The following is a 71,510-nucleotide window of genomic DNA, read 5'->3' as shown; positions in this document are numbered from 1 at the left end:
TTCTAGCATTTGCATTTCTTTTTTCTGGGGCAAAATCTGTCTATCAGTAGATAGATTTTCTTTGCTAAGATTATCTGTGAAAAAAAGGGGGTTCATTTGTCTTCAAGCCCAAGTATATCACCTCCATATATGTTTAAGGTTTGGATTTTTTCCACCTTATACACAGTGTGATAGAATAATACTCCTTTACACAAACTATACCATGTAAAGTATATATTTGTTTAGAGTCAGGTTGTCAGAGCCCTGCACTACTAGAGAGCACTAAGAAGCCTTACTAGCCCTGACCAGCCCCTCTGGGACCCACACCCACCCCTACCTAGGCCCAGGACCCCATTTCGGCCCAGCCTGGGGCCGTCAGCCCCTGCCCTGTGATGATGTAGCAGTGCTGGTCTCCAGTTCCGCAACAGCCCTGACTGGCCACAGGCCCTGTTTCTCTGAATCCTGATGGCCCTCCCCGGCCTCTGCGGAGCTGTGTCTGACACCAGTTACCCTCACCAGGCCTGATCCCAACCCTGACCCGTGGGCAACTGCCTAGCCTGCCCTCGCCCCATCCACATCCCCGTACCCTACCCAGCCATCTTGGGGTTGTGTCTGACCCCAGTTACCCTCATTGGGCATGATCCTGATCCTGACCTGAAGGCCAACTGTCCTGCCCAGCCTCAGCCCAGCCCCATCCCCACGGACATGCCTGATCCCCAGGGTGGGGACCCGCTGGTCTGCCCTGCTCTTTCATGGGGTGGTGGGACAGGCCCTGACTGCAAGACACTGCTCTGCTGGGTCAGGAAGCTCCTGTGGCTCTTGGCTCTCTGTTCCTTAGAGAGCAGCTGGTCCTCGCTGCACCCTGACACAGCTATAGATGCCAGTCACTTCTTGTTCACTGGTTACTAACATTTCTATGGATCCTGAATGAAATCTCAGGAGTCAGGTCTTAAAAGAATTGTGTTACCTAAGAAGGGTACAAGTTACCCAAGAAGGGTACCAGAAGCCCATTCAGATACCTAGCATGCAGTTTTTTTCCTTTAAAAATACTTGTTCCACAGAAGGGAATATCAGGGATCCTAGTCAGATCCCACATTACAGAGCAGGCAGAGTGCAAACAGGCATGCAGTGTATATAATATCTTTCACTAGGCTCAGGTACACTAGAGGACACCTTAGACAGCACTCTTCAGCAGCAGAACAGCTGGAATGAACAATCACATATGAAGGAGTGGCAGAACATCCACTCTAAAGTCACCTGGGAAACTCCTGAGTGACTGAATATGCATCTTTTCTATTGACAAAGATTTAAAAAAAGGCAGGGGGTGAGGGCAAGTGGAGGGAAAGAAAGAAAGAACAGGTCTACACAAGTAACTACTTCAGGAGTGTCATACCAGCCTATTTGCAATTCAGGCTGGGCCTGCCTTGAGCAGCCCTGATGAGCTTCTGGAACTGTCTATAAAGAAAATGAGTGTCTTGGCTGTATGAAATTAAGCAAGCAAATGCCAGTCAGTTACTTCAGTCAGTAAGAACAGGCCACAGTCCAACAGCTGAAAGAAGGGACATCCAAAGAACTGCAGTTACTGACAAGCAAGATTTTATCTCAGGAGTGGAGATGCCATGTTAAAAAAAAGGTTTTTTGTCTGTAAGTCAGTGATACAGTTTTTCCATATCATCAGTGCTGTTGATCTAGTGCCATACAAGAAGAGAAAGGTAGACCACTTGGAGAGAATTGTGAGGAAGTGAATGAGAATAAACAGATTTAGAAAATACAGCCTAAGAGGAAAGACTGGGAGAGTATAGGTTCAGTCTAAACAAGACAGATGAAGACAAGAGAACCATCTTCAAACACATCAAAGGTAGTTAAAGGTTTGGGGTATTTTGAGGGGGGGTATTTTTCCAACATCCACCTGTAAGGATGCAGGGAAGGTCTCTATCCTGAAAGGTTAAGAAGAGGCTAAACAAACATCTGCCAGGAGCTACAGACTCACAGCATCTCCATAAATCCAGGTGATTTTGCCTTGGATATACAAGAAAAAGTAGAAGATCTCTTGCAGTTTTTTCCAGCCATATTTTTTTACTGCTGATAGTCTACCTACTAGCATGTCTTCCAGGAAATGGTCCTAATTCAAAAAAGCCTTTGGGCCATCAGGACTTCACCTTAAGTGAACTTGGTGTAATCACCAGTTGCTTCTATGTAGAGTTCCAAGATAAGAACATTTTAGCAGTCAGGTCACTGGGGCAATATTTTATAGGGTGACAATACCCTCAATTCTGGGTCCAGAGTAATTTAACAAACAACTCAAACCAGTTAGCCCACAAACATTTCATAGTAAACCACAGAGATCATCTCTGACAGCTCCCAGTCAAGTTCCCCATCACTTCTTGCAGATACAGCAGCTATGTTTGATTTTTGCATCCTGATCTGCTTTTGAAAGCATCCAATGTTAGTTTCACATTTAGTGTGATCAGGTCCCACTGGAACTCTCCCTTGCTCTAGGGTGAATTACCACACTATAAAAGTTTATCCTTCTACTTTTCTTCTATAGTTCTTTTTTTCTTTCTCTCTTTCTGAATTCACCTGATTATTTAATTCCAGTTATATCTTCTTACTACATGTTTTGATCTGCTAGATGATACTCTTTTTCAAAAGACAAACTTGTTTCAAGTTTCATAATTGTTTCTTCTAAAACACAATTTTCAGATCAAAGCAGCTGATTTTCTGTTGTTATGTTGGCTCAATCAGCACAAAATGATTTTGCTGCTTCCATAATAGTCTCACTAATACAGGAGCAATATCCTCAAGTTTTAGCTCATTTTCTCTACACTAATTAGAGAATATTTATTTTATATCACTGATTGTCCAGTGGGCTGAAGTGAAATATCCTTCCTTCCATGGAGAATCCATGCTATAATCTTGAGTGTGGCTGGGACTTCCCATGGCCCTTTAATAGACTCCTTTTTAGCCTTTTTCTTAGTCTCCTTAGACTTTTCTTAAGCTTTCAGTTTCATGTTAATGTTCCCCTACAGCATTTTGCACAATTATGTTACAAAAGATTTATGGAATTGTCTGGCAGGTACAATTAGAGCATTCCAAAGGATCATTCAGAAGAAAAGAAGAAAGAATTTGGTTAGGATCTATGTATCCACCCATTGCATTCTCAATCAGAAGATGTTGTAAATTCCATTTTCCATAATAGGTGATCAAGTTGGGAGAGACACAGATCACAGCCAATATTTATTAGAAGATCTTTTATGAATTAACTTGTTTTTAATAATAGAATCAAGTTGTTTTTATTAATAGCAAATATCTATTCACACAGTGCATGCGCTTATTCCCTCACACAGTTCACTCACATACAGTCACACATACTCACTCATGATTACCCAATTGGAGCAGCAGTCAGGAAACCAGGCCCAGCTCTTGACTCAGAAGTGCAGGGTAACACCAGTGGCTTCTACATTGCTGTTCAGAAAGTCCCATAAGGGGTCCTGTGTTTCATCAGGTAGGTCTATTATCCGGAAGTCTTTGTTTCAATGAACTTGTCCAGTCTCCCCTTGAATCAATGTCTACTTTTAGCATCCACCACAGGCTATCTGTATGTTGCATAAGAATCACTTCTTTTCATTGTGCTGAACCTGCCACCTGACAGTTTTTTCTGATGCCCATCAGCTATTATATTGGAAGAAAAGGCACAGAGTTGACTCATATCAATCTGTATTGTGCTACTTGTGATTTTATAAAAGCAGCTCTAGACTGCCAGTTGTCCCTGTGGCCTTTTTTTTCTGAAACATCTCCAGTTCCACTATATCCTTTTGAAGAAGGACAGTAGGAAATCAGAGCTACACAATGCCCAGTAATCTATTTCAAAGCAGCCTCCCAGTAATTAAACTCTCCTAATAACTCATCCACACTGGGCTGGCCAGGTAGTCAGGATAGGAGGCCGCAAGATTTACAAACACATCTTTTAGGATCAGCTTTCTTGTGGCAAAAGAAATATGGGGACACCCAGACGATACATCCTAAAGCTTGTCAGATCAATGTCAATAGCAGAAAGGTTTCTGCTGACATGCTAGAAGGCAAATATCTCAAGATGCTGCTGCAACCTTTGAGGTGAAGCATGCTGTTGATCTAGGAATTAAGAAAGAGACTGAGGGAGACAAGGAAGTTCAAGAAAAGTCAGTTACCACCATCAAGACCCTACAAATTCATATGTTCAACTTATAACTGTACCTGTTTCTCAGACTGGCCTATTCTTACAGCACCAGGCACAGAAAACAAATACCACCTCACTCTGAAGGAATAGTTATAGTCAGTTATGAAAAGAGCCGTATTATGATAGGCTGCATCTGATGATTGGACTTGCAAGGGTCAAGAATAGGTTGCACCTGGCAGCATGGGGAACCATGTCCTGAAATGGGGCAGCTCTAGATAGGATGGGCTGTGGCTTCCCCTTGTGACTGTGTCCAAAGGGGTACAGAGATTCAGTGTGAGACCTTTCATGCTAAGTGGCACAGTGGATGCAGCCTAAGCAATCCCATGTAATAGCTGGGTTTGCATTGCAAAGGTGATTCTCACAGCCTTTCTCAGAGTGGGAACTGCTCACAGAGCCACACGATTATCACCAAACTCCAGAAGAGCATGTGAGGCACTCAGCTTTGGACAGAAGTTCCCAGGACTGGAAAGGATTCAGATACTTGTTTTTGAGGGATTTCTTAAACAAGCTTGTTAGTGAGGAGGACTTTCAAGATTTGCCCCCCACTCCTGGGAAGCACTTTTTTTATTTAACCTCAGGGTAACTACAGGTAAAAAAATAATTCCAACTTCCCCAGTGAAGACGAAGCCCTTCAGTTTATTGCAAGACAAATTCCTTCTGTTTGACCTTGGTGATCCTATCTCACAGGGAAACCAAAGTGCCCTGACTTTGTGGTGTTTGCCTTGGAATAGTTCATACTTATTACTTTGCTTGGGAGGAAGGAAGAGGTGGAACCTGGAAGCAAAGATTAATGTAGAGTGGTTAGGATAAGCCTCCAAAGGAGCTATTTCTTTAGGATGGACTACTAATATCTTGAGGCCAAGGTTTCTGCAGGAGAATTGTCCAGAGGCAGTCTCAGACATCTCAAGTCAAAACAAATCACCTGTAGATTCACACTGAAATTTTTTATACTGTACTACTCTTCATCACCACAGAACCTAGCCTCCAGCTGGATCCCCCAACTCCCCATCATCTGCTATAGTGTGGCAGATGGAAACAGCATTTCTTACTTTTCTTTAAGAAAAATATTCATTGAAAACACAGGGACAAATAGGAGATAATTAAGGCCAAGTTCCAGTCATCCCAAGTACGTATTTGCAACATAACTCCTTGCAGAATTTGAGCCTTCAGAGAACTCTATGGGCTCTGGGAACATGGCAGGGAAAGTAGGGAGCAAAGGGAAATCTTTGCCCCCTGCACAAGCAAGGAGGAATTTGCGGTGTTTTTTGCAGAGATGGCACAGCTGTTAGGCATGGGAGCTTGCATTTAAGGTTCTGTGGTTGCTGAGTTATGTGGAGCACTGCTGGGATGTACTCAACAGGAAGAGAACTATCTATCCCAAGAAAAGAAACAATAGGCCAGCAATTGAGATACCCCAGAATTCAAATCTCAGCATTTCCACAGATTTCCTCTGTCATTCTGGATGTACTGTTTCATCTGGCCTCTACTTTCTAGATAGATTAGGAGCAGGAATAATGATTGATTTTTCATTCCGCCATCATGAAGAGACCACACTGATCTGATCAAAGCTTTCCAAACTTTTCTTGGGTGCTAATGGACCAGCATTAGGGATAAGGCTTCAGGCTGTTGGGCCACATACTACAACAATGGTTTGCATACTGCTACTAGGATCCACAATCTGGGAAGCTCTATACTACAGAAACAGGGATATAGGGGATTCTGGATTAATATGTCTAAAGGAACAAATATGTCATGTCCACCTTGAATCCTACTGCTCAAATTGGCATCACTCTCTAGAGTGCTATTGGCAGAAATGCCATTTCTGTCCTAGTGCCACAGTTTGAATGTACTGAACAGTATTTTATGACTCAGCAATGTTTAAAAATATGGGTCACAGAATCTGACCTCCATTAAAGTTTTGCAGAGTTGATGGGCAAGTAAGCAGGAATCAGGATTCAAACAATACCATTAAAGCATTATAATGAATAGGTATACCTTATAAGAGGAAGAATGGTTGACAGGAGTATCAGAAGAGACTTTCTTCTGAGCTCAGACTAGAGGTAGAAACTACACCTGCTTAACATTTCACAGACTAAAAAGTGGCTTCGAATATTCTCATAATTCAGAGAATGTTTCTCCCTGTGATGAATGGGGGACAATAGCTGACTACCTCCAGGGAATGTTAGATATTGACTGTCCAGTCTACTGTCTAATCCACCAAGAAAACTAAACAAAAATAATGGAAAAAAGAGAATAAAGGCCACTTTTAAAACTGTTAAATACACATCATACATAGAAGTCTGATTTTCAGGCTGGTACCATTTTATCTCCTTTTTAAACCTGCTCAGCTTTTTTGGTTAACAATATTACTTCAGATATTTAAATACACAACAAAAAATCAGCGCTCTGAACAGTTCTGCCTGTATCTAGAAAAAAAGGCTAGTTCAAGGTTTTGCACAACCATATATAAGTTTAAAAAATTGCTGTTCTCCTACCAAAGGGCTCTAAGTGTATCAGACCTAGGTTCCTACTCACAGCCTGTGAGGACAGCACACATTAATGGCCCAGCTACTGAGCAGCTGCAGTTTACAACTTAACACACTGCTCTAAACTATCCCTGTTATAGTTTAGGCCAGTACAGTTGGAAGCCTGAGGCCAGGAGCAAATATACATCCCATATAGCCATCCCTTCTAAGGTGGAAATCACCTTTGGTGGAGAAGCAGAGCAGACAGCAGGAAGTCAAGGGACACCACCATTTCATTTGTGTACACCCACAGCCAAACACCCACATTTGCCACTACTTGAAGAATCCTGCACTAAGCAGAGCCACATATGCTGGCTGCTTGCTCATGTCAGCTCTGCAGAGAGCTACATTACTCAAGGCAAGTTTTATATTTATTGAACAGTTGTTCCTTTTTCTGTCTGCACTACCGGAAAAATAGGCACCCACATCCAACTTATGGACAGGCTGCTCCCTGAACACAGATAGACAATGTTATAAACTGCACCAAGCACTTTGTTAGGTAATGCACATCTCAAAACCAATGCCACACTTACACTTCCTCAAGAAGTCTATTTCAGATATTTCTCTTCTCCTTTCCTCCTGGCTCTTCTCTATTTTCCACATACTTAAAATCTCCTTTGGAGGAGGTTTGCACAATGCACTGTGTTTTCTTCAGCACCCATACCATGTCTCAAAACCAAGAAAAGTTAAGCTTATTTAATTCTTTGGTTGCAGCTGGGGCTTCAGTAAGTCTGCTTGGCACCACACCCACAAATAGTTCATCTAACATATATGCTCCTCAAGGATGCTTCAGGTTTGGTTTTAAAGTGGTTATGCGCAGTCAGCTCTTGCTGGTCTTCTTGCATGGAGGTACAATTTCCAGCAGACACGTTAGGTCACAGGTCAGATACTAGAAAAGGTATCTCTTTCAACGTAAAATGCTTTTGAAATATTTCAGGCCAGAATACAAGCTGGACTTAAACAAGTTTTTAAGCCTTATTGTCTTTCAAGGACAGTTCTGTTCCAAAACATGCATTTCAAGTTGGAAAAAAAAAAGTCTGTTTTCTTGAGTTAATGTGCTCCAAGACACAGTCTTTGCAGTTCTGCAAGTAGAAAAGAATTTGGAGAGAAAAAGATTATCTGGAGGCTGTAGGTGTGCTTCCCTCAGAACTGGTTAGATTATTACTCTTAGGACAAGAGAGACAAAGTGATAAAATTTGTCAACTCTGGTGGAGATTTCAGACAGTGTAGGAAAACACAAAATGGTTCCCCAAGTGGTATAGAGACCCAGGGCTGATCAGCAAGAGGTGTGTCTGTTGATGCATGTCTCCTCAAGCCTTCAAGCTACTGAAGAAGTTTAGCCAGGAACATCCACTGAATACTCTAAGCAACCTGGACAAGCTGCCCCAACCACAAGACTTCCTGCTTCAGTGACAGTTAATTTAACACTGACTATGCAGACAAGTATCCCTGTTGCCATTGGCAGCTGTGAGGGGTTTCTCTGGGAAAATAAGGGCCAATAGCCACAAATCAGTAAAACCACAGGGGGACAACCATAGCTGGGACCCACAGGGGCAGGTTGAAGTCCAGCAGAACTGGCTGCTAAGCCAAGCACAACACTGGGAGGGAAGAAAAACCTTATGTCCTAAAATGGGTTCTGAGCAACTGGCAGACTCAGCTGACCAGCTCATGCCTCAAACAGATCCGACAAGGAAGTTCATGTGGAAACTACTGCCAAAGAACAGACACTCAACCTGGTTAATATGGTGAAGATATTCATACAGCCAACAGATGTGGAAAAGGTTCACAGCTGATTGCTTATGAAGGGCTTGGCAATTGCTGAATGAAATACATAAGATTGTGGCAGGAACTTTCTATCACCTGTGAGCTCAATGATCTCTCCAAGTCACATCTTCTCCAAACAAGATAATATTCCCCAGTTCTCCACTGCATCAGCCTTCCTTCCCTCCTCCAAAACAGAGACTCAAAGTCTTCTTGTCACTTTTTCTGGTGTTGCAGGACATGCCTGGATTCTGTGTCAACATCATTTTGTCTAGAAAGGTCCTGTAGGACTCCTCCCTCTTCCCAGCGGGTGAAGCCAGTTTATGGAACATTTCATTGCACCATAGATCAATCTTAGTGCATCACCTTATTTGAGTCCTTCAGTGGCCCCAAAGGGCTAGCTGGGCTAACATGTTTGTAATAATCACTATACAGAAGTTCATAGCAATAAGCTCTTTTTCAGGGATGAGCAAACAAAGTTTCTCTTTGCCTATGAGAATTACTTTCTTACTTCTGGTGAGAATATGCTGTGATAACTCTTTGACCAAGGGGCTAAGATAAAGCTAGGTCCCCTGCCTCACTAATGCTAATGAGCTGCTGAATATATGTAGAGTATGGAAAAGGCAGAGGGTGGGAACCCATTCCCTAAAGCAAGTCATTTCCCTAAAGCAATCCATTTCCCTAAAGCAATCCAGCACCCATTCCCAAAGCACCCATTTCCCTAAAGCAATCCAGCCCAGTCATGACCAGCACGAGACTGTCATCACAGGGAGGTGTCGGCTTGCCCATAATTGCTTTCCCCAGACAGAGCAGCATCAAGCAGGTTTCCCCATAGACATCATCTTCTATAGTGGCCAGGAGCAGCTGTGCTTGGCTATTAGTGTCTCAGCGGACAGCAAGGCAGCCAGCATCTGGGGGAGCAGGAGGAAGCAAGCAAGAGCAGGGGTGGAAGGAGGTGCAACATGGGCTCATAGGGAGTGGAAGGTAAGCAGAGAGACAGTGTATGGGTAGTTTATTGGGCTAAAGAAGAGAAAACAGAAGAGAAACCGAAACCAACGTGAAGTTCAAATCAGTTTCAGAAGCAGTAAGAAAAGGCAGCTGGTTCCTGGAGGTGGCAAGGCAGAGAACTAAGACTGAGAGAGACGGAGGCTGAGTACAGAGGTATCCAAGAGGTTAGAGTGACAGTGAAATGTCAGAATGGGAGCAACAGGGTGCCCCAAGCCCACCAGGCAAGTCAGCAGTTGAGCAGTAAAGTATGAGAAAGTGTTGGGGCAAAGAAGACAACAGTTCTGAGGAAACTGGTGAGCAGAGCTGTGGTGAAGAAAAAGTCAGGGTTGCAGAGAGCTGACAGTCAGGTTTAAGGAACTGGGGAAAGGAAAATGTCCACTGAAGAGTGAGAAATTCTATATTTTGGATGTGGGAATCTCCCCTAGGAGGTAAGGAGCACTTGCTAACTAGAAAGAAGGGAAGAGAGCTGGAGAGATGTGAGAAGGACACAGGAAGCCTCAGCCATTGGTGGGGGAAGAGATAGAAGGAAGGAAGTGGAAAAATACAGAAAAGATTAAGGGAGAGAAGGGGGAAGGAGCAATGGATAAGGGATACACATGAAGCAGTGATGTGGAGGAGTGACAGATTGGTGGGCCTGTGGCTGGAAGGAGTGAAGAGGAACAGTCAGGAACAAAGGAATGCACTGTGCAAAATGTGTGAAGAGAGGCTGGGAGATGTACACCCTGAGACTCATGAGACAAACAAAACAAGGAAATGAAAAGATGAAGATATTGGAAGAAAATGAGAAAAATAATGCACAGAAGAAGGGAAAGATTTAATGCAAACTGTTCTGAAAGCCTGTAGGAGGGGAAAAAAGGGAAGAGATAAAATGGAGGAGACAGAGCATATGAGTCTTTTTTTTTTATGTTTTACAAAAAATGTAGTGCTTATGCATAGAAGCTAATTCCCCATTTATCACTTTCAGGCATCTGTACTCCAAACACACCCTGTTCGTGCATTCAGCCTGAAAGCATGAGTAGAAAAAATTGAAATGCATGGTCCCTTTTCTCTATTTGACTTACAGTCTGTGACTGAGCCCAGAAGATTACATGGCAAAGGTTCAGTGACATGATCTAAAGCCACCTGGCCTGTTGGGTTTGGATTATCTTTGCAAACTGGGACCAGTGCATTGCTTTCTCATTTATATTCCTAGCAAGAACTATGCAAAGATGTAGCTGAAGCTGAGAATATACATGCAGTTTCGAAGAGACATTTTGTTGTGGGCTTTTTTTTAAAAGCCAGTCACTATAAAGCGCAGGGATTTCTGGGTTGAGCTTTTCCTGATTTCTTCTGAACACCTTTAGCCAAGGAATTACCAAGCTTGGGCATTCACATAGTCTTTGCCCTGTTCTGTACAGAGCCCTGCAATACTTTCAAGATTATAACTAAGATAACTTTTGAAACGTAATTTCTACTGGAAAAATATTTCTGTTGGAGCCTCTTAGTGTCTTTCAGTCCTGCAGTACCTGCCCTATTCTGTAACTGGAGACTGGGATATAGGAGAACTATTTACAGCAAACACGAAAGAGAGAAAAAAATCAAGTGTCTGTGTGGAAAGAATGCCACTAATTCCTCTGGAAATCTTTAATTGCCTCTCTAAAATCTCTCCTGTACTGGCCATGAACCGTGCAGGATGGGAACCAGCCTCCTGCTGTCATGTACTCACTGGGTAGTACTAACCACAACAGAGGAAGGGAAGCTCTGACTCCCATGCCTCATCCTCTGTCCGGGTATAATAAGGACTGCAAGTCCTTTTGCTCAAGAAGGATATAGTAATGAGAAGTCTCCTTTAGTCAGTCACCTGTAATCACAAACATTGTGAAAACTAAAGCCTGAGGTCACTACTTTATTATTGAATTTGTTGAAGACTGGCAAAAGGGTGCAATGGGTGGGAAAGAAAGGACAGAGATTGATTACATAAAGCCATGTTTCTTAGGAAACAAAGATCAAAATGAGAAGACTTCAGTTTAAAGTCAGCCACGCAACTTATTTCAATCAGGCATTCCCATAAAGGAGCAAATCTGAATCATAGCTTTGTGGCACACATAGCAGTCATCCACTGATTTACAATTCTCCCCCAGGGTTAATGAGTCAGCCATATCACCCACATGTTATGAAAACTACAGATAAAAATTAGAAGTGATGTCATTTTCCCTGAGGCTGTGCTGATTAATGAATCTTAGTCTACTGAGATCCCCAGTTATGGGCAGGAACATATTTATCCCTTCTGTGAACTCTGATGTTATTCACAATTGACTAATGATTTGGGGTGTTTTGAAGAGGTGCAGTTCAGGGAGTATTGTCTGCTCACTCTCTGAAAACCAGGCATCTGGTTTGGGTTTCTTAAATCAACACCTTTAGATCCTTTTGAAATACTTGGGTACTTTTTTTTCTTTTTAAATGAAAAGCATAGTCAAAGTAGCAGCCTACCTCCATTCCTAAATTCCATTTTATCTTCCCTGAAGTTTTTTTTTGGCTTGAATGAAAGAGTGACATGTTTCTCTGAGAACAAAGAATGCTTATGCCATTTGAAGAAAACTGAAAGCAGTTTTGAAGGATCGATCATTGTATTAGCCTGCTTTGAAACCCTGGATTTTTGCCTTACATTTTTCTGCCTTCTATGTAACTCAAACACTAGCTTAATACCATTTGTTAATACCATTTGAATCTTTTCAAAGAGTTAGTCCTCTGAAAGAGCCAAGCACTGATTACCGAGGGGGAAAACAGGCTGACAGTAAAGGACTTTGTAGAAGATGGGCACTTATTGGGGCTCAATCTAAGACTAATTATATGGCTCCTTTTGCCATCACTCTGTGGAATCAGGCTCAGGTACCACTGTCAACCTAAATAGGTTTGTGAATCCAAAGGATTGCACTTAAGTCTACACTTAAGACAATTAAATGAAATTCCCATTACATGGAAAAGGAGTCAAACCTTTACTTTCTAATTTCGGTCTAGAGAAGTAAACCACCTGCTCAGTGGGCTGCTGCATGGGCTGAGGAGAGTGTCAGGACCATCCAAACACAGGACTACAGATCATTAGCAGTCCTAGCCTCTCCTTTTAGAGACAGATCACCCAGTAGACTCCTAAACAAGGACCTTTAACTTTAGTGGGGTGTGGGAGAGGGTGGGAAGAGGTCTCACTGGGGAGCCCACTTCTGTTGAGTACTGCAGGTTAGAACTGAAGCGATCACTCAAGGTGAACCTCTAACCATTTCATCCACATTTATTTAAAGTTCAGCCTGGCCTTGGGTAATTTGAAGACTTGCTGTATTCTGTAATATAAGTTCCAATCTGGATGCTTTTCTCTATCCAAAGTTCAGTGCCATTACAGCATCTGCAGGTTGAGTAGCCATCCAACATGTTTAAGTAGCCTGTTTGGCCAAAAATACTACCTGAAATACCATATTATCTAAATTCATATAATGCTCAAATATAGTAAAATGGAACAAACAAAACATAGCAATAAACAAACTGTGCAAAGGCTAAGAGACTATACTTCAGTATGTGGCCTCAAAAGTAATTCCTTCACATTAGCCCTCTATCTTACACCAAGCAGACAGTGAAAATGCTGAAAACTCTCTGAGCACAAAACACCACATGATTCTGTTTTCTGAGCAGAAGAAATTCTGTTGCTAAGAACTCAGATACATCCTGATGGGTAGCATGTGTAGTCTTGGGGTGGTACAGGCTGCAGGACTTACTGTGCTCTGAGTAGGACCTATGAAGAAACAGCTTTGCAGGGAAGGACACGTTACTTCTGTTTGACCTGTTCTGTTCCTTTCGGGTCCTTGGGCTGCCACTGGCACCCTGTGTAGGCAGAAGACATGTGTTTTGAATTCTTTTCCTGATTTTCTCTCCCCCATTAAGATTCTTCCCCTTCAACCACAATTATGGCCTTCACAGAGATACTAAGAAATCCATTTTCACTGTGGGTTTCCTTAAGTATCGTCTGTTATCAGAAGACAGCCTCTCAGGGTGAGCTGACCAGTCTGGGACAGGATCTCGCCCAGACCTGGGACATTACAGCTCCTCTTGTCGTTCTCTTCCTCCCACTCACCCACGAGTCTCCAGAGAGTGGGTTTAAACACTGACAGGATTCCTGTGCTTAGCTGCTCTTCTCTAGCATGTAATCCCCACTGACAACTCAGCTCCATCTGTGCCACATTTCCAGGCACGTGGGGGAGGATCTGCAGGCTGCAGAATTACTTCACAAGCATGAGACTTCCACAGGCTTTTGCAGCTCTACACAGGCAGAGTCTGAGGGCAGGCAGGTGCTCTCCCACCTTTCTCTCTTCCTTCCTCCTAAGTTAGCTTTAGTATCAAGGAGAAAACTGCAAAGACAGGATAAACCAAGATTCCAGGCTCCTACAAAGCAATAATAAGAAAGGCTGACAGTGGTTAATACAGTGTGATCATGCCAAGACATTTTTGGGTTAACTTACTGCAGTATAGATTTAAAAAGAAAATTGAGAAATGTTTTTGTATGCATGAAAGACTCACAGTGACAGGTTATTCCTGTGGTGACCAGTGTGCACCATATTTAGACTATTGTGATAAAAGATGGTAATGGCAGAGTCCTAGCACTGGAGGCAACCAAATATTAGGGAAGCTGAGCACACTTTAAAAGGAGCAAGAAGACTAATTCATTTAGAAAACAAAACAAAAATATAGACAGAGAAACTGTCCCAGCCACATAGAACTTTGGAGGTGAGACCCACTCTAGGACTACAACACTGTTTTTTCAGTATTTCCAGTGCAACAGGCAGAAAACAAGCAGAAACAATGGGTGCACTTGTGGAGCTGGGTACCAAAGGAATACAAAGGCTGCATTTTCAGCTTCTCGGTAGGAAAACATCACAGCTCCCTTTTTTTGGCATACACATTGAGGTTTTGTTACTAAGGAAGCCAAGGCAAACCATGGGGCACACACTCACACCCAGGAAATGGAAAGCAATCCTGAAGTTTCAAATCTACCTACAATCCATAGAGTAGCATTTCTTAGAAAAGGTATCTGTAAAGAGAGACACACTACATCTCGTCACTATGCTGATTTCCTCTGGAGGACCAAAATGAGTAGTAGAAATATATTCTGGCCTGTACTTGAAGCCAGAGTGATTGTCACCAGTATCACAGCTTTAGGTAAAAGATTTGCAATGAATAAACTCCTCTTGCCTATATTTCTCCTCTGAGGTGAGGATTCTGCTGGCATGCTGAGTACTACCCCTTCCCCTGTGGAAAGCTGACATACTGCGGAGGATACTTCAAAAAAATGAAGAGAGTTGAAGCAATATGCAGGAATCTGTGAGACAGAATCGTAGAATAATTTTTTTCAGAGAGACTGCTGGAGGTGTCCAGTCCAACACTTCCCCCACCAACATCCATGGAGCTTATAGCAGGGCCAAACGAATCAGGTTGCTCCTGGCATTGTTTGGTCAATCCGAGAAGATCTGCAGAGTTGGAGATCCCATGGCTTTGCTGGGTCACTCTTCCAGGGCTTGAGCATCCTCCTGGGGAAGAAAGAGCTCCTCCACTCTCTGGGGAGTGCCTGTATTGCCACTTGTGTCCATTGCCTTGGGGTTGTCCCTGCACACCTCTGAGAGGACTCTGCCTCCATCTTCTCTGTGTCCCTACCCTGAGGTAGTTGAAGACATCCAGAAGAGCTCTGCTTTGCCTTCCTGTCTCCAGGCTGAACAAAGGACTTTCTCTCCACCTCTTTGAGACATGCTGTACTCCAGCATCCTCCTCTTCTCTGTGGTGTCTGCTAGACTCACTCCATGGAGTCAATGTCTGTCCTGCCCCGGGTAGCCCAAAGTGAACACAGAACCCCAGACGCAGTCGGGCTCAGTGGTGCCAATGAGAAGAAAAGCTCTCTTCCCTCCACCACTCTTACTGGACAAGGCTGACATGGTACAGAAACAAGTTTAGGCAGCTGAAGCTATTGGGAGCTATCCAAAACAGTGGCTTTGGTTCTTCCCAGCCACAGTAAGGCTGCATCTAACAGTGAAATTCTTGGATCAAAAGTTGGCATGCACATGATATGGATTTTGCCAGGAGGAGATAGTAAAGTGTGAATGACAGAGTAAGATGTATAGAATAGTTCCTTAATACTGCACCAAACCTACGAAGGAAGACAGTTTGTAACTGTCCACAAGGGATGCTGGAGTAGATATGCTGTTTTGCATTATCACTTACCTGAAGTTCAGTTTGTTTTTACTTGGCCTTTTAACATTATAAAAAGTGACCACTAAGAACATGTGAGGAATACAATTCTGTTGTTAATGTATCTTAGTGGTGGTTTAAGCCTGTCTCATCTATTTTGTGCCATGAGCCCCCCCTAAATAGTTGCATTTACTCTTTGGTTTGGTTTTGGTCTTTGGTATTCTTTTGGTTTCATTACTAGCAGATGTTGCTGAGCGAAACAATGATCCAGAGTCTCGCATAATAAAATTTACACAGTTCTACTGCTTGCCTCCCCAAGACAGAATGTTTGCTTGCATGCTGAGAAAACATTGCCTAACACTGCCACCTTTGGATGTCTGTACATACCACAATAATCATTAAACTTTGCTAAAAGGGTCTTTTAGGTCAAAATTTTTAAGAACCTTTTTGAAAGTACACAGAGACTTGCCTGCATACAATGGACTAAAAGCTATCCACTTCCACTCAAACAAATTATTTTCAAGACTAATAAATTTATTTAAAACATCTTTGAAACTTCCCTTTGAAAAACACAACTTAAATTTTAGACATAAAAATGCCTAAAAATTATTTTAGATTCCCAAAATAAGCTATTTGATTTAGAGCTTGACTTCAAAGAGGATCAATTACAATTGCATTTTAAATGGTTCAAGTAAGATTTAGATTTGAAAAACTAAAATCAAGCATTTCACCAGAGTAAACTCCACGGGTCAGCATCAGCCCTAATCAGACAAATCTCCTAAACAAAACTTTTATGAGTGAAATTTTTGCCCAGGCCTTTAATAAATTGACAAAACAAAGTAAGAAATAATTGGGAAAAAATCTAAGACAGTATCAATGTTTACATATAACTCTACTCCTGGCCCAGTTTTGTCTTCTTGTTGCTGTAGGGGCTTAGGATGGTAGTGGAAAGGATTTAGCTGAATGGCCTTTCTAATACTGTTTCCTGGCAGGTATGAAGTTGTTCCTTGTGCAAGCACATCTATACAGTTCTTTACACATATGCAGCTCCGCATGACTGTGATGTTGCAACCTTTTTGCATATGTTGGCCAATGTTTCTCAAAAAGCAGCTAGTGTCCCCTGCAGTAGTTGAAAAATGGTTGAAAGGCTATACGTGGAGAGGGGCTGCTAAGCAGCAAGAAAGGCTGACTTGAACAGAAGCACAGTCCTGAGGGGTACCTTGGACCATAGTTTTGCAGTCATGGGGAACTGCCATCAAGAAGAACAACTTCTTGTTCACAATCACTGCTTCCATTGTGCTGTACAAGTCTGTGTTGGCCCCATGAACCATCAGGCTGAGAAACCAATCCAGATTGAAATACTCTCTCTCTCTTTTTTTTTTTTTAGTGTTATTTCATTTTAAATAGGAGGTACTCGCAAAAAGCGCTAGGGGAGGAGAAAACAAGACCACTTCTTTGAGTGACAAGGGTTTATTGTTTGCAAACCTATGATGTCAGTTCCTCTCTGGTGGGGAAGTGAGAAACCACCTATAATTACTGGCTGCAGATGTTTAACGCTGGTCAGGGAGCCACTAACTGCCTTTAATTGCAGACAATTTGCAGACCCTGGCTAGTATAAACACCCGCAATTAATCCCAGCCTACTCGTACCTCCCCACCCTGTCTATATAGAGCTGCTGTCAGCAATCACCCGAAAACTGCTCACAGGGCAGGGCAGCGCTCCAGTTAACTCCCAGGTCAGGAGGCCTCCATTCCTACCCCTGCCCTGCAGCAGAGCCCAAGCGAGACCCCTCCCCATGCCAATTGCATGCTGAGGGGAAGAAGACAGAGCTTCTCTTGCCAGGCTGAAACCATCTGGTGGACACTTGCACAAAGAAAGCTGAGGAGGAAATGAAAATGGTGAGGCAATTAACTCAGTATCAGGTGCACAGCTGCAAAGCAGAACTGCTCCATTCAAGCTCAGCTGCCATGTATTTCCTAGCCTAATCTGAGGGATCAAGGAGGCCTGCCAAAAGCAGCTGAGAAGCCCAGAAACCACAGGCTGCCATGTGAGATGGGATAGAATTTCTTTCAGGTGACACAGGCCACCTCTGTGGAGACTTGTGCAGGAGATGAGGGTAGTTTTACATGGGTATGAAGGAAGTGACACTGTACTTAGCGCTGAAGAAGCTGTTCTTGAGGAGCTCATTGCTGTCACTGCATGTTGGAGGAAGCCCTTTGTAGACATGAAGCCCCTTGTAGACATGAAGCCCCAGCTGGCTTGGATGAAATAGCTGTGGTCAGTTAAGACAGCAGGGAGGTGAGAGAGGAAAGGTGAACCAAAGAGACACACAGAAATGGAAGCAGCAGAACTACCAGCAGGAGAAACACGCTGCACATTAGAGCATGAACATTTCTTGGCTTAGAAGGAGCTGACATGAATCTCAGTTAATTTTCAATACCTCTTAAGGACATTGTTAATATGAACAAATACTTTTCTGCTCTGAAGTTATTTTAAAGAGTAATTTTACAGATTATACACTACAATGGCCTGAATGTAGTTGATGCAATATATTATGTTGTTGAATATTATTACAACAAAAAAATCTTAATGTCATTCTGCCTTCTCTGCAAACACTATTCAGAAGCATGCTTAAAAAATATATTGGCCAACAGGTCATTCTTGCTGGACATAAATTGAACAAACATAATTCAGCTGCTGATTCAGATGAAATAGAAATGAGAACTGAAATTCCTGAACACAGTGATTTAGAAATGTGAGCAGGACAACAATACATCATCAAGTTTGTGCTATGCATGGGTCTGGTTAAAAAGTCCCACAAGGGAAAACATATTGGACAATACAGAGACAGTGATGTGAAAAAGGAATGGGGTTTCCGTAACCCAAATGAAGTGCAGGTCTGTTTGCAATAAGACTTGGCTCTTATAGCACTGAGTGACTGTATGTGAATGTCAAATATTCACTAAAAAAGACCTCTCCAAAAAAATGCAGCAGCAGATTTCCAGTCTTCTGGAAAGAACTTGGAAACCAACTGAGGGAATGCTACAAGCTTGGAGACCAGGAAGCAACAATAAAGTCCACATTTCGTTCCTCTGAAGTGGAGTGATTTTTACTCTCTGGGTAACAATGGGAAAGGCAGAGGAGGAAAGAGTTAGCTTTTCTCAGTTAGTGATTGCTTAGGTCAGGCAAATATAGTGATCACTAGCCCCAAAGCTTGTTCATGTTTTTCTATTGTTGCATTGTTTGAGAGAGAATTTTATGAACCTTGTGGTCATACCAGATGAGCTTTTGTCTGAGAGTTGCTCTTTTCCCAGTGTGCTCATGACAGAACAGTTTCATAATAACCATTTTCCCACTTTGCTTTTTGCTCATTTGGCTGCTAGACCTGCAAATTATCTTGTCAGAAGCCTTTTAAAACAGGACTGGGTGAGGACAGGTACTTTGTTGTACAAAAGGGTTCACGATTTGGAAATGTTCTTTTACTCCTGGATTCAAATAAAAGTCAAATCTTTCAGCATGATCTAAGAAGGGGATGGAGCGACAGATTTGGGAAGCTTTTCTCCCGCTTTCTGAAGCAGTACCCCTGTGGCATGCTGCTTTTGGAGACCAGAGTTCCCAGTGCCTGCAAGGATAGTTGGGAAATCCTCCAACAGAGCGCCACACAAATTCCCATCAGAATTGCTGATGGTTTCTGCACTGCTTAATTAACACCAAAGCACCTGTGTCAGATATTTTCATTTTGATGATGGGGCAGATTCCACTAAATATTTTTTCCATCCATTTTCATGGCCAAGAAACATCATCATCACATGACAAACATGCTAAAATAAAGTGTTTCTTTTCACATCAACACTATGAAAAAACTCTCACATTTTCATACAAACTAGTTTCAACCTATGGGTTGCCCACCAGTGTGCATGATACTTATTTCTCTGTGTCATTACTGAGATAACAACAACAACTTGAGGTGCTTCTGATGTGCTGCAGAACTGCAGGTCCCAGGGGAACTGGCTGCTAGTGTGTGACTGGCTTTTCTTCCCCAGTTGTTCAACAGTATTTCCCAGTCAAGCCATTACTACATTTGTCACTGGGATCCAATATAATCCACAGCAGGAGAAAGTCATCCAGAAGAAACTCGAAGCACAGCCACCATCACAGAGAATGAGAAACTCTGGTTTTAGAAACACATTTTCTTAGCCCTGCTGTTTGTGCCACGTGTATTTCCCCAGCAAGAGGCAGTTCACGATGCTCTGTTTTATTTACCTTCTCTCTTCAGTGGGATTCATCATAACAGGTATCTCCACTCAATGTTTGTTCACTATTAACTTCCACATAGTTACTCAAGTTTAAACATTAAACATTATCTAGCACACTTGTTCTTCAGTGATATTATTCTATGTAGTCTTGTATTCACCTAATTAGTTAGTTAATATCCTCTCACTTGAAAGGGTCCTTGTCTGCCAAATTAGGCCCAGATTAAAGAACATAAACAAGTAATATAGGATCTAAATACATGCTTGAAAAGCTCCCTGAGAGCTTCAGTGATTGGTTTTCTACAAAGTCTTTTGTCTAAGTGAATCTGGATGTTGAACCTAAATAAAGGTAGGAAAGTTAATTGGACTTCATACTACAAAATTAGCACAATAGGTCTGCTTTTCAAGCTGCCAGCTCTTCTATAAAATACTCAGAGGCCCAACAGAAAAATCAGCTTACTTGAATATATAACATCCTTGATTTTAAGAATGATATCAGCAAATTTTATGCAAGATACCTCCCTCAAGGAAAATGAAAAGATGGAAGAAAGGCTGTATAGGTAAGTTGTAAAGAGATAGCTTTATGCCTTCTTAAAAATATCCGAGATATCTATTCCAGTGAAGAGGGAAGCCTCATTATTTGGCACTCTTTGCTTTTACATTAGTACATACAGATTGCTGCAGACATAGCAGGATTCAGGGGAGAAAACCTTACCTACCTGCCTTAAAAAACAGAGAGCATAGGCTATGATCTTAAACCCAGACCCTGGATCTAAATAAATGGCTCCAGTGTCACAAGTGATAAGCACTCTGCAGCCCTCTGCAAGGAAGGCTTATGAGCATGCTGTGGTGAAGCGCAAGGTCCCAGGGATTCCCTGGATCTCTGAACTATAACAATAGTTACTCCTCATTACAGACACCATCTCTGTCCTAACTGGTGAACAAGTAAAAAGGAAAGTAGTTGGGGGAGAAGGTGAATTTCTTCCTTCCCACCATTTTAAGATGCAGCCTTCTCCCACACAAGGTTTCTGTTGGGCATTTTTCAAGATTTCAATGCCAAATCACAAGCAGCCCCTGGTGAACAAAATGCCTTGTGTCCTGTTGACCGGTCACATATTCACAGAATGGTTGAGGTTGGAAGGGACCTCTGGAGATCATCTAGTCCAACCCCCCTGCTCAAGCAGGGTCACCTAGAGCACGTTGCACAGGATCACATCCAGGTGGGTTTTGAATATCTCCAGAGAAGGAGACTCCACAACCTCTCTGGGCAACCTGTTCCAGTGCTCTGTCACCCTCACAGTGAAGAAATTTTTCCTCATGTTCAGATGGAACTTCCTCTGTTTGTTTGTGCCCGTTGCCCCTTGTCCTGTCACTGGGCACCACTGAAAAGAGTCTGGCCCCATCCTCTTGACCCCTCCCTTCAGATATTTATACACATTGGTAAGATTCCCTCTGAGTCTCCTCTTCTTCAGGCTGAACAGGCCCAACTCTCTCAGCCTTTCCTCATAAGAGAGATGCTCCAGTCCCCTAATCATCTTTGCAGCCCTCCGCTGGATTTGCTCCAATAGTGCCCCATCCCTCTTGTACGGGGGAGCCCAGAACTGGACGCAGTACTCCAGATGTGGCTTCATCAGGGCTGAGAAGAGGGGGAGGATCACCTCCCTCAACCTGCTGGCAACACTCCTCCTAATGCACCCCAGGATACCACTGGCCTTCCTGGCCACAAGGGCACATTGCTGCCTCATGCTTAACTTGGTGTCCACCAGCACTCCCAGGTCCTTCTCCGCAGAGCTGCCTTCCAGCAGGTCAACCCCCAGCCTGTACTGGTGCATGGGGTTATTCCTCCCCAGGTGCAGGACCCTGCACTTGCCTTTGTTGAACTTCATGAGGTTCCTCTCCACCCACCTCTCCAGCCTGTCCAGGTCTCTGTGTGGCAGCACAGCCCTCTGGTGTATCGGCCACTCCTCCCACTTTTGTATCATCAGCAAACTTGCTGAGGGTGCACTCTGTCCCTTCATCCAGGTCACTGATGAAGAAGTTGAACAAGACTGGACCCAGTCCTGACCCCTGGGGGACACCGCTAGCTACAGGCCTCCAACTAGACTGCACCACTGATCACAAGCCTCGGAGCTCTGCCATTCAGCCAGTTCTCAATCCACCTCACTGTCCACTCATCTAACCCACACTTCCTGAGATTACCTATGAGGATGTTATGGGAGGCAGTGTCAAAAGCCTTGCTGAAGTCAAGGYAGACAACATCCACTGCTCTCCCCTCATCTACCCAGCCAGTCATTCCATCATAGAAGGCTATCAGGTTGGCTAAGCATGATTACCCCTTGGGGAAGCCATGCTGACTACTCCTGATCACCTTCATTTCCTCCACATGCTTAGAGATGGCCTCCAGGATGAGCTGTTCCATCACCTTCCCAGGGATGGAGGTGAGGCTGACTGGCCTGTAGTTTCCTGGGTCCTCTTGCTTCCCCTTTTTGAAGACCAGGGTGACATTGGCTTTCTTCCAGTGTTCAGGCACCTCTCGTGTTCTCCATGACCTTTCAAAGATGTTGGAGAGTGGCCTAGCAATAACATCTGCCAGCTCCCGCAGCACAGTGCCTCCCGTCAGGGCCCACAGATCTGTGCGTGTCAAGTTTGCCTAAATGATCTCTAACCCAATCCTCCTTGACCAAGGGAAAGTCTTCCTTTCTCCAGACTTTCTCTCTTGCCTCCAGGATCTGGGATTCCTGAGGGCTGGCCTGAGCAGTAAAGACTGAAGCAAAGAAGGCATTCAGTAACTCTGCCTTCTCTGCATCCTTCGTCACCAGGGCACCCAACCCCATTCAGCAAAGGGCCCACATTCTCTCTAGTCTTCCTCTTGCTACTGATGTATTTGAAGAAGCCCTTCTTGTTGTCCTTGACATCTCTCRCCAGATTTAATTCCAAACAGGCCTTAGCCTTCCCTGTCGCATCCCTGCATACTCAGACGATGTCCCTAGATTCCTCCCAAGCGGCCCATCCCCCATTCCACATTCTGTGCACTTCCTCCTTCTGTTTGAGTTTTGCCAGGAGTTCCTTACTCATCCATACAGGTCTCCTACCTCCTTTGCTTGACTTCTTACTCATAGGGATGCACCGATCTAGAGCTTGGAGGAAGTGATGTTTGAATATTAACCAGCTCTCTTGAACACCCATTCCTTCTAGGGCCCTAATCCATGGGATTCCTCCAAGTAGGTCCCTGGAGAGGCCAAAGTTTGCTCTCCTGAAGTCCAGGGTTGCGATCCTACTTAGTGCCCTGCTTCCTCCTCGCGGGATCCTCAACTCCACCATCTCATGGTCACTGCAGCCAAGGCTGCCCCCAACCTTCACATCTCCAACCAGTCCTTCTTTGTTTGTTAGTACGAGGTCCAGCAGCACACCTCTCCTCATTGGCTCCTCCACCACCTGTGTCAAAAAGTTGTGCTCTGCAGGAACCTCCAGGACTGTTTGTGCCTAGCTGTGTTGTGTTTCCAGCAGATATCAGGGTGGCTGAAGTCCCCCGTGAGAACCAGGGCCTGGGATCATGAGGCTACTTCCAGCTGTCTGTAGAAGGCCTCATCTATTTCTTCTTCCTAATCAGGTGGCCTGTAGTAAACACCCACAACAGTGTCACCCATGCTAGCCTGCCCTTTGATCCTTACCCAGAAGCTCTCAACTCGCTCTTCATCCACCCCTAGGCACAGCTCCATACATTCCAGTTGCTCTCTCACATAAAGAGCAACTCCACCACCTCGCCTTCCTGGCCTGTCTTTCCTAAAAAGCATGTAGCCATCCCTGACAGCACTCCAGTCATGCGAGCTATCCCACCATGTCTCTGTAATGGCAATGAGATCATGGCCCTGCAATCGCACACAGATCTCTAGTTCTTCCTGTTTATTCCCCATGCTGCGTGCATTGGTGCACAGGCATTTCAGAGAGGCGATTGAGCATGCAGGTTTCCCAGGAGGAATACAAGAGGATCCTCTATAGTCATGTCCCATATGCACTTCCCCAGCTGCATGCATCCACTGGAGGCATCCCGACTTGAGTCGCCTTTTCCCATCTACCCTGTCTCTATAACTCTCCCCTTCCCCCACCTTTCCTAGTTTAAAGCCCTCCTTAGCAGGTTGGCCAACCTGTTGGCAAGACACACGCGCCCCGCTTAGTGAGGTGGATCCCATCTCTCCCCAGCAGCTGTCGATCTTCAAACAGGGTCCCATGGTCRTAGAAACCAAAACCCTGTTGCCAACACCAGTGGTGCAGCCAGTCATTAACTTGGAAAGTCTGTCTCCACCTCCTCCCATCCGTCCCCCTCCCTCGCAGGATTGAGGATAAATTGACCTGGGCTCCCAGACCCTTGACCACCATCCCCAGAGCTCTGAAATCCTGTTTGATGGTTTACCATTTGCTCTTGGTATCATTAGTGCGCACGTGGAAGAGCAGCAGAGGGTAACAGTCTGATGAGTGGACAAGCCTTGGCAGTCTTCCTATGACATCTCATATGCGAGCCCCCGGCAGGCCACAAACCTCTGTAGACAAGAGGTCAGGTCGGCAGATAGGTGCCTCCGTCCCCTGCAGCAGGGAGTCCCCCACAACAGTCACCTGCCGCCTCTTCCAGGTGTTCCCGCAAGGCACAGGGTCTGTTGTCCCAGTTGCTTCCCTTGCAGCCATGCCCAGCTCCTCCTCATCCTGGAGGACACTAAACCTGTTCTTCAGCTTCAGATCTTCAGGAGGAGTAGGAGCCTTTCTCCTCCTACAAGAAGTGACCAGTTTCCAGCCGCCTTCTACAGTGTTATGTACCATTTCACACAGCACAGAGCCTTCTGGCAACTCCACTGCTGTGGGGGGTTGGGACTCTTGGAGCTGTACGATCTCCAAGAATACCCTGTCTATCTCCATCTCATCCTCTCAGATGCTACACAGCGTACTGACTTCCTCCCGTAACGCCCTTACCTGACGACACAACTCATCAGCAGCACAGCTCCTGCAGGAGAGCTGACTGCCAGCTCAGGCCTCCCGGAGAGGCCCCAAGCACTCCCTGCAGCCCGAGACCTGGAGAGCTGCATCAGCTGTCAGAGGGTCTGTCTGGGTCCAAGCCTCTGACACAGCCGATGCAGAGACTCCAACAGCTGCTGGGGAATGTGCTCTGCGGCGTCATGACCATACCTGAGGAAGCGTACACTGCTGGGATTGGAAACGAAGGTGCCTTCTTGCACCCTTCTGCGTGAACTGCTGTATCTGTTTGCTGCGCTCTAGGCCTGGCTCTTCTATAGGCCTGGCTCTTCTATAGGCCTCTCCCCAGCACTGACTCCCAGGGTGCTTGACCCGCCCTAATCAAGGGTCAGCTGGAACAAAGGCCCCAACTCCCCCTGGTCAGGGGCAACCAGGAGAGCTCATCAGCTACTCCTAGCTAGAGCTTTTCCCAGAAGAAGTCAAGGCCTCCTGCAGTTGTCCTTGCCTAGCTTCCCCTTTCCTGTTCACAGCAATCACCTTCTAGTTCCTTGGTGGTCCCCAGAAAGCCCCCACAACTTCCAATAAGGTCCTCAAAAGTTCTAGGCAGAGCACAGACACTGCTGCGCAAACTGCTGCATCTGTTCACTGCCTCTGTTAGCTGCGCTCTGTAACTAAACAGACTGTACAGTCTTACTGTGAAACTGATGCTGTGCGTGCTTGGAGAAAAAAAAAGTAGAAAAAAAGAGGAGTTTGATTTATAGTCACCAGGGAGCAACCTCTTCCACTGTGGGAACCTGGTGTTTCAGGAGGCAACAGGAGCTTCTGCTGTAATTCATGGTATATCTGACATAAGAAATATAAGAACACATTTTATTTTCTTTCAACAGTGTTGTTCACTGTTGTGACTGCACTGGTGAAAAATAAGCAAACTCACCTTTACGAGGTGAGCATGCACATTTACATGAAAAAGATAAGGTCTTACTGGCAACCTTTCAGTCAGCAAAAGAGTTTATCTGAAAATGCAGTTGATGGTGTGCTCCATGTGGAAACACACAGCTGGATTTTTAGAGCATTAGTGTAATAATGTTTTAGTAAATAATTTTTATGTAGTTCTTTCTTTGCAGTAGTATTGAATCAGCATAATATATTGCAACATCAACCTGAATAGCTGACTGAATAGCTTTTGCTATCACAATTTTCACTTGTTTTACAAGCAAAGAAGTCTATGTGGGCTATCTTTACAAGTGTCTGTGCTACAAAGTTTATCCCATACTCTTTTTACAAGCAGCACCTTATGCTGTCCCATACAACACTATAAAATATCTTTTGAGCAAGTGTGAAAGCAAGAATGACAGTTAAATCTGAGAAAATTAGATTTCTGCTGAAAAAAAGATTCACTTTTATCACTTAGAACTTTTGCAAGCTATCTGTTTTTTAAAGTCAAATGATTTTTCCAGCTTTCTATTCTGAAGTCACAGGATGTAAAAAATGTCAGCATTTATACAGATGCTAATTACTCCCAAAAGTATTCAAAAGTATCTATAACAATTATGATTTTAAAAGCTTGTGCTATTAAGGACATTTAAATTGCATAATTGCATTTTCAGCTATGCTAGCGTCTGTGAAAGGACTGAATCAAAAATAAATCAGTCTCTGGGTGGTTAATTTCTGGTGCAAGTTTAGCACCACAGGATCAACAGAACCTTTGGCAGAAACTTCAGTGATTCTGCAGGGAAGTAAAGGGAGCTTCATATGGTAAGAACTGGGATTCTCTATTAAATAATTCTGCCTTCAGGTCTGTTAATTACGCACAGAAATGAGAACTGGGCATTTAACCTAAGGGGTGAAACAATGCAAAGTTCAGCACTGAATACAAAAGATAGTGCATGAAATATAGCCTTAGTCTAACAGAGTCAAAATAAGAACTAGACTATACCCCATGAATTTTCTTAGCCACTCTGTGATCCTAAACTATAGCCAAGAAGCATTAAGCCTAAAAAAAATACAGGAAAATATGCATGGTTTTTAACTATCCAGATTTTACTTTCTGGTTGTGTGAGCTAAGGATAAAAATCCTAAGAAACTGTTCTCTCTACAGAAGCTTTATTTTCCATATATTTGTGTCCAGTATTCATCCTGCCAGGTTAATCTCTTTCCTTGGTATCACTGCAATGCCCAGTGCCTCCCATGACACCAGCCTCTTCTGGCTAGAATGGGGGGCAGTGGGTCAAGAGGCAGCGTGTGCCTTGGCCAACTTGGCAGTGGACCTGCTGTGCTGACTGCCCAGCTTGTCATCAGCTCTGAGCTTTCAGCGAGCCAGTCAGAACAGGTAGTAGCTGAGCTCCCTGTGCCTTCACTTACTCACAGTACAGGTAGTTTCTCTCCTCCTAGAAGTCAAGTTTCAGAAAATTTACAAGACATCAAGTCATTGGGATTTCTAGCTTTCCATCCAGTGTGACTGAAGCTGGCCAGAAGATACAGCAGTTATCAGAGGAGGGACTGAGAAAATATGGATAAATACAGATAACATGAATGCATTAATGCTTCTTCCATAGTAAACTGTTTTAAAAAGGCTCAGGACATCCTCTCATGAAAGAAAATCAAACCACTGAAGAGACAGTTTCTTTAGCAAGAAAAAAAAAAAGTCAGGGAGCATTCTACAGTAAAATCTTACATGACAGAAAACCATAACAAAGGGACAGTCCCTGCTCAGAATCATGGAATGCTAAAGCATCCAGTTCCCAGGTATTTACAACTATAGCTCCTTGTGCATTACAGTCAGACTGAAAAAAAACATGTGACTGAAGGGGAAAAAAAATGAAAAAGAAGAGGAAGACTTTGAATCCTTGAAAAGGACATCCTTGAATGATTGAACTGAATAATTAAAACCTTGAAAGAACCCTTGAATAACCTTAAATTATATTAAGGAAAAATTAAATACATAATAGGAAATTTTGATGCAACACAAGCCTTTAGCTTTGTAAAATGAAGTGCAACTTTTTCTCCCAAAACTGACTGTATTTCCTCCATAAAGAATGTTTTACAATTCTTCAAGGAAAAAATATAAACTGAGTTTAATTTCATTCTGAAATGTAGTACCTTAACTGGTAGATCTATGTCCCGGATGCCCCATTTGCCACTTCTCTGCACAACACTGGTCCTAGAGGTGCACTTTGGTACAGTGTCAGTTAATGGACACTGAGTTTTTCCCAGAGATCACAGATTTTCCCTTGGCAGAGTCTTCTAGCACATTAAAGATACTCTGCTGCTTTCTCAAATGCCTGCTAGCTCTTATTTTCACTGACATTGAGGCTATCCCTGGCAAAGATGGTCACTGCTCCATTCCCCCTGCTTCCGCAATCATTCCCTGCCTCCTTCAGTGCAGGGGCCTGGCTTCAGGCCTTACTGGCCATTTCTGGTCTACAGCTCTTACCCACTGGAAACAGAAGAAAGACAGAGGCCACTCTGAAATAAGGCAATTATTTGTGAACTTCTCTGAAGTTTTCACATGCCACTTCCTGCAGCCAGTATTTGACAAAGATCTTTAATTGCTCTTTGCACCCAAGGATTAAGAAGTGCCATGCAGGACATCTCAGGCATGCACAGAAATAGAGGCAAAACAGAAGAGATGGAGATGTGCTTCAAATCCTTTCACTGACCTGTTTAAAATTTTGTATTAGCAGTATCAACTGGCTCTCTCTACTTCTGTACAGCAACATGAAGCAGCAAGGACACACCAGTGAATCTGGCTACTGAAAGAGAAGAAAGAGTTCGAGCGCTTGTTTCTTACCATTAGCAATCACACATAGCAACATTCTCTTTGGTGTTTTAAATGATACTTAGAAAGGGAATTCCATTTGTTAAATTAAATGTCCAGCTATAAACTACACTCAGCTGAAACAGTGTACACATCAGTCAGATGGTAAATTGCACTGAAGAGGAATTGAAATTATTGTTTTTTTAAAAAAAAAAAAGTCTTCCAAACACTAGAAACTGAGCTAGGACAATCAAACATGGCAAGAGAGGCACAGATAAATCATCTGAAAGTTGTTAGTTTTGTCTTGCAGAAATAACGGAAAGGGAAGAGAAGGGGGAAAGAGAAACAGAGAAGCAGAACTGGGAGATGCTATCCACAGAAATCACTTCTTTCTGGAAATATGAACAATGATATGCTGATATATATATCACAGCATATAATTGTAAACATCCAGCCCTGGCACAGCAGATTTAACAAAGTCCCTTCTGTGCTCTACCTGGTCAGCTCACTTCCAGCATTGTGTATCTCTTTTCAGCTTCAACTTCGGTATAAATTACCTGAGGTTATAACAGTTGATTTTTGAGACTATCAGAGCATCCAATCCTACTTATGATATGTATATCATTGATACACCAATTATACTTCCTTTAGCTCCAGTGTAACACATTTCTGTGTGCAGAGAACATAGGATAAATCTGAGGATGTTTTCGGGAAAAGGTTGTCTTTGCTTGTCTCATTAGCACCATACCTATGATACAGCAGCAGCTGTCTGTGTGATGAGGACACCTCTGATGACTTTGGAATGGGACACCACCCATACATTAGGGATCAAACAAGGTGACTTGCTGCTCTTCTGTGTGGCTGTGCTCCAGAACAGCAAGTAAAAAAATGAGCCAAAACTGTGAAAATGTGGTAAGCAGAGTCCTGATTGCTAATAAGTTTTAGAAGTTTACAAGTTTAAAATAGGGACGGGGGGAGGGGGGGAAGAACAGAAAGGAGAAAGCTAGAAAAGCTTTGTCATTAGAATGGGAACAGCTAACAACAGAGGTCCACGATACAGTATTAAAGCAAGGCAAAATGTGGTTTAAGAGAAGAAGGTGCTCCACCAGTGCTCATTGCTGTCTGGGCTGTATCAGTCTTTCATGCCTTTTGGTAGCTAAAACCTGTGTGTGTGGATTGCTCTAGCATGGGGGGAGCACGGACCAGGATGGGGAAGCAATTTTAAACAAATGCTCTAATACTTTTAAAACTCATCGATTTACTAATAGCTCCCTCTGCTGGGTGCTGGATTGCAAGCTGTGCCAGGTCTCCAAACCAGGTAGAGGAACCTGCAGCAGAGGAGGAAAAAGAATTAATTCAGGAATGCAGTTCCTCTCCTGTGATGCAGCTGTGCCTAGGTAGTGCACCTCTTGGCAAAGCAGCCAGTCCATCCTTTCAAAAGACAGAACTTTGCTACTTCACTTTGGCCTGATACGCCAGAGTAAGTTTAACTCTTGTCTCTACCCTTCCTGTGGTCTGCATACCCCATGCCAGCAGCAGAGAAGAGCTAACCTGTGCTGTCCTAAGGGGAGGAGTCCCAAGCTGCCACTTGGTGAAAGGGAGAAGAGAGTCGAGAGCTCAGGTGCTCACCCCCATGCCAACAGGGCTGAAGAGACAACAAGAGCACCACGTCAGGGAGCTACTAAGGAGAGCACAGGCAGCAGGTCTGAAGTGAGCAGAGAGGAAAAAACAGGCACAGCAGAGGTGGCAATCTCATAAAAGATCAGGTTCTTACCAGCAATTAGTCACTTTGCAACAGGACCTAAAGGCTGCAGCTAAGGTAAGGAGCCCATCACACGGATAGCTGAAAATATTCTGCTGTCCCTCTGCCAGCAGTGACAGGTTGCAAAGCACTGCAGGTGAGAGGCAGCATTAAGCCCAGGCTTTCCCCTGGGGTTCAGCTCCGTCTTCATGCTGAGTGATCTAAGTACTTGCTGCTCCAAAAAGTGGAGGCCCAGTCTCTCCCTTTCCCTGCTTAGCACTAGCTCCTCCAACCAGCTAACCCAACAGAAAACTAACCTCAGCCTTACTTACCCTGACACATGCATGCTTGAACCTTTTCCTGTTTCATCCAAGATAGTTTTTCGGTCTAAGAAGATAGGAACACTCCACACAAATGACGCCTCATATATTGTTGGAGCATCACAGCTACCACTACCATGGTGGTATATTGTGGAATTAAACAAAACAACAAAAAAAAAAAAAAAAAAAAAAATATCAAGGCTTGCTAATGTAAACATTAAAACATTAGGAAATGCCAGAATAAAAACTGTCTGAGCAATCCTAATTCTTCCCCCTATGCACACACACTCTGCTCCTAATGAGTGTGCATGAAAAGGTCACTAATTACATATTCAGGTACCATTTTAACCTAGTTTTTTCAGAAAGTGAGGAATGCACAATGCTAGTAGGTCTGCCTGTTCCCTCCACTGTGCCTCTTACCTTTATATCTATTAGCCAGTTTTAACAAAATTTGACAGAAGGGCAGCCTCCTCAAAAACAGCGAATGTCCTACAGTTTTCATGAAAACCTATGGCTGAAGAGAAAGCAAGAACTTATTAGCATCCAAGTAGGCAAAAGCTGTGGTATCAGCAGAAAGCAGATAATCCATGCAGCAGGGGCTATTACAAATGCCCCAACTGTGAGGAGGGGTTGCAACTTACTCAATACTAGTCCAACTAACCCCAAGGTGCACCCATAGGATATGTGGGTTCTGTAGCTCAGAACAGCTTATTGCCTGTGTCCTTCCGTGCACAGCATGGAAACAGCAGCCTTTCACTCCATGACTGTCTCCAGCAGTAAAAAGACCTCTACAGCCTCAACCAAGTGCAAGAACAGGCCACCTCAGTGTTCAGAAAAGAAGTAGACATATCAGGAGATATATCTAAGCTGGGAACTCATGACAGAACTCCAATGCAAAAGGGCAGCATACAGGAGGTGGAAGTGGGGACAGGCTGCAAAGGAGGAATTTAGAAACATTGTTTGGGCATGCAGGCATGGTGTTAGGAAAGCCAAAGCTCAACTGGAGCACGCTGAGCATAACAAAAGCTTCTCCTGCTATGTTAGTAGTAAATGGCTGAATTAGGAAAATGTGGGACTGTTACTGAATGGAGTGGGTGATTTAGCAACAGTGGACACAGATAAGGCTGAGGAACTCAGTGACTTCTTTGTCTTAGTCTTCACCAACATGGTCTCCCGGGCCTCAGTGCCTCAGTTCAAAGAGGAGAAGGATCACCATCAGTGGATGAAGACTGAGTCAGGAATCACAGACAGGCTATGTCCAAGGATGCCAAGAGAACTGGGCAATGCCATAGCAAGGCCACTTTCTATCATCTTTGAAAAACCATGCAGATTGGAGGAGATCCCTGACAACTGGAGGCAAGCATTGCATACCTATTTAAAAGTGCCTCAAAGACAGCCCAGGGAACTGCAGGCTGGCCAGCTTGACGTCAATACCTTGGAAAATCATGGAGCAAGTCCTCTTGGATCGCATTTCTGGGCACATGAAGGAGAAAAAGGCAACTGGGAATAGTCAGCATGATTCACAAATCATGCCTGACAAACCTGATTGCCTCCTTTGATAAAATGACAGAACTTGTGGATGGGGGGAGAGCAGTGGACATTATTTACCATGAGTTTATCAAGGCTTTCAACACTCTCCAACAGTACTCTTGTATCCAAGTTAGGACATCATAATTTTGATGGGTGGACAACTGGACAGGTAAAATACTGGTTGGATCGGCTCAGAGAGTCATAGTTAATGGGTCATACTCTACATGGAGGCCACTAACAAGAACAGTACCATGGGATCTACCCCAGGACCTGTCCTGTTTAGCATCTTTATCAATGACCTGGAGGAGAGAAGGGAGTACTTGCTCATCAAGTGTGCAAGTGACATCAAAGTGAGGGGAACAGCTGATATACCTGAGGGCAGGGCTACCATTCAGAGGGACCTTGATAAGATGGAGAAATGGGTCAACAGGAACCTCACGAAATTCAGCAAAGACAAATGCAAAGGCCTGCACCTGAAAAGGAAGAACCTCTTGCAATGGTACAGGCTGAGGACCAGCTCTGCTCTAAAGGCCACAGCAGGGTCTTGGTAGACAGCAAGACATGCTTGGTAGCCATGAGGCAGCAGAGTGCTCTGGCAGCAGAGAAGGCCAGCAGCATCCTGGGCTGTATGAACAGGAGCACAGACAGTAGCTGAGGGAAGGGATTATCCCTCTCTACTCATTAGACTACATCTAGAGTACTCCATCCAGCTTTGCACCCCTCTCAGTCCAGAAAGACACTGAAAAATTGGAGTGAGTTCAGCAGAGGGCCACCAGGATTGTCAGGAGCCAGAGCATTTGCCCAAGAGGAGAGGCTGAGGGAACAGAGCTTGTTCAGCCTGGAAAGAGGAGGACATAAGAGGACGTTTCAAAGCCTACAAGGTCATCAAGATGGAGTCACACTCCTCACACTGGTGCACAGTGGGAAGCAAGGGGAACAAGAGGAAATAAGAGTGGCTCAGACCAGATATAAAGAGAAACTTTTCCCCATGGGAAAGGTCTAGCAATAGAACTGGTTGCTTAGAGAGACTGTGCAGTCTCCATCCTTGGAAGTTTTCAAGACTAGACTGAGCACTGAGCAACTTGGCCTGACCTCACAGCTGACCCTGCTTCAAGCAGGAGGTTGGACTAGAGACCTCCTGAGGTCTGAATTTCAGATTGAAATACCAATCTGAAYTATTCTGCAATTCCTACCATAAGTGTGCACTGCTGGAAAGCTGCTTTGGCTGCAGCATCCACTCCCAACACCTGTCAGTCATCTCACACCCACTTTACAAGCAAGGTACAGAGGCTTTAACAGCAAGCATTCTCCATTTTCGAGAACCTGCTTTCACATACCCACTGTGTCCATGTTTCCCTCTGACAGAAAACAAAAGTTTTTGTCTGGTTCAGTGCACATCAGATATGCTCACACATATGCAAAACAAGAAACTGCTTAACTGAGAAGCACCTGTGACAACTGTTTTAAACTGCCAGTTCCTGAAAACAAAGGCCAGGATTACAAAGGGTACAAGATGTGCTGGGATGGGGGAAGAAGGGTGACACTGGGAAGCAGGAAGCTGATGGGGATGTACCAAGCAGGGGATGTCAAGCACCAAGAAGGGCTGAGAAGGTGCAGGCAGATGGGGCAGTTGTTCAACATTGATCCTACCACTGTCCTTGCTGTGCTGCCAGTGACATCCAGCAGCACCCTCCTCACAAGAGAGGTGAAGCAGAGCAGAGAAAAAGAGTGGCACAGAACTGTCAAGTGCTCTCAGCTCCCCTGCAGCCCCTGCCTAGGAGAGAGGGAAGAACAAGCACAATATATCTAGGAGAAGGATGAGGGGAAAAAAACCACAAGTTTCCTCCTAAATTTAAGCGACTTGCACAGATCCATCCAGTTATTCTGACTGAAACAGCAGACCAGTTCTCTCCTGCAGCAGTCATATCTTTCCTTTTGCAGCCTCATTTGCCACATACTTTCTGAGGTCTGCACCCAGACATCACCTGAGGTGACAGAGGCCTCACAAACAGCATCTATTTCACTTCCCAGCTCCAGCTCACTGCTGGACCTATTCTCCCTATTTCCATGCACTGATTAAGGTGGAAAACAGTGCATGATGTGATCTTGACATTAAAGATAATGCAGAAAGGGGCTGATTCTTGTGCAGCCTTGATTCTGGCCTGTCCTATAAATACGTGCATTTCCAGCTTGCAGGCTTTTCATATATTTTTCTAACAAAATGGATGGTGGTGAGCAGGAACAGTAAAAGCATTCCACATGGGATCCTGGTTTCTGTCAGCAGTATTCAGACTTCTGTGATAATAACACAGACATCTGAGCTGAAAAAGGAACAGAGCCGTGGGTAGATCAGGTGGTTCAAGTCTTAGAGAAATTCGTTTTCACACAAAGCCTGCCTGCCTGCCCATAGGATAAGAATGGGGAGAGGAGGGAATTCTGGTTTTCCTGCTGAGCTCTGAGTCTTTCTGCTGTCCCTTAAGCCTGGACCTGCCTCTCGGAATTGATGTACAGTTTCCCCCATATGCCAGTCTTGGTACTAAGAGAACAGGGCAGTTACTCGTGCTCACAACCCAGATGCAGCTGTGCACCAACATACATCATACACATGGCCGTTTTGTTTTGCATGCAGCTCATAAGCCAGGCAAACCTGCTCAAGCATTTGTAGGGATGGCAACAGACCAATCATTAATACCAGCTTGACAGTCCCCTCCCCATTATCAAGTTTCAAGCCCCAATTCCAATTGATGAAGGCTGAAAGATACAACCTAACAACTAGGCAAGCTTGAGCACTAGCATGAACAAACCCATGTTTCTCTCCAGCCTACTTCTGAGCAGCAACAAGCTCCATTTTTGGAGCTTTGAAGCTGTTTCCTCTTCACACACACATAAGAACTATGTTGAGGCATGGAAAACATCAGCCAAAATCATTCACGAGAGAACACTTCCATGCAGGATAACCCTCCCAATCTATTCCCTCTCCCCAGGGCCTTTCTTAATGACCACCGTGCTCTGCTTTTGGTTGACTGTGGTGAGGAAAGGGGCAGGGACAAGGATCAGAGGGGTTGAGTGAGGGGTGACATGGGGAGCAGAGCCATCTGTGATCCCTTGCCCCCAGGCCTGGCTGTCCTGGGGCTGAGCAGCACTCGTGTGGGAGGGTGACCGAGGTTGGTGAGGGGCAGACATCCAGGCAGTCTCAATGTCAAACCAAATTAATGTCAAACCAACCTGAAGTCACAGGCCCTGTTTAGGAGTGGAGGACTTTCACTTTGCACTCTTGCAAAATGCGCAGCCTTTTCCCCTTAGTGAGTTGTGGACGAGGAGATGATTACTGCTAGCATGGGTGCCTCTGTATTATGGGGAGAGGATACCGCTATCTGCAGCATAATCAGTATAAACACATGATCAAACAGTACCACGCATGGCTGACAGAGCCCTATGGGTCCTACGTCCTCCTTTTCTCCTCCCCTAGTCCTGTTTCTGCTCAGCAAGCAATCCCCATCYGACCCGACAGGTCCCACGGGGCTCTGCCCCCCGCAGCACAGCACCCCAAACCACCACGGCTGCTGCCACCAGCACGGGCCTGAAGGCGACTCTTAAGGTGGAGCTATAGACGAGCGTTACTATGACCGTCGCTTTTCTTCACGACGCACGGGGCGAGCGAGGCGCTGCCGTCCCGGGGCCGCGGGCCGCTCGCTGCCGCCGCGCGGGACGGGGCGGGGGCGGCTCCCGGGCCGGGCTGTGCCGTGCCGGGGTGGCGGGGCCGGACCGGGGCGGGCGGGAGGCGGTGGCTCGGCCGGGGCCGCCCCGGGGAGGGCGCAGCGAGGCCGGGCCGAGCCGAGCCGAGCCGCGGCGGRATGGAGGGGGGCGAGGCGGCCAGCCTGCTGGGGGAACGCAGCCTGGGCCGGCTGCCCCAGTTCAAGACCTACCGGCGGCGCTGGTTCCTGCTGGCCGTGGTGTGCCTGCTCAACTGCTCCAACGCCATGGTGAGTGCGGACGCCCCGCGCTGCCGGGGGGTGGCGGGCGGCGGCGTCCCCCTGCCCGGGCGCTGCTGTCCGGGCGGCCCCGCTGACCGCCCCGCTCTGCGAGCCCGGAGAAGCGCCGCCGCCGCCGCGGGAGCGCGGGGTGCCGGGGCTGCCGCGAGCAAACCCCGCTCCAGCTCCTGCCGGAGGCAGCCGGGCCGCCCTCGGCGCTCTGCCCCGGCGCCCCGACCCTCAGCCGCATGCGCCCCCTCCTCCGCGGCGCCCCGGCGCCGCAGCCTCCCCCGCGGCCCCGGGCACACGGCGTGCGGGGACGGGAAGGGAGGGATCCGTGCCTTATCCCGGAAGCGAACGGAGAAGAGCGCAGCGGGAAGTACTGGAGCCCGGGGGAAATCGCTGCGGAGACCCGCATGCAGTCCCCGGGAAGCACAGGGAGTGCTCTGCGCCCGCGAGGGTCATGTCGCCCGCTCCTAACAACGGGAACGTGCTGCTGAAACTCTGCTCGGGCAGAGGAGCAGGCGTCAGCTCTTCGATACTGCTGAGCTGTGCCAGCAAATCTGCCCGTCCGGAAAGAGAAGCAAGCAGATCACCTGATAGGGTCTGCTGCAGGTGCAGGATAGCGCAGGCGTGGTTTCACACTAAACCTGCTGGGGTGTGAACTTGCAATTGCTTACAGGTACTTTATTCTGAAAGCCCTGAAAAGCAGGTACAGGAGACCAGACCCTACCTGTTGAAGAGACTGAAAACAAGCTCAATAATTAAACAAAGTAAACACATGGAATTTCTCTTTACCAAGTGCTATCGAGCAAGATGCAAGCCCAAATCTTTGCTCCTCAAATCACTGAGAGCACTGTTGATAATTATCAGGCTGATTCAGAATTATTCATGTGCTTGAGSATTACCATGTTGTGAATGCAGGCAGTCTGACAGCCAAGATCAGGCATTGGAACATGCAAACATGTATATGCTGGGAAAGAAGACTAGGTATTCCTTGATGCAAGGGATGCTGGAACAGAGAAATGGATAATACAGTGAGAAGCAGATAATACACTGAAATGCCAAAAAAACTAATGTGCCATCTCTTGTGGTAAATCTGTGTATCCTTTAAGACCGTAATATGGTATCACCCAGAAAAGTAATGTGAAACCTGATTGCTTACTTAGAGTTAAACTAGCACAGCACAAGAATATGTTTAACAGGAAAAATACACCACAGTTAGTTTAAATCCATATCCATTCTAGGAGAAGTCTACAATGATAGCATGGGTGAAGGAAGCTGTATAGTGTTTTTCCAGGCTGTTTTGACAGACTTGGACTTCACTCAAAACTTAGCAGTGAAACTGGATAGTTATTTTAAAAGGTCCTTTCCACATATCTGCAAGTGTCTTGGATCTTTTTGCTGATAACTTTGTAACCCTGAAAGATTGTAGTGTTGTCTGGTTGGTCTCTTGCCAACTTCCTGACTCCATCCACAGTGCAAGAGAAATATTCTCCCGTGATAAGAACTTATGCCAGAACTTCAGCACTTCAAAACTGGGTATTTAATGTCCTAGGGAGTTTCAAAGACCAGTGCAAATGACTAGAACTGCAAGTATGCTGACATATAAAGTTATCCTCAAATGTGTCCTGACGTTAGTGCTTTTCCTAAGTGCTCCTGATGAAAACTACATCAAAATGGAGGGAGCTGTTGAAAGGCCCTGAAATCAATAGAGCTTGCAGACATGGTTGCTCTTAAGAGTCCTAGATGGAAAGACTGATTTACCACTTCTGTGGTATGAAAAGTGCTTTGCAAGTAAAGATGTGCCCTCAGTTCCTGTGCAGATGTTGCAGGCAATACTTTATGTTCTCTGTGTTGTGTGCCAAGATACCTGCAAAATTCAGCTTGCCAAGGACATGTGATTTTTGAGTTGTCTTACTTGGAGGAAACAGGTCACCTCCTTAGCCTCATGTGGTAGACCAAACTTCCAGGACTATGCCTGGTCCAAGAATTTGTTCATATTCCCCAATTTTACCCATGCAGTTTTCTGTATAGTGGCCTTCAGTGTCACAAAAAGTGGCAGATAACAATACTACCTTGCCCTGAGAGAGAAAGAGGGACTGTCACTGTGAGAAAGACAACATAGGAGCAACTTACCTGTAAGGAAGGACACTCAGTCATGCAGCAAGGGCAGGCTAAGAAATGTTTCCTTGACCTSTCTTGGAGCTGTGATTGAGCCAAACCAGGCCAGACCATGTGGTGGCAAAAGAGGCACTCTTCCCTGCTTCCTTCTGCTCCACATCTCATGTGGAATCCTCTCGTTAACCAGTAAGCACAGCAGAGTGGATAAGGTACAAAGAAGGCTTTTACAGTAAAGATAAATAGTGCCTTGCCTAAATCTCTGTTAATGACCTGAGCTTAGAAGCCTCTGTATCTCTCATCTATACAAAGCAGGTACTAGCTTGCCAGGTATTGGCTGTCATATCCTAGGTACTGCTATTCTGGAAGTTCCTAGCTCCAATGTAGTGCAAGAAATCCTTGCATTAACTTAAAAAGGCCTTGAGCAGGCGCCAGTATGCACATGCACTTTGCTTCCAGCCTGGAGCCCTGGGCTGGGAGGCTGCTCTGACCACAGCTGAGCTGAGTTAGATGATTGCTCCCCAGCTGTCTCTTGCCACCACTCCCTGTGAGGGGTGACATAATGATACATGTAGCTGCTCCCCAGGTCTGTTTTGTTCAAGCTGATGCTGTCGGTTTTGTCAAACTGGTCCTGTGGGATTTTCTAACCTGAAGACTTAATGTTTAGGAGCATTCAGGGTGTGCTGACAGCTGGAAACAACTGCATTCCCTGTTAGTTTGGATCAGCCATAGTGGTGAACTGCTGAGGCAAGTACCTCCTTCCTCTTTACCTCTTCCTGGCTAAGCTCAAAGGGTGGAAACTCTGCATGTTACAGAGGGAACTTTGTCTTGCCCAAGCACTGGGGATATAGAGATGCACTGGAGAGTGAATCACAAAGTGTTTCCTGCTCTGATCTGTGCTTGTCATTGTGAGCAAGCAGGAGAGGAGGAGGGGAGCAGAGGGTTGGAACTGGTTCCACACTTGGCCAGGCGGTTCCTGGACCTGGGTGCTGACTCACCCAGCGTGGAGGACTTCCACCACCACTTAGTATACCTGGGAGAGGAAGGGAAGCCTGCACAAGTGGAGACTGGCATGCTCCAAGGCAGGGTGTGCACGCTTCTGGCCCACATGCGTCTGCTTCAGCAGTGTCCCTGGAGATATGCATGGATGCACAGCTGTGCCTGGCTGCTGGATCCTCCTGGTCTTCCAGAGAGCTGTAGAAGTTAAAAGTGACATCCAGGCATGGATCTGACTTTTCTGGAGATCTTGCCTCTGTCCTTCCTTGCTGGGCTGCTTCATCAGCATGGGGGCCTCCCGTTGAGGCAGGATGCTGTTTGCTTCCAATGTGTATGGCCCTTTGGTGATCAATGAACGTGGACATGGGAAATTTGATGTAGGAGAGATTGTCCTCCCACTTCACAGCCTGCTCTTAGGGGAAGAGAAGTCCTGTGTGTCTCAGAGAAACATCTCACATCACCTTCAACCCTGCCACATCCCTGTGTCCCAGTGCAGGGGAGAGAGCAAGGTGGGATTGGGAGAGCTGCTGCAGGCAGTGCCTAACTGGGAACAGCTGAGCTGTGCCTGTGCCTATTGTAAAGCAGAAGGTCCCATTTTGTACAAGTCATCCTTCTGACTTCTCCTTTCCAAGTTTGTACTGAAAAGGTATCACAGAGGCATTACCACATTGTGCATGACAATACAGTATGCCAGGCCATAGACACCACTCCATATGGCAGCCTGTGCTGGCTGTCACCACTATTAACTTGACAAAATGGCTTAATTTCCACCCTAATTATGTGTGTTTGCCCTTCTGCAAATCATTTTGTTTTTCACTTCTAAAATCCTGATTTGTTGATGAGGAGCACAGAAGTCGGTTCACAGTTTGCCAGGCATGAGAGAGAACATTTTTGCACTGCTTCTGACAGGGCTGTGCCTGCCTATGCATTTGAAGGATCAACATACCTTTACTGCTCCTTGAGCTCTGGAAATCCCAGGGCTGTGTTTATTAATGCTGCTTTCTGCAGCTCACACCTGTTGCCTCCAAGGGGCAGTCTACATGTCCTTTTTGCTACCACAACAGGAGGAGAAATGGTGTCTCATAGCCAAGCAGTGACCTGCTGCAGAAATGGGACGGAGAGCAAAATTTGGGCTCCCTTGGATTGGGTGGAGAGAAACTGGATCCTGCAGGTGAGCTGGTACCTGGGAAGTCTGTGTGTGAATGAAGATGGCAATAGGGAAGAAGAACTGAACCTGGAGAAGCATTACGTGCTGCACAGGCACGTAACAAGAAGATGGAGGGGAAATGAATGAGAGCAGGAGGAAAAATAGAAGATTTGGGAAAATACTGGGCTGAAGATGGCTGGATCCATGTCTGAAAATCACTTGAGGGGTTAGAAGAGGATTGGGAAGAGCAGCAGAGAGAAGCTTAAAAGTGGGGACAGAATGAGAATATCTGTAAAGTACAAGCTATAAGCATAGGAGTTACTTCTGCCTGAGTGCACCTGCAATTAGTGGTGAAGGAACCATGCCGGAGAGGAAAGATCAAAATACCAACTAGAAGAATGTCAAAACAAAGGGAAGGAGAACTCAAAGTGGAGCCAGTGCCCATCCAACATTGGTAGTAGTCAGATGGTTTGAGTTTCAGTTGACTTTCTTTCCACAGTGGTCCCATGTACTCCATTGACAATGGAGTGGTGGAAAACACTTCTGTCCCTTTCCTCTAGTGATGGGACACAGCTATGCAGGCAGCCAGCCATGTGCTGAAAGCAACGGGAGCTGCAGGTCTGCTCCAGTGCTAGCCAGAACAGGATCTCATATTTCCAGGGGAATTTGTGTACTCTTTGTCTCTTGCTGTTACCTGTGTGTAGAGCACAAGGTTTTGTAGTGAAGACTGCTGAGGTGTGACTTGCTGCCCAAACTGGCATGCAGTGTCAGGACAGTCACATCGATCGCAGTGCAACTGTGCCTGGTAGTGCTGCAGTGATGTTCACTGCTGTGTGTGGTAGTCTCCCTCCCCTCTTTGTAGAAAAGGCAAAGGCCTTTGCTGTGAACTGCATACCAAAACCTGTGCACAGTAGAGCCCTGGAGCACTGTCCCTTCTTGCAGGGACAGTGGTGCCTCTGGGGCGTTCATAGGTGAGATAGATCAGATCTCATGCTGCCCAGGAAGAGCTGCCTTGGTGCTTGTGCTCTCTCAGACACACCTGAGCCTCAGAAATCACAGCGAGATGAAGATACTTTGAAGGTTTAGCTGGGGAGAGGAGAAAGGTGTAGGAACTACTATTCCTGCATTTGGATAAGAGATGGTTTATGTTATTACAGCTATTTCAACATTGTGCTAGATGCATATCTGAAGGGAGGGGAAAATCTGTCACAAGTGCTGGAGGATCGAATGCTATGGACTCCAAATGAGTGACAGTGACAAATGATGTTGGATTGTACCACAGCTGAAGTTGTAATTTTGGAACAAATCATGCAAAAACTGAGAGTTGGTGCTGGGAAGTGAATTTTGCCAATCAGAGTATTCTAGGGTTGGGCTCCCAACCCCATTGATTTTGATGTTTAAAGACATGAGTCCCTGTGCTTGTTTGGCCATGCTCAGGCTTCTCTGTAAATGACTTGATCTAACTATGCCAAAGCCCAGGGAGTGGACTCCTCCTATCTTTCAGCCTCATCCACGCCAACTCATTAAGTGGCCCCAGCTGTGTTCTGCCATTTGGGACTGCTCAGACGGTTGCTGAGCCATCAAGATGTGGGGCTGTGAGCTGGGTGCCTTAGAAGCCACAGGGACAAGGCATTTCTGATCTGCAGGGTGCCAAACTAGGAATTTCAGTAAGGTTTGATAACATAGTCTGGCTAATTGCAGGGACAGCTGTCTGGTAAGGCTTAGAAGGGGCAGAAATCATAGTCAGTGAGTGGAAATTTCTTGTCACCACTACCAGGCAGGAAGAGACATTGGCAAGGGGAGAACTTTCTCACGTCTGCTTGCTGGGAGATCTGTTGAGCTGGCTTCAAAGGACCTGCTTAAGCACCACCTTGATGCTTTCTGCACTGCACACTGAGGCTCTAGGTCTGTGTGCCTAGGCAGCAATGGAGCTGAGTGCAGCTTGAACGGAACGAAGAGGCACCTTCCCACAAAGTGAAGGGGGCTTCAGAAGGGACTGAACAAGTGTGTAGACACCCCTACAAGGGCGGAGGTGTCTGTCTCTTCCTCCTTCTTTTATCTGCCCCAAGGGCAACCAACTCTTGGGTACTAGTACCCTGTAACTCAAGACATCATCTCTCCTCCAGCATCTGTCAGAGTGGTCCACGGTGGAGAGACTGAACACTGTTTTTTGGTGTGGCAGAGTTGACTTAAGGCAATGGCCTGTGGGGAATGGAGGAGAGAGAAACCTCTCTCAGTCTTCATTCTGCATCTTTAAAGTCACAGGCCTCAGGCTTCACCAGGAGGGAATCTTCACACTGTTCCACGTGAGGGGACATGTAGCAGAGCAGTGCTGTGTGAGTACCAGCCTCAGCAGTGCGGGATTTCAGAAGCAACATGAAGGATAAAGGCTCTGCCACCCAGCAGAAGAGCTTGCACACTGCTGTGGATGGAGCCATTTTGCCTGTGGAAACCAAAAGCAGAAGGTGGCAGACTTACTTGCTTAGCCTGGCAATTTCCCTCTTTTGACGAAAACACCACAATGCCATATCTCTGTTGCAGGGACATTTGGTGGCCGCTTCCACCGCATGGTGAGTCAGCTGCACCCTGAGCTCCATTGCCCAGTTCTTTCTTACACAGTTAGAGCAAAACATTGCAAACAGCCTCTGCCTGCATGGAGGTAGAAACACACTTTTTCTCTCCAGACACTCAGAAACTCAGACTGCTATTCTGAAGAAAAGTCTTGAGCGTCAAAAGGCTGAAACTTCCCACCATCTACGCTCACAAACACACACACACACACACACACACACACACACACACACACACACTAGAATTGGACAGAGATATAAGGCCACCCAGATACTTGATTTTTAGCAAGTAATGGTTTTACTAGTTCTAATGCTGAAGCACTTGATTCCAGCTCATCTTGATATATACAGCCACTGAATATAAAATGCTGTACTCTGACTTGTGGAAACATTCTCTCAGTGTTTGTTCTAGCAGTACTACATAGCTAAGCATCTTTTATGGAGGAAGAGGATAAGACAGATGTTTGCTGTGTTTACAGGGGACAGAAATGTATCAAGTTCTGAAGCTGGCTTATCAAATGCATCACTTTAATTACACTGTTTCCTGGTACAGTGTTTCTTCACACTCACGTGTTGGGGAAGCAGTGAGGAACTGCAAATGACTGTGGTTGGAAACACACAGCAGAGTTCTGTCTAGCAGCAGTTTAGCATCCAATAATCAAAGCAATGCTCATGCCTTAGTGGCAATTGTGACATTTAAATTCCCATCACAGTTTGATGGAACTCAGTCCTGAAAAGAAAAAAGAGTTGGCAAAATTGCTTCCTGAGACAAGATGGTAGCACCACACCAGTAGCATATATAATTTCAAGTATTTTTTTACTAGTTCATTTCATTAGGAGTCTGCTGCTTGTTTCCCAGTGATCTGGAGTATCCTCCTTGTTGTCTAACTCTGAGAGCACAATTGCTGTCAGCCCCCAGAGTCTTCATCTACCTGATTGCCAAAGCTGCGTAAACACCAAACCACCCCTCGCCAGAGCTTTGCCCAGTCCCGCAGAGGTGTGTCCGAGCCCAGCACAACAATGGCAGGCGAACTTCTGTGGTGAATAAAGAGGATCTGGCATCTCAGTGCCTTGCAGAAATGCAGGCAGGGCTGATGCTAGGGGGCTGTACTGAATTCTCACGTGTAGATCATTCCCTGTACACAGCAAAGGTGCTATTTCCATCTCTTTTGCCTGTGTGTATGTGTGTGCATGCACACACTGATACTACATTCAGAGCATGCCTGCCACTCCCATTCATTTCCTTATCACATCCCCAATAAGAGAAAAGCTTAGACAGTGATTTGCATGTAGTACTGTCAGACAGTGATGCTAACACGGGAGAAAGCCCCAATTCTCCTTGTGCTTCTATTTAATTTGGTAGCTTTTATGGTCTCTGGCATATAAGAAATAAATAAGAACATTGGAAATAACCAGTAGCAGAGTGTGGGGACTCACCTTCCCCTGAGGCTACTCTAGTTCTTTCTGTTTTTCATTAATGCTGCAGCTGATGTCCTCTGCAAAATGCAGTGAACAGGAAGCTTGTGTTGGCTGAGAGGGGTGCTAGAAAGGAGACAGCTGCCGGACTTCTATCCACAAAATTTATCATCTCAAGCTTTCAGCACCTGCAAGATCACCTTACAAGAGTGGAGAAGTTTATGTCAAGTGAAATATTTTTTGTTCATGATTAACTGAATGCAGCTTGTAAATTGAGTTAACTTTGAAGAATTTATAATTTGGTTGTTGCCAAATTCTGGTTAAAATGGCTTAATTTTTGAATTTTAACATTATTGAAATCAGTTCTCAAGTTAGACCAGTCTTTTTGAAAAGCATCAAAGAGGGCATATTTACAAAGAATGCACAGAAGCCTCCCTAAATCTGGGGTAACACCCTCATTTCTTTCTTGTGGGCATGATCTCAGGACATGATTTCAGCATCAAAGCAGGCCTTATCTGTCCCAGAAGGAACCAGAAGCAGAGAGTAACTCTGAAACCAGTGCCTGAAACAACATTTAGGGAAATAATTTCAGATATAGAACTGGAACAGATGGACATTATTAATGTACCTCTTGTGTTTCCCTATCACATGTTCTGAAGAGGGTATTGAATAATGCAAATCTGTAGGCCCTCTCCTAACTGTTGAGTGTGCGTAGGACAGCACTGAATCAATATGGTGTGTGGCAAATGTGAATATCTGTCTTGGTTGACACATGGCAAAATCGTTCTTACAAGGCCACATCTGGGGTTACTAACATAGCCGTGAACACCAGACTGAGTTTAAGGGACTACTACCTGCAGACAGGAAATGGTGGCCTCTGTATTGTTTATGCTAACATAGAAGGATTGCTTGGGGTTTGCAACAGGTAAGTAAGTGCATCTGGGGCCTGTGCATCCAGGTGGGGGACAGAGAAAGGCGCTGACCTCTACTTTGCGCAGCTCCTAGCAGCAGGAGATTGGGGATGAGGCTGTGAAATGGATGGAGGGCTCAGGGTCAAGGCAATGATGAGATCAGGGGTAAAATAGCACTATCATGAGTAACGGCAGATACCAAGTGTTTGAGTTTTGATTGCCATCCTTAACATCCTAATTTCAAGAAGAGACTAAAACAGTGCTACTATTTTGAGCCCCTTCACAATGCAATTGAACAGTCTGAGGGGATGCTGAATTTCTGCTTTGGTGGAGGTGTTCAGGCTTACCCTCTTCGCTTTCTGTTCTGCAGCTGTGGCTGACATTTGCTCCTGTGGCTGATAAGACAGCTTCCTACTTCCACATTTCCCTGGAGACAGTCAACTGGCTCTCACTCGTGTACCTTCTCATCTCAATCCCATTTGGGTTGGTGGCAACATGGGTCCTCGACAGCGTGGGCCTCAGATGGGCTGTGAGTTGAACTGATTTGTTACCCTAATGGCCTTTCACCCAGAGACAGCAGTGGTGATGTCTCCACATATTTAGCTGCACAAAGCACTAATATGCATACTGTGAGTGGGAGTCTTGCCAGACGCTGCAGAGTGGGTTGAAAGCTGTGCTCTGATTTGGCAATAGCTGTAACCTCAACTGTGAGGTGGGGGAATAGTGGGAAAAGATAGAATACACATTGAAAGACATAATTAAGGTTTTCTCAAGGCAGCATAAGACTTTTGCTTATGACAATGCATGATGAGAATCCCACTGCCTTGCCTCACTTCTAGGCTGACTTACTGTGTCAGAGCCCTTTGAAAGGGCATGCCAGAGCAGATAGTCAGCACACTCACACTGCTTTTAGTAACACTTCATGTATACTCTATTATGGCTCAGTATTTTCAAAGCAGTTGACTCCTCAATGAAAGATTTTATGGATTTATTCCCTGTGTGACTTCTGTGACTCACAAGTCTTTAAATTTCTCACCACTGTAGTTCAGCTGCCCCTGGCACCAAAGACCTCTCTGCCACTGTTGAACTTTTAAGATAGTTGCCTACCAGTGGTAAAAATAAGTGTTGCTTTTTTCTGTGGTACTAAGATAATGAACCTTTTTGACCTTAAAGGAGGTAGCCTTCTAGTGGGATAGAAGAACATTAACAGCATCTGTGCACTAAAGGACTCATTTCCGTGATCTTTGGATGGTCACAGCAAGATATGGATGATGGTGCAAACTTGAAAACAGAGTGAAACACATGGACTTTGAATTTCTCAAAGATTCCACGACAGTATCTGCTGTCTCACATAAGCTCTATCCTGGTGGAGTTGTCTAAGAATGTCCCTGAACTTTTAAAGTTATGACAGTGGCTTGCAGTACCTGCAGAAGTTCTGTCTGTTGAGTTTTATGATAAGATCATCTTTTTTTTTTTTTTTTTCAGTGAGGCCGCAACTTGTTGAGCTTAGCCAGACCCCAAGCTCACTCACAGTGTGATTAACAGAGCTTCTGCTCTCTGATCTGCTGATCAGAGAGCGTACTTCACCTGTGTAAAAGCCAAACACATCAGACAGGAGTCCTGAAAAGACTATGTAAGGTGAAAGATAACAGCAGAAGCAAACAAGTATTTCAGGAAAGGCAAAAAAAGGTTTAGGTAACAGGATGAACCAGCTGCCCAAGCCAAGTTTCCCCACACTCACCATCTCTTGCTGCTTCCTTGGAGCCTTTAGGAGGCTCGTGTTACCCTTCCTCCCTGATGGGCATGTGGCTTAACCAGGGCTGGGGCGGGATGTACATGTGGGAGAGACCCAGAAGGATGGTGGGAGAGCTGAGCCCAGCTTGGGTTTCACCTGACTGTGACCAAATGCCAGAGTGCCTCAAGCTGCCAGCTGGAATGAAATACGCTGGGAGAAGTCAAAGCCACTTAAAACAGGGTAGCTCTACAGTCAGGGTGGGTTCATAAGCTTGCTTGAGAGGTGCCTGTCACAGCCTTCCTATTACTCTGCAGAGCGGACCAAATATCCTCTGGTGCTGCCTCTGCCCCTTTCCACACCGAGGTCCTGAGACAGGCACAGCCAGGCTGCAGGCTGGTCAGGGTCAGGGCACCAGGGACAGCCTTCTTGCTTGGGGAGCGGGGGGAGAAAGCACACACAGCCCACAGCCCAAAGAGGTGGGGACAGTCTGCAGGGAACTTTCCATGCTGCAATTACCAACACTCCAGTGTCTCCCATAGTGCATCTGAGATCCTGCTCATGCTACCCTATTGCATTAAGCTTTGCCCTTCAGACTGCAGCACAAAACTTCTGGCTGTTTCTGCTTGCTCCAGGTGACCCTGAGTGCATGGCTGAACATGACAGGTAGCATCATCCGGATGTTCAGCGTCCTGAAGTTCCTGAGTCTGGGCTTTCAGAGTTACTGGTACCTGTTTGTTGGACAATGCCTCTGTGCACTGGCACAGCCCCTTGTCATCTTTTCACCAACAAAACTGGCAGCACTATGGTTCCCGGATCACCAGAGAGCAACAGCAAACATGGTCGCGTCGATGTGTAAGTTATAGCTGCAAAGTAATGTCTCTGCCTCCCAGAACCTGATATCATTTGTTTCCTTTTGGGGACAGCAGGCAGAGGAAACGCTCTGTACCACAGCCAACTCACCCTGCAAGTATAGCTCTGCCCAAGAGCCTCAGAGCTGCATACAATAAATGGGTGCCTTTATGGCCCCACAAGAAAAGCAGAGATTTTCATGTTGGGAAGCAAGAAGGAGGACTTGGCCACATCCAGTTGCAAAGTTCAGTGGGCACCACTGAAAATAGTCTGGCCCAATCCTCTTGACACCCCCTATTTAGATATTTGTATACCCTAGTAAGATCCCCTCCCAGTCTTCTCTTTTCCAGGCTAAACAGGCCCAGCTCTCTCAGCCTTTTCTCATAAGAGGCATGCTCCAGTCCCCTAATCATCTTAGGAGCCCTTTGCTGGGCTCTCCCCAGGAGCTCCATGTCTCTCTTGTATTGGGGAGCCCAGAAGTGCCCACAGTATGCCAGATGCGGCCTCACCAGGGCAGAGGAGAAGGGGAGGATTAGATCCCTCGACCTGCTGGCAATGCTTCTCCTAACGCAACCCAGGATACCACTGGCCACCTTGGCCACAAGGGCACATTGCTGGCTCACAGCCAACTTGGTGTCCCCCAGCACTCCTAGGTCCTTCTCTGCAGAGCTGCTTTCCAGCAGGTCAACTCCCAGCCTGCACTGGTGCCTGGGGTTATTCCTCCCTAGGTGCAGGACCCTGCCCTTCCCTCTGTTGAATTTGATGAGGTTCCCCTCTGCCCAACTCTCCAGCCTGTCCAGGTCTCTGAGTGGCAGCACAGCCCTCTGGTGTCTCAGCCACTCCTCCCACTTTTGTAGCATCAGCAAACTGGCTGAGGGTGCACTCTCTGCCTTCATCCAGGTCACTGATGACTAAATTGAACAATACCGCACCCAACATTGGCCCCTTGGGGACACCGCTAGCTACAGGCCTCCAACTAGTCTCTGCGCCGATGATCACAGCCCTCTGAGCTCTGCCATTCAGCCAGTTCTCAATCCACCTCACTGTCCACTCATCCAGCCCACACTTCCTGAGCTAGTCTATGAGGATGTTATGGGAGTCAGTGTCAAAAGCCTTGCTGAAGTCAAGGGAGAGAACATCCACTGCTCTCCCCTCATCTACCCAGCCAGTCATTCCATCATAGAAGGCTATCAGATTGGTTAAGCATGATTTCCCCTTGGTGAAGCCATGCTGACTACTCCTGATCACCTTCTTTTCCTCCACATGCTTAGAGATGGCATCCAGAATGAGCTGTTCCATCACCTTCCCAGGGATGGACGTGAGGCTGACTGACCTGTAGTTCCCTGGGTCCTCCTTCTGGCCCTTTTTGAAGACTGGAGTGACATTTGATTTCTTCCAGTCCTCAGGCTCCTCCCCTGTTCTCCATGACCTTTCAAAGAAGATGGAGAGTGGCCTAGCAGTGACGTCTGCCAGCTCCCTCAGCACTCGTGGGTGCATCCCATCCAGGCCCATAGATTTGTGGGTGTCAATTTGTCTAAATGATCCCTAACCCAATCCTCCTTGACCAAGGGAAAGTCTTCCTTTCTCCAGACTTTCTCCCAGGTCTCCAGGTCTGGGATTCCTGAGGGCTGGCCTGAGCAGTAAAGACTGAAGCAAAGAGGCATTCAGTATCTTGGCCTTCTCTGTATCCTTCGTCACCAGGGCCCCTGCCCCATTCAGGAGCTGGCCCACATTTTCCCTAGTCTTCTTTTTGTTGTGGATGCATTTAAAGAAGCCCTTCTTGCTGTCCTTGACATCCCTTGCCAGACTCAACTCCAAATGGGGCTAGGAAGGCCAAGGCCTATCCCTGCCTACTCGGACAATGTCCCTAGATTCTCCCCAAGCGGCCTGTCCCTGCTTCCACCTTCTGCACGCTTCTTTCTTCTGTCCAAGTTTTGCCAGGAGCTCCTTGCTTATCCATACAGGTCTCCTGCCTGACTTCTTGCTCATTGGGATGCACCCTTCTTGAGCTTGGAAGAGGTGATGCTTGAATATCAGCCTGCTTTCTTGGATCTCTCTTCCTTCTAGGGCCCTATCCCATGGCATTCTTCCAGGCAGGTCCCTGGAGAGGCCAAAGTTTGCTCTCCTGAAGTCCAGGGTTGCGATCCTGCTTAGTGCCCTGCTTCCTCTTCGCGGGATCCTCAACTCCACCATCTCGTGGTCACTGCAGCCAAGGCTGCCCCCAACCTTCACATCTCCAACCAGTCCTTCTTTTTTTGTTAGTACGAGGTCCAGCAGCACACCTCTCCTCATTGGCTCCTCCACCACCTGTATCAAAAAGTTATCATCAATGCTCTGCATGAACCTCTGGGACTGTTTGTGCCTAGCTGTGTTGTCTTTCCAGCAGATATCAGGGTGGCTGAAGTCCCCCGTGAGAACCAGGGCCTGGGATCGTGAGGCTACTTCCAGCTGTCTGTAGAAGGCCTCATCTATTTCTTCTTCCTAATCAGGTGGCCTGTAGTAAACACCCACAACAGTGTCACCCATGCTAGCCTGCCCTTTGATCCTTACCCAGAAGCTCTCGACTCGCTCTTCATCCACCCCTAGGCACAGCTCCATACATTCCAGTTGCTCTCTCACATAAAGAGCAACTCCACCACCTCGCCTTCCTGGCCTGTCTTTCCTAAAAAGCATGTAGCCATCCATGACAGCACTCCAGTCATGCAAGCTATCCCACCACGTCTCTGTAATTGAAAGAGATCATGGCCCTGTGACTGCACACAGATCTCTAATTCTTCCTGTTTGTTCCCCATGCTGTGTGCATTGGTATACAGGCATTTCAGAGAGGTGATCGAGCATGCATATTTCCCAGGAGGGGTGCAAGAGGATCCTCCATAGCCATGTCCTGTATGCACTTCCCTGGCTGCATGCTGGAGGCATCCCAGCTTGAGCTGTGTTTTGCTGACTGTCTCTGTAACTCTCCCCTTCCCCCACCTTTCCTAGTTTAAAGCCCTCCTTAGCAGGTTGGCCAACCTGTTGGCAGACACACATGCCCCACTTAGTGAGGTGGATCCCATCTCTCCCCATCAGTTGTCAATCTTCAAACAGGGTCCCATGGTTGTAGAAACCAAAACCCTGTTGCCAACACCAGTGGCGCAGCCAGTTGTTAACTTGGAAAATTTGTCTACTCCTCCGTCATGGCTGCCAAATCCTATAACCCGACAGAATTGAGGCTGCTGCGGCTCTGTGACCCCATGTTCAGCCAGCAGCAAGGCTGAGCGTGCATGGTCAACAGGTATGCATGCACATGTACACACAATATACTGGCCACACAGATCGACACAGAAAGAAAACACAGCATTCAGTGAGGAACAATATGAATGGCCCAATCCTGTTCATCCCCTCAGGCTGATGAGGATGGAAGTCTGCTAGTAGAATATATACACGTATATACATGTATAATATATATCCCCCCATAAATGGCCTTACACCCCCAGTCTGCCAGTACCCTGGATCCCCAGTTGCTCTCACCTGGGCATGTGAACCCCCAAGGCCCACAGCCCCACTCCGGCTGCTGATACTGAGATGCCCTCACACACACACACTGACATGAATCTTCCCAGGAGCTGGTCCAGGCCTAGGGTCTCCCCAGCAAGTGACTCACGGGCCCTTGGTCTCTCAAGTGTCTGTTCCCCAGACCTGAGATCTCTCCGGTAGCTGGCTCACAAACCTGTTATCCTACTCAGTGGCTAGTCCTGCTAGAAGTGAACTACACATGTATTCACACACAGAGAGGCTGCAAGATCCCTGGGGAAACACACATACTCCAGTCTCTCCAGGTGCTGGCACCACAGAAAATATGGTGGGCCCTTGTGACCCATGGTCCCCACCCCAGTAGCTGGCACTGAGACCTCCATGCACACACGAACACACATGATAGAGAGCCTCTCATCCATGAAAACAGTCAGAAATACAGTTTGATAAGACCAGACAGACTGTAAAGCTCAGGTGCAAGGCATGGTATGCAACTTGTTTGTGTTTGACCAGCCAGCCCTCTTTATCTCCTTTTCTTTCTATTTTCCCATACTTTTTTTCCCCCAATTTACCTTCATTTGTCAGAGGATGGGCTCTAAGTGAGCCAGCACTGCATATTACTGCCTGCAGCCAAAAGAGGTGGCTTGTGCAACGTCAGCTCAGCAGTGCTCTTCAGCAATCAAAACAGCAAGTCAGGATTGGGAAAGGAGCAGAAAGCAAAAGGGACTATTGCCACAACTCTGTGCATTAATCTCAGCCACCTACATCTCAGATGCTGTGTGCTTTTCAGGTCTCTGCTCTGAGAAAGCAGATCATAGGCTGAGAAAGAGCTCAGAAAGATGAAGATCAGAGGTCTGGGAGGGCTCCTGTATGAGGAGCAGCTGGAGATCCCCCACTTGAGCTGTCTAGAAAGGAGATGAGCTGGGGGAATATGACAGAAGTCTACACAATCCCAGGGAGCCTGGAGAGCAGAAGAGGGATCTACTGTTCACTCATTTCCAGGACAAGAGCTAGGGTCCACCTGGCAGAGCTGGCAGGAGCCAGGCTCAAAGCAAACAAAAGAGGAGGTTCTTCACACAGCAGGTGACAGACACAGGGGCTTGTGTTGTGTTTACTGACTGCTGGAGCCTGGGCAGGTTTGCAGAAAACAAACCCACTAAGATTGCTCAGTGCAACAGGGCTACCCATGCAGAAACCACATCTGAATCAGGAAGTCTTTCAGCTAAAATGCCTGGAAACTGGGAGACTGTGAAGGGGATGCACCAGATGTGCTTGCTCTGATCTTACTCTTGGCTCATTTGGGCCTTACTACAGACAGGATACTGCACTCAACAGACCTGTTTCCTCCCTCCACGTAATATTTTTCCCCAGAAGCCAGAACAAGTCTCTTCTTCCTTTCTCTGAGGATCTGGGAAGTGGCCCAGAAACTGGGCTGGCCCACTGGCTACAGCAGGCAAGTCCCACGTTACCTACACCATATGGATATCAGCACCTGTCCCCAACAACAGCTGTTGGCTGCTTTCCCTCCACACTGCCTTGGAGTTGTGTGGGAAGGGATGGGCTGGGAGGAAAGGCCAGTCTAGGAGCATTCCCACACCCCTTTCCAATCTCGCTGCAAGCCCAGAGCAGGGGTGCTGTTATTTTGCAAGAACAGATTTATGATGATGGGGTGAATCACTTCTCCTTTTTGCACTGTGGGGCAGACCTGATTGCTCACCTGCTTTCCCAGGCCTGTAGTAAACCTTTACCTTCCCCACTGGAGAAGGAGCTCTGTCATCGGCATGCTGCAGAGCAAATACTACCAGAGAACTCAGGAGGTGCCAATGGGGGCCACCAGGCACTGGGATCCTTCACTGCTAATGCAGAATGTCTTAAAGAAGGTTTCTGAATCTGGAAAAACAGAACGGAGAAGGAAAGAACATGTGCTTCAAGTCTGTAGGCAACTTAGTCTTGCTTTTTAAATGAGATAGAGCAGCCAAACAGCATTAGATTGATCTAGTGATCTTGGCCCTTCAGCCTTATAGCAGGAATAAATAGATCAATTAACTATGGGGAAGACAGAGTAAAACTGAAGAGCAAGGGATAGTGGAAACTTGAGACCTGAAGTTATTTACTCTATGATGCATTGAGGTATCAGAGTGAGGACCAAATGGACTGTGATTATCATCTGCTGTGATGCCTTTATACTGCCTTTCTGAGGGCTTTCATTATTAATGTCTGGTCGCACCCATAGCTGTCTGCTATACAAGATCAAGACATGATTTTAAAATGATTGTAAACATTGCTCAGAAGGATAATTTGCCATGGCCCCAGTGATTTGCTCCAGTAGTTAATTACCTCTCTGGCTAATGTCTACATGTTACTTCTCATCTGGATGCTCCTCATCCCCCAGCCATTTAGACTTGTTGCACCTGTTTGTCAGGCAGTTACAGATGGAGTCACCGCCTCTCTCCTTTGGTTGTCTAGACTGAATTGCTCCAGCCCAGTCCTTTCACAGGCACATTGCCCTTTATCTCTTCCCACACGCCTCCATGTCTGCCTGCTGCTCTCATCTTGCTCCAGTTTGTCAACATCCATCTCTTGTGTTGACACCAGAGCAACACTTGCCATTACAGGACTGCCTGTGTCTGTGCAGTATGCAGAAGCGGGCCCTGCAGCCTCCTGTCAGTATCCCCACAGCTCCCATTAGTGTTTAGCTCCCCTCTGTTTGTGTGCTGCTCAGCACAGAGGCCTTTACTTATCCCACTGAGCAGTTGATATCACTATGACTCAGCTGTGCCCTTCAGTATATATCATCCCTTCAGTCCTCCCATCACTTGTAGAGACTGACACAGAAGCAGCACAGGGCCAACATCTTATCCCCTGGGAAGTCCATGAGAAATTCTCCTATGTGAGGAGAGGAAACACTTGTCTGAATCCACTGCAGCAGCTCATGCTTCATCTGCTGGCTTCTGGGCTTGCTGTGGTCTGTCAGCCAGTGTGTCACTTCAAGCACTCTGCAGCATTTTAGTGCATCAATGTCATGCACGAAACGCACAGTCCCATCACAGACTCGTGCAAGCTAATCCCCCAGGACCCCTGGCCCATAGCTTGCTGTTGATTAACTCCAGTGACCTCCTTTTCATTCTTTCTTAGTCTAGGCCCAAATCATTACATTTCTGAAGAACAGAATGAGGCTGAAATGCTCTAATTACTCAGTCTGATTTCATCTTTTTAAATTTAGCCCAATGCTCACATTTTTCCAATCTTCAGAAACAGCTTCTATACACAGATATTTCATGAAAACACCTCTGACACAGAGTACTTTTCAGCCAGTCCCCTAGGATGCCCTGATGCATTTTAACCACGTGCAAAAGCTTTAAACCATCTCTTTGGAAACTGTTGTTTAACTGTACCCTCTGTTTAAGATGCTTTAGGAGCAGAGAGCATTTCATTAGTATCACATTACATGACTTACTGCTTTCCCAAATACAGATCAGAAATGCTGTGATTGCAGCTGAGTTGACTACAGCATCATTAATGATGCCTSCAGTAACAGTCCAGTGCTGATTCCAGGTTTTGTTCCCTCATGTGTGCCTCAGCCCTGTATTCTTCTGATGGCTTTCCTTTGTTACATCATTTTCCCCATATATCCTAACTTCGAACACACATTTGCTGTTTGTTTGCTGTTTGTTACATATTACAGCTTCATTCACTTTCTGTTAGGGACAGGTGATTGCCAGTCAGGCTAGCCTTCTTTCTCAACTGGGGGATGGTAGCTTTCAGCAGTTTATATTCTCTGCTTTGGCTGGAATTGTCCCGTTTTGGCTTGGAGTTGGTTCTGACTTAGCAGAGGTGTTCTTCTGCAAGCTGGCCATATATGAAGTTGCTGGTTTCCAGTCAGTGACCCACTCTGTCCAGAGGAGCTCTAGCCCATTTTCCATGAAAGATGCAACACTTTTTACCATCAGGGAAAACAGGCATATGCAACTATGCTGCCTCTCCATCTGCACTCCCAAGGAACTCTTAGCTGGAATGGCCTCTAGGCTCGGAGTTGCCCAACAGCTCCAAGTGTCGGAAGTTTGTGTGTGTACAGAGTGGGACAGTCTGATCTGAGATAGGCCCTGTGAAAACAGAGGCCAAGAGCTCTCAGGCATTTTCTGTAAATTAGCAGCCTGCTACTGAAGCCAGACCCACATGAAAAGCCCTAATGGTTCAGTAGACCTGCAGTGCACCCCCACTACCTGCTGTGTCTGCCTGGCCCACTGCTGAGCAGTTAGCAGTCTGCCCCAAGCCAGGTGCAGCACACAGTGCCTCATAGCCAGCTGGTTATTGGAGGATGCAAAGGGAGCTGGCAGTAGGGGAGTAATTTGGGAAATATGGGGAAGAGTAGGGAGACTTGGGGTTTTGTAGTGGAAAAGAAAGAAGAGGAGAGACAGGACATATGTATTAGTAGAAAATCATCTTTGCTCGTTTAACTGTTTGCACAACATCTCATTAAAGTTAGAAAATATTCCCCTACAGTTTTGGACATTCCCAAGCAGAGTCAGAGAGTGGTGTTCCACACAGTACTCAGCTCCAGCCCCACAGGCTGGATTTACTGAGCAAATGTTTTGGCTTGCAAGCTGTCAGGAATGACCTAGTGTGAGTTCAGAGAGGTGTCATAGGGATTTCCTACTTTTCATGCCCATGTGGCATAAAAGGCCAATAGTATCATGGGCAGCATTAGGAAGAGTGTTGCTGCAGACCACACCTGGAGCACTGTTTTCAGTTCTGGGCTCTCCAGTGAAGAAGTACACAGACATACTGGAGCAAGTCCAGTGAAGAGCCGCTAAGATGATGAAGGGTTTGCAACATCCAACATATGAGGAGAGGCTAGCAGAGCTGAAGGAAACTGGAGAAGGCTCAGGGGGGATCTTACTGATAAATATAAATATCTGATGTGAAGGTGTAGAGAAGTTGGAGCCAGACTCATCTCAGCAGTATCCAGTGACAGGACAAGAGGCAATGGGCACATACTGAAATACAGGAAATTCTATTTAGACATAAGAAAAAGCTTTTTAACTGAGAGAGTGGCTGAAGACTGGAACAGGTTGCCCAGAGATGTTGTGGAACCTCCACCCTTGGAGTTATTCAAAACCCAACTGGACACAACCCTGAGCAACCTGCTGTAATAGACCCTTCTTTGAGCAGGGAGGTTGGACTAGATCATCTCCAGAAGTGCTTGCCAGCCTCAACAAATCTATGATTTGGTGAATCTCTGTGCACTTCTCCCTTGGGCAGAACTGTCTGTGCTCCACAGAGAATGTTTCTGTAGTTCAGCATAGTACCTCAGTTATGGTGGCTGAGCTCTGTCATGTCTTGCACTCCATTAGTATCCTCCTGCTGAGTGCAAATGGAAAGGTGCTCATGCTGACATGCTGCAGCTGGCATGTGCATGCATTGCCCTGGGTGGCTGATCTTCTGAAAATGTGAAACAGCTGTGGTACATGGCTTCAAGCCCATATACCATGTCACAGCAGTAACATGGATTCTCATTATTTTGAAAGGGATGTTTTGCTGTATTTTTTGTTCTAGAATAAATATAAGTTCACAGAACCACCAAATGATGGGATGTTTGTTACTCATGAGAATGAAATTGCTAAACACATCATATGGATATGGCTGAAAGTGACCAGGCAATTTTCCTTGACACCTATCACTTTGTTTCCCACCGGTCCTGGTCAGAGTCTCAACAAGCACACTATTTGAGGGGGAAGGTTAGGATGGACCAGTTGTGGTTTGGTTCTTTCTCCTGAACTGCAAGTTGCTTATGGGATGCTGTTTTTCTGCTTACTGTGAACAACTCTTTCAGCTGCTTTTTGTTTTAATGCTGGCTGTCTGTGACTCTGGATAACCACATTGCAGGAATGTGTAAAATGAATGAGGAAACTGCTGTGCCAGGGAAGCAGGCATGGGATGTTAAACTGAGAGGAAGGCTGAGGAGATGTCACGTGAGGGCATCCCGGTGTGTTCAGCAGCATGCCAGCTAATGATGGGGTACCCTCTCTTCTAGTTCCAGGTTCAAGTGGGAATCTGAGGTTGCCTAGGGAAAGTGCCTCTGTTTGTAACTGCAATATGACATCAGAACAGATGGCTTGGATAGGTCCATCTTCATTTTGTCCCTTCAGCTTGGTGTTTACAGGAGCAGCCTTGTGAAAATGGGGACAGCATAGATCATAGATGAAAACCAGCTTCTGTTATGGGTGTTAGGGGCCATAGGAAAATGGATTTCTGAGATGGACATCATGGTAGCGGGGAAACATATGCGGCAACAGCAAGACCTCTTAGTTGAATTTTGCAAGTGTTCCCCTCCTGGTTTCTCCACGCATATGCCTTGCTCTGTCCTTACTTATTGCTGCTCTGCTGCACCCTACAACACTGGTGCTGACCGGCAGAAGGGGTGGACACATGATTCTGACTGCTCATATGAAAACAAGTGTCCTTTTTTATTCTCTTCCAGCCAATCCCTTGGGTATTCTCATAGCAAATGTGCTGTCACCTGCACTAGTTCCAGAAGGAAAGCACATTCCACTGATGGTAAATGAAAACTAGTTTAATCAGGCAGCTGGGCTGTTTGGGGTCCTGCTGCTTTATATATTTGCAGGCAGTGGAGTTGGAAAGACTGGTAACATATCTTTGCTTGTGTTGTACAGCTGGGTGTTTATGCCATCCCAGCAGTAACAGCCTGTGCTCTAGCAACCGTTGGGATTCACGAGAAGGTTCCTCCAACACCTCCTTCTGCCAGTGCCACTAACTCCACCTCCCAGCCATTCCTCACAGGGCTCAAAATGGTAAGTTCCATAGCGCAGAGAGAAACCATCACTGCAGTGAGGGTTGTTCTGGGGAATCTGACAACAAAGCATGCTCTGAACCCTGCCCTGTGGAGGGTCATGACAGGGTTAAACTGGTGGAAAGTTGCAAGTAGCAAGCAACAGGAGCCTCAGACAAACGTACTCAAGGACACCAATGCAGCTGGAAATGATACATCTTGAGAAAGTACAGATAAACTAGCAGAAGCCAGTGGGAACCAAGGTTAAGGGCAAGACAGCTTTTCTAAACAAGTAGCAAGGTACAAAGCATGATCGCTGCATGTGTGATCGGTGTAATGATTGGCTACCTGTGACATAATCTGCATGATGATTGGCTTAGCAAAGTGTATCTGTGAAACCACTGAAGCAGCTAACTTCTTAGTATAAATATGCTTAGAAACACACAATAAATGTCTCAGGACACACAACCTCCTGAGTCCGTGCCATCATTCGCTACACTGCCCCACCAAACCTGCCATGGAAAGCCCCTGAAGGAGATCCAGGTCCCTTCCTTCCTCAGGGAGTTAGCATCTGCTCACAGCAGAGGTGGGGCAGATGCTGTCTGGCTATTTAGTCATGGACTGGCTGCTGTTCAGTTGGCGCAGACAGATAAACCTGGGCTCCTCCAAGAGGACCGCAACCCTGAGCCTTCTGAGCAGACCATATGCAGGTAGCAAGGCACATGGCAAAATGAAGAGTAGAATTTAAGGGTACTGTGGAGTCCCCTCTGCCCTACACAGTACCTATTTTTGCTTGCCCTCTGGCTGGCCTTAAAATCCCCCCTGACAGCAGAAAGCTAAATTCCTCTAATGCTCATGGGATTGCCCTCTTCACCTTTCTAACTGAGGAGTCAGAGACACTGACCTTCAAAACCACTGTCTCAGCTGGGCCTTTCTTTCCCCTCCACTTCTTTTAAATGATGTGGTAACTTCTTTTTCTAGCTCCTGAGAAACAAGTCATACATCATCCTGGCTGTGTGTTTTGGAGGAGGAATTGGGATGTTCACTTGCTTTTCAGCTCTACTGGAACAGATTCTCTGCGAAAAAGGATATTCAAACGTGAGTCTGTCTGTCTCCTTCCTTCCCCACTTCCCACGTGATCTATGATAGTCAAAATGTTTTTCAGTGATTAAGGACTCAGAGCAAAATGAAGGCAGGTGAATACCCTGCACTGTCTATCTCTCATTTCCTGATAATGTCTACTGTATGTTAAGCAGCACATTAATCCAGAGCACAGTCAAGCTTTTAGTATAATAGATGATCAGCATTTTCATTACTGTCCTTGGCCAGGCCCCCATTTGCAAATGAAATGCCCTGTCTTCCTAGACACTACTGAGGGAAGAGTGTTGGGGTTCCTTCTAAGTCACTGCAGAGCACTGCTGCCTGTGCAGCCCTCTGATCCCTACCCCAGAGGGGAAGAAGGCCTAGACAGGTCCTGGAGTGAGCAGGCAGCTGGAGGCAGGCTGATGCAATTACCTTTCTTCTCTGCATAGTCTAAAACAAGGACATGGTAGCAGAGATCGCAGGTGCTGTGGCAGCTCTGTTTCCTCAAGCATCCTTCCCTCCCATGGCACTGGCTAGGTGCTGCATTCAGGGTTGAGCACAGGGTGTTCGCAGCCAGTTCCACCTGCTCTCTCCCTGCCTTTGCAGGGACTGCCCCAGTTCCTGCGCTTCCCCTCCAACAGGCAGTGCTCCTGACCTGCTGCTTGTATCCCCATGGAAGACCTCTTAAAACACCTCTCCAGTTGTTGCACCTGCACATCTACCTACCTGCTCTCTGTTCCTCTCCCTCTCGATTTCCTACAACCATGTGATAGCCCACTCAGTGCCATAAACTGTGGCCATGCAGCCTGGTCACATTGACTCAGTCTGCTGGCTTTTCACCAGTAACCTTCCAAGCTTCCCAGCCTTGCTTCTGGTGCACTGCAGTGCTTTTGTCTGCATGTGACTGGCCTGTCCCAGCCCTGCAGCAGAGCCCACAGGAGCTATTCCAGACACCCTTTCCATCTACTCTGCCCCTGAAACTCCCAAAAATGTTTACCCAAACTTGTTAAAGCCTCCCTGCTTTCAGGCTTGGTGTCTGATTTTGACTGCTTCTCAAGGAGCTGAAGGGGGAGAACAAGCAAAGACAGACAGTCACAGCAGGCAGTAGAGCACAGGTCCTATCCTTGCTGCCACCCACTGCCTCTCTGCTCAGACCTCCCTGCCCCAGCCTGGCTGTGCAGTGTCTGGTATAACAATCTTTGGGCAACCAGCCTTGTGGTTGGCAGTCAGCCAGTACAGGTTCCTTGTAAAATAAGAGCCCAGAGCATGGTTATAAACAGAAGATCCCCAAAGAGTTTTATTTGTTACCATAGCAAGTGTGGACAAGGTACCTGGTCCTGCTGGAGGAACCAAGAGCTCCCGTACATGTGGAATGAAGCGTTCAATGCCAGGGAACTGCTGCTGCCCCACACCCCACCTCCCTGGTCAGATATGCAGAAACTCATTATCCACTGAGACCTTGGGATTGCTGTGACCCTGTTGTCCACATGCCCCTGAAGCAGCAGTCATCCTAGGGCAAGTTATTTGCTACTCTGAGCCCAGTAGAGGCGTTTGCTATTGCAAAGGGCAGGGGAATCTGTCCTGCCTCATTAAATGACTTACTGGAAGCAGGCAGATGGGTCAGTGACATTAAAACCTCTTGCCTTCCAGCTTTAGCTGCTCAGTCACTTGTTCTTCTGCCCTGCAGGTATTTGCTGGCCTGAATGGTGCACTATTCACCACATGTGGTTTGCTGGGTGCCTTCCTACTAGGACTGTATGTTGACCGAACAAGGAGGTTTATAGAGTCCACCAAGATCTGTTTCTGTCTGAGTGCATTCGCTAGCATCGTGTTTGCAGTGGTGAGTTCTCCCTTGCATTACATCATATCTGTGGGCCTACTTCTGTTGCCATCTGATAAATCGTCAACTCAAAACAAGGTCAATTGATGTTGTGGTATTTATTAAGCCACCTGTTCTGCTTTGGGAATATCTTCATACCCATGGGGCTGGAGTGCAGGTACTGCACGCAAACCCAGTCACTGCCAATGGGAGCCATCACCCAGCAGGAAACTGAGCACGAGGCATGGGGCTCCTGGACCTGCAGAGGGCCCAGGCTGATGCAGGCATCTGTTTCCCCAACAGACTTGTGCTGTGCATTTCTACTGCTTGTTGAAAGACCCAGACTACCTTATAACACAGGTGTGATTACTCCTTCTACTGGGCCAAGATCCCAATGATGTTAGCTCCACTTTGAAGAGACAGATGAATGTTATGCCTTGCTCAGTGTGGAAGGGGATGCCTGATGCAGACCTCACATTCCTTTCCTCAGTGCTCTGGCATTTTGGATGCTTTGGATACAGGTCAGCATGCCTGGACTCAGGTAGAGCACAGAGTAGACATCAGGCTGAGTCAGGAGCAACAAGCAAACCCTTCCCTTCCCTTCCCTTCCCTTCCCTTCCCTTCCCTTCCCTTCCCTTCCCTTCCCTTCCTCCTTCTGCTCCCCCAACCACGGCTGCATGCAGGGAGGGCTAAAACACAGGGCTGGAGACACGAGGAGAAAGGCAACCCCTTCTTCCTCCAGGCCTCTTCTGCAAGATTCAGGATGGCCTTGCCTGACAGGGCTGCCCACTAGAGCCACACCTTGGGGACTCTTGGGAAACAGGGACACACAGCCAACACATGGCCGACTCGTTGTCCGCCATGGGGGCAAAGGGCTTGCTTGGCCCCCTGCTCCCGAGCGGGCACGTTTTCCAAAGCCTTGCAGTTGTGTCTGGGGGCTGGCGGAGACTGGCCCTCACCACCTGCCTGCCTCTGGGGGCAGCAGTCATTCTGGGGCTGAGAAGGCAAGGAGAGCAGTGGGGCACGTCTGCTAGAAGCGCCGTGTCCGCCCCCACCGAGGTCAGGAGCGGGCAATGGCCTGCTGGGTGCTGTCCTCCCATTTGCAGGCTCAGCGCTGGCAAAGGCGGGTGCACATCCTGCTGCGGGCAGTGCGGCCGTGGGGGCCACGGGGACAGGATAGCACTGTTAGCGCGTCTCTCCTCAGGTGGGGGGCACTTCCCCTGCACCGCTAAGTATTTCTACTCCTGTAAGGATGTATTTCCCGTGCTCGCTTTAGCGAGGGAACAAAACCTACTTGCCAAGTTTCCCCCTGTAGTTTACCGCCCCCGAGACTGACACACTGCTGTCCTCTTGTCTGAGCAAAATGGCATGAGTCTACGAGTTGTTTTGCCACAGCTTTTGCCACAGGTCACCCTCTCCTTGCAGCCTCTTGAAACAAATCCTAACCCCCAGGGTGTCCCAGCCACGCGCGTAACCATTGACCTGGCCATTCTGCCTCACAGTTTTGTAATGCATTTATTCTAGACCAGTGATCGGCCATGTGACTACTCCACTTCGCCTCAGGGGTTTTTTTCCCCACACACCTCTACCATTCACTTGCCAATTCTTTTTCACACCGCTCTCTAGCCACTGGGTGCCTCCGGCCCGCACAGCATATGAGTCCCTATAGACACAAGGGGCTCCTTGCTCCAGGGCCAGTTCCACCGCTCTGAGCTCTGCTGGATGGGCCGAGCCATCCGTCTCCTCCGGGAAAGCTTCTCTGGTCTCCACCGCCAAAGCTGCAGCTTTGCCTCTCCCCTCTTCCCCCAGTCATTCTGCACTCCCGTCTGTGAACTGTACCCCTGCTTTTGTCTCACCGTCCCAGGGTGGGCCATCAGTTCTCGGGAAGGAGGGCAGCTGGGAGTACTCCACAGGCATCCCAGTTCACTCTACACTCTCCAATAATTTCTTTCCTTTACCTGTACACATAAAGTTTTCCATGTGTTTGGCTACTTCCTTGCCATTCAGCAGTGTAGCTGGGACAGGCCTTCTGCAGCTATGTCAGGACAGAGACCTAGTGTTCCTCTGTGGGAATGTAATACAGAGGGTAATGAAGGAGACACCAACCCTATGGCAGCAGGAATGACCCCCTTGGCTTTACTAGCATTGGCTGGACAAGGCCATGCTCCTTCCTGCAGAGCTGAGGATGAGGCTGTTTTAGGAACCGAACTAATCACCAGAGTTTGTGGATGATTTGGGTGGTTTTTTTTTCCCCCCCCAATAATACCCTGGTGTTGCAAAAGTGAGTCTGACAGTGTTGATACATGATAAAGAATAGTTTTCAGCCTAGACTAAGCTGCAGCAACCTGGTGAATTCTCGTATGTAATCTACTCCAAATGCCACTTTAGACACATTAGCTTGTATCAGGAGGAACGTGTGTGTTTCACTTCATACCGGAGATCAGCTGAGTGGATTTCTGGTAAGTTGCTGACCAGGGAATCAAGTCACAGTAATAGGACCACATCCTTGTTTTCCAGATAATTCTGCTGATCTCTCTCCCCTTGCTTAAACTCAACAGATAAATCTCCTGTAGCCATTTGCTGACTCTAGAGGCTCAGGTAAAAGAGGTCCTTCAATAAAAGCATGAGGAAGGTACTGGTGAGAACAGTGAACCTCTGGGACTTCCCTCTGGCGATGGTGAAATACAGGTTCAAACAGAGACTTTCTGTGCAGCAGTGCTGATACTGAGACTTTGGCACTGTTTCTCTGCCTGCAGGCATCTCGGTTCAGACACCAGGCCATAACCCTGGCCATAGCCAGCTCGCTGTTTGGGTTCTTCGGTTTTGCCATCTACCCCGTTGCCATGGAGCTGGCTGTGGAGTGCTCCTACCCCGTGGGAGAGGGCACATCTACAGGCCTGATTTTTGTTGCAAGGTAAGCAGGCAAGTTAAACCTATCTGACAGTTGAGCTTGGGTAGTGACAGTGGTGTGGCTGCAAATAAAGCAGAGCATGGATGTTGGTGCTAGCCATGCTGCTGAGTTTCTTCTGTCTGGCACGCATGGACGTGAGCATGGCAAGGGGGGAGCTGTCCATCCGTAGGTTTTGCCTTAAACAAAAGGAAGACAGCTGATGGCCATCCATCCTGATGTGAGCTGTAGAGCTGATGAACTTCCACTAGAGTTTAAAGCAAGGAAGAGTATGTGGGTCTCGTGCAAGAAGGGCAAGAAGACAGCTGAAGTTCTCCCTTCCTTGGCACAAAGCAGGGAGATAAACCTGCTCAGCATCACCTATGTCCAAAGCAAGCGTGAGCTGTGCACCCAAGAGTGGTGCCCCTTTCCATGGCAGCACAGGGACCTGTCAGGCCTCAGGGCCCCCGTGGGCAAGATGGGGCTCATCACTCTCAGGGCAGCTGGTCCACACCAGACACGGCAGTGACAGTCCTTTCCATGCTCAGCTTACGTGCCTTGGGCTGGCACTGAGCTGCAGCAGGGACAACACCTTGGAGCTCTGAGCAATGATGTGCATGGCCCAGCACCACATGTGCGCATCTGGGGGTTCAGCAGCAGCAATGAACAGCTGTCAGAGAGGGGCATTGGACACCTGCCCTTGAGGGCTGTTGTCTCCCACTGGTTGTCGAGTTTATTGTTGCTTGGCAGCCAGCTGTGAAGGAGGAGGAGGCTGAAGTCATGGCCTGGCTTTTCCCCTGCAGTGAGAGAGTATTTCCAGTCTTTGTCCAGTGACTAAGTCTCAGCTCACTGGCAGCTGTGGTTCAACAGCTGTCCACCTCTGGTGGAAGTACGCAGTGGCCCTGCCATGCTGGCCATGTGTCCGAGGGCGTGCTGAAAGGCCGGCCTGCCCACCCTGTGAGGCAGGGCTGGTTACTGAGGGCCTGGGTCAGAGGCAGCTGGCAATAGTTTGCTCCGCTAGAAGGACCCTGCTCCAGACAGGGGCTTCACTTCCTCCCCACTGGGGCAGCCTGGCTGCCCTGGCAGGACTGGTGAATCAGGCAGGAGCAGTAACTGCATGACAGCTTCTCCCCACAGCCAGGTCCAAGGCGTGATTTTAATGATTCTGCTACAAGCCCTCACTGTGCGGGTTTCTGAGGACCCATCCTCCACCTGTGCCCTCGACCAAGACGGAGCCCTGGACTGGACCGGTAAATACCTCCCTGGGAAATCACACCAGACACTCAGTTGCACCCCATGTGCCCCCCACAAGCCCTCCCACGTCTCGCTGTCAGGAAGCCTGCAAGACTGATTCCTGCTGTAGCCTGTCTTTTAGCCACCTTTCCCAACCTGATGGTGCACTCTCTGCTGCTGCAGCTAAAACAGGGCTGCAAAACAGCAACTGAGATGAACTAGGGCACAAAAGTGTGTTTGCATTGTAGGTAAACCCTGGCCTTGATCTTTCAGCTGGTTCATGTTCATGTAACAGTGACACCAAGCCCTGTGGACACACTATAATGTAGAGGCTGGCAAACACCTTTTCTAAAAATCCTCTTCAGCTGAGCAGAAGATCTCAAGACCTAGCTCCAATAGCTGGCAGGGAACTACAATTGCCGAGAACTTCACAATAACTGCCCCCCACCCCCACCCCCCTGAAAATTTGACTGCTTCATGTTTGAAACTCTGCAACTGCCCATCTTGTCAGATTAGAGCTGGATCTCATCATTGGGTACCTGTCGCTGCTCAATTTATGATCTGATACAGTCAGGAACATCTGTGGAGAAAGGCAGGGAAGTGGTTTTTTGAGACAATGCTGGAATGAGAGCACAACTACTTCCAAGCCATCATGTATAGCCTTTTTGCATTTACTTTTTTTGCATCAAAAATGTTCTTAGGACACAAACCTTTCTTAGATTAAAACTTTTCCTTCAGGGACCTTTGCTACACTTCGCTCTCTGGTGACCTTGTAGCAAGGAACATCGCAGGTGTGGACCTGGTCTCTTACAAAGCCCAAGTGTTTTGATTAAGTCTTCCTTGTAGCTTTCATTACCGCACCCCCAGCACACCCCCAACTCCCCCACCCCCACCCCAACACACACACACACACACACACACACACACACACACACAGAGTTGTGCACCAGTGTAAGACCTCCAACCTGTGGGACCAAGCAGGACAGGAATTGTGGAAATGTTCCACGCTCCATTCAAGCCCTCTTCCTATGGGCTTGGTGTGTGAGAGAAAGTTTGGCTCTTAACAAACCGCTGTTGCCCCACTGTGAGCTGCACACCTGCCTTGGGGACACCCTTTGGGAGGAGATCACTGAGACTGTGCAGCTTCTGGGGAGCTGACCTCCAGACCTCTGCACCTCTGGGGAGTCATGGATTCACCCTCTAAAAGTTTATCTTTCTTGCAGTCTCAACGCTGGTGCTGGCTGGGCTCTGCAGTGCCATGGCTTGCTTCTACGTCATCTTCTTCAACACTGACTACAAGCGGCTCCATGCCGAGACAAACAGTGGCACTTTGGTCAATGCAGAAGACAGGGCAGCAGCAACTGTTCCTGAAGCCTAACCGGGCTGAAAAGGGCACACCAAGGGCTGATTATGGATGGACTCAGGTCTGTGGGCAGGGGCTGTGACTGTGAGTGTTCACCTGAAACACTGGAATGTTTGGGTCCTGTTGCACAACAAGCAGCCTGGATTTCACAAGAAAAGGGCTAGAGCAGAGCTACTGGGGTGCCCTGTCCGAGCTTCCCCAACTCTTGCATTTATTTCTGAGGCTGTGGTGGAGGGTACAGGGTGGTTGTGCTGCCAGAAAAGTCAGAGGGGATTGGACAACTACAGAGGTACAGCAGTTATTTTCTGCTGTCTTGATTCAAGCTAAAGGAAAGTTGCAGAGGAGAGGAGCATAATATTTCAGCTGTTTTTTCGTTTTCATGTGCTTGGACCAGGGGTGAAGCTTTCAGAGGGGTGGAAGCCATGCCTATCACAAAGCTGTCAGAAAATTAGCTTGCAAGTACTGTGGTTCTTGTATAGCACGACACTCTTCCCCCCTCTAACCTGGAGCTAATTGTGCCTCTTCCTTGGCTAAAGGGTGGTAGGAGCTAGAGCATCTTTCTGTTGCAGGAGAGAGGCATAGGCATGTTATCTGTAGTATGAGTCTGTTACAGTGACCACATTGTCCTCTCCTACAAACGGGAAAAGGAAAGCTCTGCCTGCAGGGCTGACCATAAAAAAAGAAATCAGTAAGCAGAGGATGCTAAATGTGGCAGCCTCCCTTGCCATTTTTAGTCCCTTGCCAAATGTCGAGACATTCACGATCAATTTATTTTGCCTTGTGCTCCTGTTGTCTCACCATCTCTCCTGCTACTCCAGTAGTTCAAATTTTCCACGGGAGGATGAACCTGCCACTGTAAGATCAGGGCTGTGTACCCTCCGCAGACCAAGACTTGTGCTCTTCTACAGGGGAACACTGAGAGGGCAGCTTACTTTCTGGAAAATGACACAGCAGTGCCTTGGGGGGGAGGGGGCAAGCAAACAGGCAAAGGTGACCACATAAAGAGTGCAGGGAGTCTTCACAAGTTTCTGCAAAGGATATGAGTGGTTTTGAGGAAGGTCAAGTAAGGAGCAACACCACACAGGCATCTTCCAGTTCTCCCTGCAATTGACAGCTGTTCTTCAGTGTTTGAAGAGATGGGTAGATGCACAAAAGATCCCCTTTGGAGTTCAGTTACCATAACGATTGCAAAGGGTACAAGTGAGCTTTTCTGCATTTTACAAACAGCAATACTTGCACTGCAATCCACTGTCCTGCTTCCTTATTCAAGCCGAGGTATACAGCCTGAGCACTTGTACTCCTATGGCATTTCCGTGCCAGAAGAAATAAGATAGGCAGGGCTGGGTGAGGCTTTGTATCATGCAGTTTGCAAGGAGATCTCAGCACTTTTGTTAATCAAGGGAAATTGTTGCAAATTTGAGCTCTGAAGATTAAGTGACTCACTTTCTCTGGTGTAGCTGGAGCACTACCCAAAGTGAAGGATGCACTTTTCCTGGGGAACACTGTAAAGAGGAGCGCTCCCACCACCTGGTGTCTCTTTCCCATCTGTGACTGGAAAGCTCTCCCTCCAGAAGACACCTAGCTGCATCTTCCTACAGAAGGAGCCTGCTAGTTCCTACAGCTGCAGCCCTGCTGTCACCAGTGATCACTAATTTCTACCAAAAGGAGCAGGAAGGAAGATGAGTTCAAACAAAATGAACTTGGACATGTCAGAGGAGTTGGATTTGCTGTCTTTTGCAAAACTAACTTGTCAGTTCTGCAACCCTGCACCTAATGTACTGAACAGATTAACACCAAATTTACCTGTCACTCCTGAGTCCTACTGTACTGGGAAGAAAGAAGCACTTGGTGCTTGATGATTTTATATATTTACAGACACTCATGGTTTTTTTAATAAAGGGCAGTTTAAGGAAAGACTCAACTCTTCGCACTGTGTGAATCTTAAAAGAGTATTTTAGAGATGCAAGGGTGCATCAGGTCAGCTATGCAGCACAAGCCAAAGGTCACAACGTTCTCCTTGTGTTAAGTGGTACCCAAAATAATGAAGGTGAGTGGTATTTCAGATAGCTCAAAAGGCTATAGGTTTCACCAGCGTTAGCTCTGTTTTGAAGGACACATTTCTAGGCTCAGGGAGTGAGGAAGCACACTGCTAGTAAGTGCCTCCAAAATTGACTAATTTCCGATTAGAAAGTCTGCCTTGCCCCAACTAAGGCACTCTCATCTTTATCTAAGCATTTGGAAGAAGAGATATGAAAGGGGAGATTTTCCTTCAGCCAGCACATCAGACATACAGGTGTGTGAGGAGCTGCCAAGCGGATGGAGCTCTCGAGAGAGGCCGGCTGGAGCTGAAGGGCCTTGACGTCCTGGTGGCATGCAGGGAGGGAGTGGCCTGTCCACCAGCAGCTGGGAAGAGTCTGCAGCTGGGGCTGGGGGGCCGAGGGGCTCTGCTCCCCCAACAGCACAGCTTCCCCAAGGCAGAGGGCGGTCTTGCGTGGGCGCAACTCACAGGCTGGCCTCCTGAGCTGCTCTACGGGACTTTGGCTGCCCACCCGCTCCCACCAGCAAGCCTGCCAAGAAGAAGGGAAGCAGTCGAAAGGCACTGCTCTGCTGAGCTTCCCCTGGCTGTCCTGCGCTCCTGTGGGCTCCCGCGGTGCAGGCAGCTCGGGGGGCCTAAGGCAGCAGCCCTTGGCCCTGAATGGGAGCCCTTGCACGCTCACTGCTTCTCCTTGCCTTCCCTGGCTTGCCCAGTGCTCTTGCTGCCCATGGCCCTTGCTTGTCCCTGGCCAAGGGAGGCAGCACTTCCTAGCTGCTCTGCCTCGGTGCCTTCTACTTGCACCAGGTAAACAGACTGCACACTCCCATGCACAATGCCAGCAATCCTGCAGATGTGGCAGAGATGGGGGCTGTTGCGCAGCTTGGGGAGCCTCTCTGGCGGCTCGAGTGTCCATCTTTCGACCGCGAGGACATGGTGCGGCACTCTCTCCCAGTGGAAGATACGGGAGGAGGTGTCAGGGCTGCGAGGGAGCAGAGAGAGCCACAGGGTCCTGCAGGCACCCAGCGGCACGGCTGCTGAGAGCTGCCCTGGGCACAGCCCAGAGCCCAGGAGCCATCAATTCCCTGAGCGATGCAGGCAGCCTGGTCTGGCATTGCCCTGCCTGCTGGCTACAAAGCTCGCCCCAGCTGGGCGGGCATGTGTTGCCAGGGGTGTTTGGCTGGGGTGGGAGGAGGGCTATGAGAGAGCAGCAAGGGGCCTTCCTTAGGGGAAAGTGCCAGTGCAGGGCCAGCGCAGCTCGGCACGGCCGGCTCCCTTGGCAGGGCTCAGCAGGGCCTAGGAGGCTGCGCAGTGGCGCTTGGCACCCGAGCTCTGGCCAAGGCAGCTCTTGCCTGTGTCTAACGCCGCAGGCAGCCTGAAGTGCCTGAGCAGCCGTGGGCAGCTGTGGGCAGAGGGCCAGGAGGCTGATGGAGGGCAGTCCCCATGCCATGAACTCAACAGCAGCGCTCACCCATCCGATGCAGCCACCTTCCTCCTGCAGTGCCTGCTCGGCTCCAGCGTCTGGTAGTGAGAACACAGACGGGGAGCTGCCGGGCACGGAGCAAGCATGTGCGGCGCATGCCTCTTATTGTCAGGGAACACCCAGGGCAGAGCCCTGGCTGCGCAGCCTGGCCTCGGGGCATGCGCCATCCTGCCGAGGTGGCGAGGAGGTGCAGCCTGGCAGGCGCCATGCACCATGGGGGCACGAGCAGCCCCACTGTGACTGCGGTGCAGGGGCACGAAGCACCTGGGGCTTCCCAGAGACGTGGGGTGGGGGGTGCTGAGGGGCCATGTGGGCTCATCCCCCGCCAGGCCATGGCAATTGCTGTGGAAATGTATGTGTGCCCATGCACACATATGGAAAACACGTGTATACACACACAAACGTATCACAAAGCTACAAAACATTAGCACTATTACTGTCCACAACGCTGCTAGACACTCTGAGCATCCCACAGAACTTGGGAATGAGTCACAGTGACTCCAAGACAATGTCACAAAGGCCAAGGGTCACAAGACAAACACCTGCCTTGGAAAATACACCTGGCAGCAGATTGAAAGTCTTGGGCAGGGACTTCATAGGTCTGAATTCTGGGCTGTAACTGGAACACAAGCCACATTCACTTCCAGGACAATGCTGGCCAAGGTACCAACCACCRGCTCCTTCAGGGGTTGATTTCTTTCGTTCTCTTTCCCTGTTTAGGGCAAGCTAAACCCTGCTGACCAGCCCAGTGATGGCAGAATGCTACCGGAGTTGCTTTGGTGAACTGTACACCTTTTCCTCGGTCAGATCAGAGCAAGCCCCAGAGCACGTCACTTCTGCCTGCGGCAACTTGTTTTGCCAATGCAAACCAAAGCCAGATCCAACCAAACTAAAGAAACAAGGAAAAAAACAAGAATCACCTCAAAGCACCCCCTCCCCCCAAAAAACACCATGTGAAAACACTCTGGGGAGAGGTGTTAAACCCGTGAGAAGACAGCTTCCTGGCACTGCAGTTCCTACAAGCAGACATGCCTTTGGAAACCCTTGCTGTGTTCCTGACTGGTGATGCTTTCTCTTAAGGCATTGAAAAGTACATCCACTCCAGGGCTCAGGAGAGTTGGCCCATCTCCTCGAAGCACTCGTTGCCCACCCAAATCACAGGGGGAGGGTTGGGCAAGGGGGGGGGTGTCCCCAAGGCAAAACACCTTGTCTGAAACCAAAGGATCCTCGGAAGCCCCCTGCTGCAGTCCAAGATGCTGCACACCTTTGCAGGAGAATCAAACCAAAGAGTTTTGCACCTCTGCACTTCTCTGGGCCCAGGGCTCACCAGCTCTTCTG

The 71,510-nt window shown here is 47.2% G+C and overlaps 1 protein-coding gene across 1 annotated transcript; it reads left to right on the top strand.

Moving 5' to 3' along the window:
* Window positions 1-36,102: 36,102 nt before the first annotated feature.
* Window positions 36,103-68,547, top strand: SLC49A3 (solute carrier family 49 member 3). Its single transcript, XM_026073254.1, has 11 exons — window positions 36,103-36,236; window positions 45,756-45,914; window positions 47,753-47,972; window positions 57,964-58,040; window positions 58,157-58,294; window positions 59,254-59,370; window positions 61,043-61,195; window positions 63,931-64,088; window positions 65,199-65,311; window positions 66,518-66,718; window positions 68,115-68,547. Exons 1-10 carry the CDS (start codon window positions 36,108-36,110, stop codon window positions 66,670-66,672), a joined length of 1,419 nt encoding a protein of 472 aa, XP_025929039.1. The 5' UTR covers window positions 36,103-36,107; the 3' UTR covers window positions 66,673-66,718; window positions 68,115-68,547.
* The last annotated feature ends 2,963 nt before the right edge of the window (window positions 68,548-71,510 follow it).

Source organism: Apteryx rowi, unplaced genomic scaffold (assembly GCF_003343035.1).
Source record: "Apteryx rowi isolate R43461 unplaced genomic scaffold, aptRow1 scaffold_364, whole genome shotgun sequence".
In the NCBI taxonomy this organism is placed as follows: Eukaryota; Metazoa; Chordata; class Aves; order Apterygiformes; family Apterygidae; genus Apteryx; species Apteryx rowi.
Note: the sequence above shows the minus strand (reverse complement) of the source record. Positions and strands in the feature narration are given on the sequence as shown.

Excerpts from the sequence above, each read along its gene's own strand:
- SLC49A3 (XM_026073254.1), top strand. The coding sequence starts at position 36,108 with ATGGAGGGGGGCGAGGCGGCCAGCCTGCTGGGGGAACGCAGCCTGGGC. Across the intron at positions 47,973-57,963 it reads AAACATGGTCGCGTCGATGT|CCAATCCCTTGGGTATTCTC; the intron begins GTAAGTTATAGC and ends ATTCTCTTCCAG. Across the intron at positions 64,089-65,198 it reads GGCCTGATTTTTGTTGCAAG|CCAGGTCCAAGGCGTGATTT; the intron begins GTAAGCAGGCAA and ends TTCTCCCCACAG.